The 72089-nt window shown below is 40.2% G+C and overlaps 1 protein-coding gene and 1 pseudogene across 3 annotated transcripts; one reads left to right on the top strand and one right to left on the bottom strand.

Annotated features, from left to right (window-relative positions):
* The first annotated feature begins 8355 nt into the window (after positions 1-8355).
* On the top strand, positions 8356-42242 carry Speer4cos (spermatogenesis associated glutamate (E)-rich protein 4C, opposite strand transcript; annotated as a pseudogene). Its single transcript, NR_001585.3, has 5 exons — positions 8356-8484; positions 26820-26894; positions 33094-33135; positions 38445-38591; positions 41553-42242. The product of NR_001585.3 is annotated as a spermatogenesis associated glutamate (E)-rich protein 4C, opposite strand transcript (transcript).
* On the bottom strand, positions 37151-41944 carry Speer4c (spermatogenesis associated glutamate (E)-rich protein 4C). 2 transcript variants are annotated; one of them, NM_001281511.1, is made up of 5 exons: positions 41710-41917; positions 40535-40694; positions 39171-39314; positions 38388-38571; positions 37151-37644 (listed from the first exon to the last, which is right to left on the bottom strand). In NM_001281511.1, the coding sequence occupies exons 1-5, from the start codon at positions 41846-41848 to the stop codon at positions 37501-37503; spliced, it is 771 nt and encodes a 256-aa protein (NP_001268440.1). In that variant the 5' UTR covers positions 41849-41917; the 3' UTR covers positions 37151-37500. The 2 variants fall into 2 exon arrangements, with proteins under 2 accessions (NP_001268440.1, XP_006535672.1); XM_006535609.3 differs by lacking the exon at positions 39171-39314 and having other exon boundaries at positions 37236-37644; positions 41710-41944.
* Positions 42243-72089: the final 29847 nt, after the last annotated feature.

Raw genomic sequence — 72089 nt, forward strand, 5'->3', positions numbered from 1 at the left:
AGCTAGCCTTAGTTAAAATTGTCCTTTATAAAAGTTGCCTTGGTCATGGTGTCTGTTCACAGCAATGACAACCCTAAGACCCTTTATAGATACCCTTTCATCAAGTTGGGTTTTTCAGTGATCTTTCTGATTCACAATCAATAACACAGTTAAGAGTCCTGGTCAGAGCTCTTCCTGTCTGTCTGTCTGTCTGTCTGTCTGTCTGTCTGTCTGTCTGTCTGTCTTTTGTCTTTAATCCCTGTTACTTGTGGTTCAAGACTTAGGAGAGCCTTGTTCTTAGCATATCAGTGATTTTCCAGGAATGGCCCTTTTCTCACTTAAAGCACTGTGTGATGACTCCTCTGTCAGACCCTGTCCTGTCTGCCCCAAGGCACTTTGGCTCTGATCCTCCAGTTACTGATCTTTCTTTCTTTCTGCTAAGAAATGTATGCAAAAATTGTGTTAAGAAAATTTATAGGAAGCCATAATTCCAGCTTAAGCTCATGTACTGGAGCTCAAAATGAGGATAAAAATCAAACTAGTTATGCAAACACTTTCCATCACAAAATTAAGAGTAAGTTGCCATCTGACCCCCCTTAGATCTGCAAAATGGATAAGTAATAAGTACACTTTTAAAAATCAGGAAAACTGAAAGAGGGTCAAATTTTCCAAACTGAACACCTGTGAGATGAGCGTTCCCACTGTTTGATTTTGCATCCTTTACTTCTTACTAAAACAACTTGGATTAGCCAGGCTGGAGATGTGACATTAACCAATCAGCGTCATTTTATTTGCGAGCTCTTTACTTTTTTTTTTCTATTGTTGTCCACAAAGTATCTGATAAGAGAATTTCAGGAGGACAAGCTGACCAACCTACGCTCATCAGTTTTCTTAGCACTGTGACCTGACCAAGAGCAATTCAAGGTTAGAAGAGTTCATTTTGTTTCAAAGTTTGAAATGATTCAATCTGTCACTGTGGGCACAGCATGATGGCAGGAGTTTGACATGATGAATTATGCGTTGTGTTCGAAGTCAAGGCAGAGATGAATAGTAATGCAGAGCTACCTCCTCCTTGGCCTTAATTTTCCTTTAGGAAGCCAGCCTATGAAATGATGCTGTATGCACTGTGGTACAGGTCCCATAGAGACCATTCCTGGAACACCCTCCCAGGCATCCAGAGGTGGATCTTCCAAGTGATGGATTCCAAACCCAGTCAGGCTGATGGTGAAAACTACCATCAGAATTTGTTCAACTTAGGGGTTTCTTGCCTGGTTTTAGTCAGGATCTTATCATATTGCCCAGGCCAACCTCAGTTTCCCAGCCTCCAAATAGTTGGGACCTTGAGTACACACCACTATACTTGTCAATCCATTCTTTTTCTGTAGTTCTGTCTCCCTCTACTCACCCTGAAGGAATGATGGGGTTCCTGTAACTGACCTAATTAATTCCATTTTGGCATTTCTCTGGCTCTGTTTTATCACTTTAAAATATTTTCTTTCCTAAATAACTCCCTTATGAAGTTACCTTGGATTCTAGGAATGTCAGGACTGGTTGTTAAACATCTTTATAGCTGGAAATTAAGCCTGGAAGGACAAATAACCACATAATGAGATCACATGCCCAAGTGGGAGCAATTAGTTTCTAATGGAAACAGAGGCTGCCCCTATCATAAAGCCAGCACATTACTGAGGCGGCATTGCTCCTCTCAAGTCTTTATTATTATTATTATTATTATTATTATTATTATTATTATTAAATATTTTTTATTTACATTTCAAATGCTATCCCTAAATTTCTCTATACCCTCCCCTCGCCCTGCTCCCCCACCCACCCACTCCCATTTCTTGGCCCTGTACTGGGGCATATAAAGTTTGCAAGACCTAGGGGCCTCTCTTACCAATGATGGCTGACTAGGCCATCTTCTGCTACATATGCAGCTAGAGACACAAGCTCTGGGGGTACTGGTTAGTTCATATTCTTGTTCCACCTATAGGGTTGCAGATCCCTTCAGCTCCTTGGGTGCTTTCTCTAGCTTCTCCATTGGAGGCCCTGTACTCCATCCTATAAATGACTATGAGCATCCACTTATGTTTGCCAGGTACTGGCATAGCCTCACAAGACAGCTATATCAAGGTCCTTTCAGCAAAACCTTGCTGGCATATGCAGTAGTGTCAGAATAGGGAACAAAATACCCATGGAATGAGTTACGGAGACAAACCTAAGACGAAAGGATGGACCATCCAGAGACTACCCCACCCGGGGATCCATCCCATAATCAGCCACCAAGCTCCTCTCAAGTCTTAACAACAATAGAGCTTTCTCCAGAATCTGGTTTAGCACTAGAACAGGGACCATGATTGACTAGACCACCAGCCTTGCTTTTAAACCAGCTGATCTGTCAGCTACCCACAGGCACATGTGCAGGGATGCCCACCGGCTACTCACACTTTCAATACTGCTTCCATTTCATTTGCATGATATGTTTCTTGCATTTTATCAACTTGACAAAGACCCAGTTGTACCTGAGAAGAGGAATTCTCTGTTAAAGAATTGGCATCACCCGACTGGCCCATGAACCTTTGTGGGTCATTTTCTATTTTTTTTTTCTATTTTTTTTCCATTTTTTATTAGGTATTTAGCTCATTTACATTTCCAATGCTATACCAAAAGTCCCCCATACCCACCCACCCCCACTCCCCTACCCACCCACTTCCCCTTTTTGGCCCTGGCGTTCCCCTGTACTGGGGCATATAAAGTTTGCGTGTCCAATGGGCCTCTCTTTCCAGTGATGGCTGACTAGGCCATCTTTTGATACATATGCAGCTAGAGTCAAGAGCTCCGGGGTACTGGTTAGTTCATAATGTTGTTCCACCTATAGGGTTGCAGATCCCTTTAGCTCCTTGGGTACTTTCTCTAGCTCCTCCATTGGGAGCCCTGTGATCCATCCATTAGCTGACTGTGAGCATCCACTTCTGTGTTTGCTAGGCCCCGGCATAGTCTCACAAGAGACAGCTACATCTGGGTCCTTTCAATAAAATCTTGCTAGTGTATGCAATGGTGTCAGAGTTTGGATGCTGATTATGCGGTGGATCCCTGGATATGGCAGTCTCTAGATGGTCCATCCTTTCATCTCAGCTCCAAACTTTGTCTCTGTAACTCCTTCCATGGGTGTTTTGTTCCCACTTCTAAGGAGGGGCATAGTGTCCACACTTCAGTCTTCATTTTTCTTGAGTTTCATGTGTTTAGGAAATTGTATCTTATATCTTGGGTATCATAGGTTTTGGGCTAATATCCACTTATCAGTGAGTACATATTGTGTGAGTTCCTTTGTGAATGTGTTACCTCACTCAGGATGATGCCCTCCAGGTCCATCCATTTGGCTAGGAATTTCATAAATTCATTCTTTTTAATAGCTGAGTAGTACTCCATTGTGTAGATGTACCACATTTTCTGTATACATTCCTCTGTTGAGGGGCATCTAGGTTCTTTCCAGCTTCTGTCTATTATAAACAAGGCTGCTATGAACATAGTGGAGCATGTGTTCTTCTTACCGGTTGGGAAATCTTCTGGATATATGCCCAGGAGAGGTATTGCAGGATCCTCCGGTAGTACTATGTCCAATTTTCTGAGGAACCACCAGACTGATTTCCAGAGTGGTTGTAAGAAGCCTGCAATCCCACCAACAATGGAGGAGTGTTCCTCTTTCTCCACATCCTCACCAGCATCTGCTGTCACCTGAATTTTTGATCTTAGCCATTCTGACCTGTGTGAGGTGGAATCTCAGGGTTGTTTTGATTTGCATTTCCCTGATGATTAAGGATGTTGAACATTTTTTCAGGTGCTTCTCTGCCATTCAGTATTCCTCAGGTGAGAATTCTTTGTTCAGCTCTGAGCCCCATTTTTAATGGGGTTATTTGATTTTCCGGAGTCCACCTTCTTGAGTTCTTTATATATATTGGATATTAGTCCCGTATCTGATTTGTGATAGGTAAAGATCCTTTCCCAATCTGTTGGTGGTCTTTTTGTCTTATTGACGGTGTCTGTTGCCTTGCAGAAACTTTGGAGTTTCATTAGGTCCCATTTGTCAATTCTCCATCTTACAACACAAGCCATTGCTGTTCTGTTCAGGAATTTTTCCCCTGTGCCCATATCTTCAAGGCTTTTCCCCACTTTCTCTTCTATAAGTTTCAGTGTCTCTGGTTTTATGTGAAGTTCCTTGATCCACTTAGATTTGACCTTAGTACAAGGAGATAAGTATGGATCGATTCGCATTCTTCTACATGATAACAACCAGTTGTGCCAGCACCAATTGTTGAAAATGCTGTCTTTCTTCCACTGGATGGTTTTAGCTCCCTTGTCGAAGATCAAGTGACCATAGGTGTGTGGGTTCATTTCTGGGTCTTCAATTCTGTTCCATTGGTCTACTTGTCGGTCTCTATACCAGTACCATGCAGTTTTTATCACAATTGCTCTGTAGTAAAGCTTTAGGTCAGGCATGGTGATTCCACCAGAGGTTCTTTTATCCTTGAGAAGAGTTTTTGCTATCCTAGGTTTTTTGTTATTCCAGATGAATTTGCAGATTGCTCTTTCTAATTCGTTGAAGAATTGAGTTGGAATTTTGATGGGGATTGCATTGAATCTGTAGATTGCTTTTGGCAAGATAGCCATTTTTACAATGTTGATTCTGCCAATCCATGAGCATGGGGGATCTTTCCATCTTCTGAGATCTTGTTTAATTTCTTTCTTCAGAGACTTGAAGTTTTTATCATACAGATCTTTCACTTCCTTAGTTAGAGTCACGCCGGGATATTTTATATTATTTGTGACTATTGAGAAGGGTGTTGTTTCCCTAATTTCTTTCTCAGCCTGTTTATTCTTTGTGTAGAGAAAGGCCATTGACTTGTTTGAGTTAATTTTATATCCAGCTACTTCACCAAAGCTGTTTATCAGGTTTAGGAGTTCTCTGGTGGAATTTTTATGGTCACTTATATATACTATTATATCATCTGCAAAAAATGATATTTTGACTTCCTCTTTTCCAATTTGTATCCTTTTTGATCTCCTTTTGTTGTCGAGTTGCTCTGGCTAATACTTCAAGTACTATGTTGAAAAGGTAGGAAGAAAGTGGGCAGCCTTGTCTAGTCCCTGATTTTAGTGGGATTGCTTCCAGCTTCTCTCCATTTACATTGATGTTGGCTATTGGTTTGCTGTAGATTGCTTTTATCATGTTTAGGTATGGGCCTTGAATTCCTGATCTTTCCAAGACTTTTTTCATTAATGGGTGTTGGATCTTGTCAAATGCTTTTTCCGCATCTAAGGAGATGATCATGTGATTTTTGTCTTTGAATTTGTTTATATAATGGATTACATTGATGGATTTTCGTATATTAAACCATCCCTGCATCCCTGGAATAAAACCTATTTGGTCAGGATGGATGATTGCTTTAATGTGTTCTTGGATTCGGTTAGCGAGAATTTTATTGAGGATTTTTGCATCGATATTCATAAGAGAAATTGGTCTGAAGTTCTGTATCTTTGTTGGATCTTTCTGTGGTTTAGGTATCAGAGTAATTGTGGGTGGGCCATTTTCTTAATTGATGTGATAAGTCAAGGCATAGCTCAAACTGGGCACTTACATCCTGGGTGGCTGGGCCTGGATAAAAAACAAAAAACAAAACAAAAAAAAAACAAAACAAAAAAACAAAAAATTATCTGAGAACTATCCAACTAAGAGGAACCTCTGGCGGGTCTCTTTTTCAGTTCCTGCCACATAAATTCTTTCCTGTGCCAATATGCTTTGGGTCAGTGTCTTAGCAGAACAAGAGAGACAGAGGGCATCACTAAGAAATCTCAGCTCCATGAAAACACACCTAAGGTCACTAAGCCTCAGCATCTGCTCTTCCCAGATAAGCTGCCTTGAATAAAACTTTCTTACTCCTCTCCTTTAGTCGTCAGAATGTGCTGGAGTTTTAGTCATAGCATCATGATAACAACCTTACAGAGAAAGAGAATTTTGAAATTATTTCTATTTTGTTCTGCTGGTTTGGTTTGGTTTGAGACAATGTCTCACACTATAACCTAAGCTGGAGCTCATTGTACAGCTAAAGCCGACCTCAAACTGACAGCAATCTTCACACCACAGCCTCCCGACTGCTTAGATTATAGGTGTGAATCCATACCTAGTGATCAATCTGTTTCATACTATTTGATTCTGTTTTATCCATTCTTTCACTGTCTATAAAATTCAACTCCTACTCATGCCATAAGAAGACTGATCTTGCTTTATAGAAAAGCCTTACCCAACTCAAAAGTGTAAAATGAAACCAACTAAGATCTTTAAACTGAACTAGCTATAATTATCTGTTTTTATCCTTGGTAAATAAACAAAGGGGATCACTCTGCTTTGTTTGAATGGTTTTTTCTTAAATGTTGTCACGCTTAACTGTAAAGGGGCCATAAGAAGCAAGACTCCCTGAAGGAACTACCAAACTGTGAGTGAAAATGGCCCACCCAAAGGGCATCATCTCTGGCACTGGAGGAAAACGACCATCTCCCATCTCCTGGAAACTGGGCCCACAGCTGACACTGAAGTGTGTATTTTCCATCCTTCTATTTGTGTATCTTTCATCCTTCTATTTGGTCTGAGAGTGCTATGGGCCTGGTGGAATGTAGCTGAGACTTTCTCCTTTTCCAGTTATGGCCAAAACTATAAGTAAATGTGTCTGTCCATTTCCAATTACACCATGTTGTCCCTTAATGCGAGTGAGCATTTAGATGAGATAGCGAACCTGGGCAAGAGGCTTTGGTAAGAGTGTGCTAGACCCTGGAGAAAGCTTCTTGTGTCACCACATATATGTGACCCTCCCAGAGTTTCTGCTGCCAGTTATCAGCATTGGATACAAGTGAGAATGCAGTTCTTGCAACAAAGAGACCTGTTTTCTTCCTGGAACATCCTTTCCTTCCTTTAGCCAGCACCCATGGCCTTTTGCCATCATTGACAAAATGTTAAAGTGACTATTTTGGAGTCAGAGCTCCTCTCCCTGGTGAACGCCTGCTGGCAGTAGACAGCCAGCCTTGTTTTTCTTTTGTTTTTCAATTTGTGGCTTTTGGCCCGTTTGAGGCTTCTCTTTTGTTTTCTGAAGTTGTCTTCTGAACAAAAAGTGGTGCTCCTTTCCAATCCTTTGGCAAGGCAATTAAGATGATTTTGTGCTTTGTTTTTCAATTTGGAAGGATGTCTTAAGAGTCAGAGAAAAACAGATGGAGATCAGTGCTGTGGTTTGCTTGGGAACAGAAAGCCCTGACTCAGTGTGGAGTTCTCTAGAAGCATTTTGATTAGGACTTAGTAAGAGATGACTTTCCACAGCCATCCAGCATGGCACCCAGTGTGCATGAAGTGCATCCTGAATCCATGCAGCTGCTCTTCCAGAGGTAACTGGCTAGTGCACCCATGAACACTTCTCCTCTGCCTTTTGGGCTCTTGTTCTTTCCTGGTGAATTCACATCTTATTTCCATAAAACATATATGCTGTAGCATACATACATACACACATACACACACACACACATACACATATACACATATACACACATACACACATACACACATACAATTGGTTTGTCTGTTTAGTTTTGGTTGGGTTTGAGGTGTGGTTGTTGTTGGATTGTTTTTGAAACAGAGTCTGTCTATGTAGCCTTGGCTGTCATGGAATTTGCTTTGTAAACCAGGCTGGCCTCAAATTCAGAGATTCACCTTCTTCTGTCTTCTGAGACCGAATAGTCAAGTCTCCACGCCCAGCAGTTTGAATTGTTGGATTAAAGATTTTGGACATTTGTCTACTTTATCTTTTCTATTAAGATAGAAAGAAGATAGCCTATTATTCAAATTTACTCAGAAAATTATTTTATAGTCAGTCATGGCTGGAATGCAGATATAAAAAAATCAGATTGTTTGGAACTGAAAAAAAAAGATAAAAAGTTTAAGAAACTCTTTAAAAATTTCCCTTTTCAAAACTGGCTGGCCATTCATACAGCTCATGAATCTTAAGGTTTAACAATATAAGTGAGTAGCCTCAGCTTATTTCAGTTTGTCTTAAATTTAATTTAGGTTTAATCATGTGTCTATAAACCTGTACTTTTATCATCGTGTTATTTTTCCTTATAACTTAACTGTTAACATTAATAGACCTTAAAAAAAATAAATACATTTAAATCCGATGAGCACAAGATGTTCAGAATTGTTAGCAAACGTCTTGCTTTTGTTACTGTAGCTTCTAGGCCCCAAGTACAGCCATTCTTGGGATTTCTGTTAACGCCGAAGTGACTTAGGAATTGCCTTGCTCATCTGGTGTCTTACACGTCACAGAGAATCCAAGTGACGTGAAAAAGGAAAGGAAAGGAAACAGAATGGGATCAGTTTCTGGATGAGCGTGAGCCACTAGAGCCTCAGAGCCACTCACAAGCTAGCTAACACCGAAAACACCTCCTCAACAGAGGCTCCCAGAAAGTGTAAGGGAAGAGACTCCGCACTACACCTGGCTCAATTAAGTGTGTTTCATAATTGTTATCAACAAAAATTTGCTTTGATTGACAATCAAGAGATACGTAATATTATAAGTTTGAGAAAAACCAATTTAGAGGAAAAGTAAGTACCAGAAATAAGGACTTTACTTAAAGTACACTTTTATCTAATACAAGCCAGTTCTTTAGAGGAACTAAGCTTTAAGCAATAAAGCCCTGAGCTGTTTAAAGGTCATAATTGTCTATCAATTTAATTCTATAATTTATAAAAGGGCAACTCATTTCATATTTCGGTTATGAACAAGTCACCATCTATTGCCTTAGTGATTCATTTTTCTATCTAGAAAGACCTGTTACTAAAGACTGTTTTGGATAGAGTCAATAACTTCAACTTACTTATTAACAAGAAAAGCTTACTCTTCTGTCCTAACGCCAGCAGTTTTCAAGGAAGGTTCACAGACCATTCATTCCTTGTCTGAAATGGGTTGGCTGAAGGCTCCCCTGGATGGGCTTCCTTTAGGTTCTTAGAAATGTAGTATTTTGGATGTTTTTGCAGTTAAACTTGACAAGATTTTGAACTAAAAATCTCAAGCAGTTCGCATACCAAATACAGTACATTTTTAATGACTGTACAATGCATAGATATGAGTGGTGTCCCTCCTGTGTCTGAATATAAAATCAAAGTTAATCCACAAAAACTTGGAAATCCATAAGTGAGACTCTGAACTAGCAAGAGACAAATTGAATTTTAAGGAGATGTTATGAGAATCTTTAAAGTCAAGAAATATGACTTTATTTTCATTTTTTTGTTGTTAGTTTTGGTTTTTTGTTTGTTTGGTTGGTTGGTTGGGGTTTTTTGTTTGGTTGGTTTTGGTTTTTGTTGTTGTTGTTTTTGTTTCCTAATCTAAAAAAGGAAGGGAAAAGACCTTGATTCCCCTTTCCTGGCTCAGAGCCAGGACTCCACTCTTGAGCGCGCTCGACTGGCCAGGAAGAACGACACTGCAACAGGATCCTTCTGCACACGTTTATTGGGAGAGCTTGATTGTAGAGGCGAAAAGACTTCGAGCCCAGAACTGGTGCTGCTTTTATAGGCCTAGGAGGGGCGTGTCTCACACCCGGATTGGTTATGCACTAAGCCTCATTTGCATGTTCCTCATCTGATTGGCTACTCTCTCTCAGTACCTTACAGAACCTCATTATCATACCTCATTTGCATGTCTCACATCTGATTGGTTATACTCTCAGTACCTTACAGAACCTCATTATCATACCTCATTTGCATGTCTCACATCTGATTGGTTATACTCTCAGTACTTTACAGAACCTCATTATCATGCCTGGGCCAGGCAGTGTCTTTGCAAAAAACTTTACTGCATATGTACACATTGGTTGTTTGTCCAATCTTATGCATGGTGGCCAGCAGTAGTCAGTGCCACTCAGCAACGGCACATGTGGCTTCCCACATCTCCCCCTGTTTGTTTTAATAAAATGAGGCTGGACTAGGCCTGTGCAATTATGACCATCTGCCATGGCTCCTGTTTTAGGTCGTTCCTCTAATGTCACAGCCTTACTCGTCATAGGGTAACCCTATCGCCACTGGGCCCCATTTCTTAGGTTGGACTGTGCACGAGGAAAGTTGCCCGTCTCTGGATACCGCAGTGCTGTGTGACAATAACTGCTAAATGACCTAGGGTGAACTCTGCAAAAGTGGCCAGCCAAAAAATGAATTAGTGGGGAAATCATGATCACCCTATTGATGAGCAAGGGCTGATCAATGATCGTTGAGTCTCTCTCATCCCATCTCATGCTGACTAATTCTTGAGCATAGATAACCAAATTTCAGGGGAGGAGCCGTTTTCAATAGCTAAAAGTGCCTGAGTTATAATCACCTTGTCACGTTTTTGTTGGGTTCTGAATTTGCATACCAACCAGAGCATGAACACCAGTCCACAGCATATGGCAGCACCAAACAAAATCACTCCCACCCATTCCTTAAAGTAAGAAAAAGCAGAGGTAAGCCAAGAGGTAAAGTCTCCAAGGGTCACTGGTTCCACTCTGGTCCCATTAAGGTTCAGGATCTGCATCTGCAGCCTCGTCTGCAACCTTTCCAGCTCCTGCGACCAGTTCCCCTTCAGGTAATTCGATAGGTCTGTACTTTTAATAAAAGAATTATTAATGTACCTATTGGGAGTAATGCACACATGCAAAGTGGATGCCACACAACTCATTTGTATGACATCCATCATCTGTTCCATGTCATGTTGTAAAATATCCACTCTCTGATTCACTAACATTAACCCTGAGGTGATATGAGAATCCACCCTTTGCAGGGTAAGCAATGCCTCAGACGTTTTTTCTGCTATCTGACTTATAGTGTCAGCAGTATTAATTTGATCTGCCCAATTAGACATAATCTTTTTCTTAAAAAATATACAGGGTGTAAAAGGTTTATCCACATTATGCACAAAGCATAATGTATAATTTAAATGAAAACTAGTACTCTTATACACCCGTGGCTCTTGAGGAGTTTGTCGTGCATAAGGCACATCCAAAGAACTTTCCTTTGCAAAAAAACAAAGGCTAGGTAGAAGAATTGGAATGTACCGGTAAAGGTACTGGCCATGATCTTACTATGGCCCATAAAGGTATACTTATCCTGGTTTCAATCATCAGGAGCAGGAGAATCATCTTGGGGTTCGTCTTGCTCTTTCACGGTCCTTGTCAGTCGCGTCGGGACCCAAAGTGGATTTTCTTCACCCTGTGGAAAAACACAAATAGCTCCCCAGGACCTGATTAAGATAGGATCCGGGCCATACCATTTATTATCAAGGACATTTTTCCATTTGACCATTTCATTGGGCGATTGAGGCCATTGTCCATGCCTTTCAGCTGGTGATCTTCCAGCATCATCCAATTTTAAAAAATTAAGAGTAAATATTGTAAGGGATAGAGCCATCTTTGGCGTCATAGCCTCTATTCCCCCTTTCTGTTTTTGCAAATATTGTTTCAGAGTGTGGTGGGCTCTCTCAATGATGCCTTGGCCCTGTGGATTATAGGGCAATCCAGTAATATGTTTCACTTGCATTTGTTTGCAAAATTGGCTAAATTTAGAAGAAGTATATGCAGGACCATTATCTGTCTTTAACACTAGGGGCTTGCCCCATGCAGCCCAAGCCTCTAAGCAGTGAGATATGACATGAACTGCTTTTTCCCCTGTCAAGGGAGAGGCATGTAGGACTCCAGAACTGGTATCCATGGATACATGTACATATTGTAATTTCCCAAAAGATGGGATATGCGTGACGTCCATTTGCTAAACATCTAGGGGTCGCAATCCGCAAGGATTAACACCCACGGAAGGTGCATTAATAAATTCTACACATTTACCACACTGTAGGACAATATCTCGGGCTTCTGTTCATGTGAGCTTAAATTTTTGTCGTAATGTAGAAGCAGGGACATGATAAAGCTGATGAAAATTCTTAGCACTGTCTATAGAGCTTTGTGATAGGAAAACCATATCTCTGGTGGCTGAATCAGCAATTGCATTTCCCTTAACCATAGGCCCAGGTAATGATGTATGTGCTCTAATATGTTGAATATAAAAGGGATGCTCACGCATCAAAATACAATTTTGTATTTTCCTCAAAATTTCAGATACTGGACTAGACTGCTTAAAATTTCTGGCAGTCTCTGATGCTAGAACCGCATTAACTACATAAGCAGAATCAGAGATAATATTTATGGGCATAGGAAATCTTTTAAAAACTTCTAAAACCACCAAACATTCTACCAATTGAGGGGCTCCTGGTGTAAATTGCAACCTTACAGCCTTTTCATTGATTACATAACTTCCAATTCCTGTTTTTGATCCATCTGTATAAATATCAATGGCTCCCTTTATAGGGGTATTAGCCGTTACCTTTGGAAATATTACTGGATGTAATAACATAAAATGTAATAACGGATGTTTAGGATAATGATTATCAATTAAACCAGAAAAACTGCATCTAAGAATGGCCCATTCATCTATAGTAGCACACAGTATTTGCATTTGTGCGACAGTATAAGGGACAATTATGCTATCAGGTATTTTTCCAAAGTAAGTAATTGAATTTTTTATCCCTTTGTGTGCCATGTTTGCTACCATAGTGGGATAATGCTCTATAGTCTTATTAGGGGATATATGTGGATGTATCCATACTAAAGGACCATCTTGCCATAACACAGCAGTTGGCAAATTTATGGTTCTTAATATGCATAGGTACAAAGGTTCTTGCTCATTTATACGATTTAACTGTGCTCTTTGGATAGCTCTTTCCACCTTCCTAAGAACATCAGAAGCCTCAGGTGTTAACTGTCTCAATGAGGTAATATGTGATTCTCCTTCTAAAATTTGAAATAAAGGTTTTAATTCCGAAGTAGGGATCCTTAAATAAGGTCTAATCCAATTTATATCTCCTAATAATTTTTGAAAATCATTTAATGTCTTTAGATGATCTTTTCTTATACTAATCTTTTGTGGGGTGACACATCGTAAAGTAATAGTGGCTCCTAAAAAATGACTAACATTAGACTGCTGTACTTTTTCTGGTGCAATAATCAAGCCATTATTTTTAAAGTTTCATTAAGCAAGCCATAAGCTTGCTGTATACTTTCTTCTTCAGGTCCACAAATCACTATATCGTCCATATAATGACAAATTTTTAAGGAGGGGAAACCATCCCTAACCGGTTGCAAAGCTTTTCCTACATATAACTGACATATTGTAGGGCTATTTGCCATTCCTTGGGGTAATGCCCGCCATTGGTACCTTTTATCAGGCTCCATATGATTAATAGAAGGCAAGGTAAATGCAAATCTAGGTTTATCTTTCTTATTTAATGGAATGGAAAAGAAACAATCCTTAATATCTACTACTATAATTCTCCAATCCTTAGGTAGAGCTGAGAGTAGGGGGAGTCCTCTTTGTACAGAACCCATAACTTGCATTTGTGCATTAATGGCTCTTAGGTCATGTAACAATCTCCATTTACCTGACTTCTTCTTTACAACGAAAATAGGGGTGTTCCAGGGTGATTGAGTGGGTTCCACATGTCCCAGGTCTAATTGTTTTTGTACTAATTCTTTAGCTGCTTTTAACTTCTCAGAGGGTAAAGGCCACTGAGGCACCCACACCGTGTCCTCCGTACGCCATGGAATGGGCAAAGGCTCCTCAGTGGCCCCTAGAAAAAACTCAGCCCTTTCTTATCTACTTTTTCTGTGGCTTTAACTGGTGAAATTCTACCTTGTAAGTTTTTTCCAAGACCTAGTCCAGGTATATATCTCATTCCTTTCATCATTTCCTTGCTTTTCTGAGAGTAATCATTAGTGAATATAAAGTTCATGGCTGACAACACATCTCTTCCCCATAAGTTTACAGGTAAAGGGAGTACATAAGGTTGAAAAAGCCCTGTTCTTCCTTCTTTATCTTTCCATTGTAAGGATTTTGCACTTATAGTTGGGGTAGCCTCATATCCTAATCTTTGTAAGCTATGTGACGATTGATTAACAGGCCAAGAAGCGGGCCACCAATTACTGGATATAATGCTTTTATCTGCTCCTGTATCCATTATACCTTGAAAGGTTTTTCCTTCTATTTGTAATTGTAAAGTGGGACGATTATCCAAATCTAAAGATATGTAGGCCACATTAGTTCCTGTAGAACCGAGTCCCTTATCTCCTCGGGAATCCTGGCTACTAGGGAACATGTTATGCAAACTAGGAAGAATCAGTAATTGAACAATGCGATCTACAGGAGAAATGGCTACAATACCTCGGGGTGCAGAACACATAATCTTAACTTGTCCCTCATAATCTGAGTCTATAACTCCGGGATGTATCATCAATCCCTTCAAAGCAGAAGAGGACCTACCCAACAGTAGGCCCACTGTATCCTTTGGTAATGGACCTCTAAAGTCTGATGAAATAGGTTGGCACCCCATTTGAAGTGTAAGAATTACTCTGGAGGTGGCACAGATGTCCAATCCTGCTGAACCTGGAGTGGCTCTCCTCGGTCTCTGGGTGGCCTCATGGACACTGTGGTCTGAAATGCCCCATACATTTGGGGGCCCTGGGGACGGGGGCCCCTCACCCTGTTTTTTGGCTGTTGCACTTTAAACTGAGGTATTGGCCTTCCTTTTATATCTCTGACTGATCTACATTCATTTGCCCAATGTCTTCCTTTCCCACATTTTGGGCAAGTACCTGGTTCTGTCTTTTCAAACCTACTCTTTCTACCCTTTGTACACTGCTTTTGCATATGACCTGTTTGTCCACAATTATAGCAGGTTATTTCTTTTGCTTGCGCCATCAAAACTGCGGCAGCCAGCCCTGCATTTGAAAGAGGTCCTCCTATTTCTCTAAAGGCTTTCATCCATGCTTGTAGCCCTTTCCCTTTCCATGGTGTGATAGCATTTCTACATTTTTTGGTACATTGCTCATAAACTAATTGTTCAATTAATGGCATTGCGGCCTCAGCGTCACCAAATATACATCCTGCCGCTTCCATCATGCGAGCCACAAATTCAGAGAACGGCTCATTAGTTCCCTGAATAATTTTTGTCAAGTTACCAGATACCTCTCCTCTATTAGGCAATGCTTTCCAAGCTTTCACTGCTGCCTGATTAATTTGATCATAGACCTGCACTGGGTATCCTAATTGATTGTTTGTCCATATACCCTGACCTGTAAGCATTTCAAAGCTCCATGCTTGTTGCCCTGCAGTAGTATTAGCACGGGCCTGACTCAAACACAGATCATGCCATATAGACTTCCAATCTAGATACTGTCCCATCGTAAGACATGCCTTTACCACACTCATCCAGTCAAAAGGAGTCATGGCATTGTGAGCCAATCTATCAATTTGGGACTGAGTAAATGAGGCATTAACTCCATAGGTCCTTACTGACTCTGCTAGCTCTTTTACTTGTTTATGCGATATTGGCTCATAATATCGCTGTTGAGCATGATCCTGAAAAACAGGAAAAGCCTGACATATTTTTTGCAACCCTTTAGGAGTGCAAAAAGAGTGACCATTGCCAATTGCTTTCTTATCTGCATAAGACGGAGTAGGTGAGGGAGCACTGAAACTCCTCCCTATTGGACCAGATCTTTCTGCTTCATACTCCGAAGCAGCCTCCTTCAAATCTTCCTCCTCTCCTGTTGATAATTTGGAATCCTCTGAGCTAGACAATTCTAACGACTCAGAGTCCTCGAGAGGAGGGTAAATTGACTTAATTTTCTGCTTTTTACTATTTTTTATACTATTTTTTGTATCTTTACATTTTGGGAGTTGACAATTAAAGCCATGATATAAGATCAAGGCAAGAAAGATAGCAACCCCAGCAACAATTATCAGATCTATTTCGTAGGAGAGCATGCCTCTCACATTAATTCCTTTCTACTTACCGGTACCACCGTTCCTCAGCTGCTGAATCCACTCCGGATCCTTCTCAGCAGTCTGTTTTACAGGAACACTTCATTACCACCGTTCCCCAGCTGAAGAGTTCTGAATCCACGCAGGATCCTTCTCAACAGTCTGTTTTGCGGGAACCTTTATTAACTGCTCCTTCCCCGTGATGCAGTTCTGAATCCTCCCTGTAGCAGGGGGTCTTCGCTCTTGCCTGAAGATGTTTCTTGTCCCGGGTTTTCGGCACCACTTCTTGAGCGCGCTCGACTGGCCAGGAAGAACGACACTGCAACAGGATCCTTCTGCACACGTTTATTGGGAGAGCTTGATTGTAGAGGCGAAAAGACTTCGAGCCCAGAACTGGTGCTGCTTTTATAGGCCTAGGAGGGGCGTGTCTCACACCCGGATTGGTTATGCACTAAGCCTCATTTGCATGTTCCTCATCTGATTGGCTACTCTCTCTCAGTACCTTACAGAACCTCATTATCATACCTCATTTGCATGTCTCACATCTGATTGGTTATACTCTCAGTACCTTACAGAACCTCATTATCATACCTCATTTGCATGTCTCATATCTGATTGGTTATACTCTCAGTACCTTACAGAACCTCATTATCATGCCTGGGCCAGGCAGTGTCTTTGCAAAAAACTTTACTGCATATGTACACATTGGTTGTTTGTCCAATCTTATGCGTGGTGGCCAGCAGTAGTCAGTGCCACTCAGCAATGGCACATGTGGCTTCCCACACTCCACCTGGCTTAGAACCTGTGCAGGCCCCTAGTGTGCTGCCATGTTTCTGTGAGTTCTTCTATGCTTCAGTCCTGCTGTGTCTGGAAGACACTGTTTCCTTGGTGTGAGCCTTCCTACAGGCTCCTACACACTTCCTACTGCCTCTTTTCCAGAGCTTCCTAAGCCCCGAGGCAAGGGATCTGATGAAGACATCTCATTTAGGGCCCAATGTTCCAAGTTCTTTCACTCTTTGCACATCATCCAGCTGTGGGTTCTGCACTAGAACCTTCTGCAAGAGGAAGATTCTCTGATGATGGCTGAGCAAGTCATTGAACCAAGGATGCAGCAGGATTTTGTTGAGTAATTTTATTTTACTAAGTTCCTTTAGCAGAACATTAGCATTTGGTTTTACCCTAGCTTTAACTAGTCTCAGGATTTTGGCTACCCAAGCATTGTCAGGCATGGATCCTATCTCGTAGAGTGAGCCTTAAATTGAATCAGATGGTGGCTGGTTATGCCCATTCCTTTTGTACTATGGATCCACTAGCATATCACGCAGGCTGGTCATCACTGTAGAATGAATGGTTTGTAGCTGGGTTGATGTTTGCCTTTCTGCTCTGGTAGCAAGCAGAGTACCTTACAGATCGTGATCACCAGTCAGCAGGGGTGAAAGCTCTAGTTAGACACCAGCATGACTTCTCCAGTATGTAGGTGTTGTCTTCAGCGATAGGGCTTTACCATCTAGATTAACTAATATTTCTTAAAATATTGATCTGAGCTTAGTAAAATTTACAAAATAACATGCTTTAAATTACAAGTTTTGTATAAAAAGATAGTATATTATTTCTTTTTATTGGGTTCTTGTTGTTTAAATTCCTTAACAAAATTAAAGTTTACTTTTTAAATGAATAAAGTTTAATCTATAACAATCTCAATGAGTTACTGCTCTTTTGCAATTTTATATTTTATACATACAAGCATTTTTTAACATTTAAAAGCATGACAGTCCTAATATAATACTATCATGGCTGTTGTCTTAACAGTCTATAAAAATAGCTGAAGATAAGTTGCTAAGTTACGACCATCTCTGTGTACATCCTGACAGTCACGTGGGTTAACACTAACAACAGTATTATAACGCAGTAAGCAATCATTGGGGTTTATTCATCGTCATGTAAATGTAACAAATATAAAAGTTATATTTTAATGTAGAGCATATAAAGCTGTCAATTCCAAGGTTTCCTCAAGTATACTGTTCATAAACACCCAAAACCTAGGCTGTACCACAAAACACATTCAAAATGTGGTCCCTGATGTATGTATGTTCTTACTTCTTCATCAACAAATAAGCACTAGTTCTCACCACCCACATTCTGTTAGTGACGGCTTGTGATGAGCAGAAAGAAATCTAGAGGTTCTTTCTCTCGATCCAGAACAGGCACAAATGCTGTCTATTTATTAGATGCTCTTCTTGAAACTATGGATAATTAAAATATCAGTTCAGTTAACTTGTGGAGAAAAATAACTCAGAACTTGGCTATAGATGTTATAACTTACTTTGAATGTATGTGTGCATGTGCATTGTGCCTGAGAGTATGGGTGAGTGAGTGTTGCTGTGTGTGTGTGTGTGTGTGTGTGTGTGTGTGTGTGTGTGTGTAGATAGGCAGCACAGAACATGTGGGGTCAGAGGACAACTGTGAGAGTTGGTTTTCCTTTCTACCATTTGATTCTCAGCATCCAACTCAGGCCATTGGTCTTGGTGGTGGGGCCCTTTACCCACTGAGCCCTCACATCTACCCAGAGTATTGTTAAATGCAATCTTCTGAGAGACAAAGCTTGTTTTGCAGACAAAGTTGTTTTAATCTTATTACTACAGCAGATCAAAAGCCGGTGTGTGTGCAGTGTTTGCTGTAAGATGTTAACTGTCCACTTCCGTACACATGGACTCCAGGTAATCTTAGCCTCAGGATAACTTCTTCCATACTCTTTCTCACTTCAATTTATTTTACACTGCTTTCCCCCCTACACATGTGCTCAAACTGACTAGACATGCAACACCCTCACCCCTTACGCTCTGCCATACCTACTTCTTCAACGAGGGACAAAACACCAGCCTGATAATCAACAAAAGACTGGGAGAAAACATTGGTTTACAGATAAGAGGCAGAGTCATGAAGATTAAAATACCCTACAGAAAAAATAGTAACTAGAGCAAGAAAGGAGCATAGAGGTCTTACACACAATCAATACCAACTGTTCCACTAGGTGGCAATCTTAGATGCCTCCGATGGCCTTCTGCTCATGAAATTGATTTCAGACATAAACATATGGTTCTCATTTTTATATGCTGCATGTGCTCTGGGTAGAATCTATGCATGAGTCCACTCACTAACTCAATTACAGAGAACTCACCAGAGGACACAAAGTCCCATGCCCTTGGAGATTAACAAACCTAGAGCAGGAGAATTTTAACAAGAATCAGGAATTGGCAGTTTATGAGTGATAATGGCCCACCCCAAAAGGCAAGGAACCCGGTGCTCAGGAAAACTATCATGTCCTACTTCCAAAAGTTGTGCACACAGCTAAATCTACATTTGTTGTTTGCCATCTTTTCTCTCCTTCTTTCTTTCTTTTTTTTGGGGGGTGGTGGGGGTGAGGGTAGGGAGTGAGACAGTTGTTTCACTACTTCATATAGCATTATAAACATTTCCTAAGAACTATGACTATGCTTCTCTCAAGCCTCATTTACAATGAATGAACTAGTTCACTAATACTAATACTTTTAAATATTTTTATTGGATATTTTATTTATTGACATTTCAAATGTTATCCCCTTTCCCGGTTTCCCCTCCAGAAATTTCCTATCAGCAACCTCTGCTTCTATGAGAGTGCACGCCCACCCATCCATTCCTGCCTCACTGGGGCATCGAGTCTTCACAGGACCAAGAGCCTCTCCTCCCACCAAGGCCATCCTCTGCTACATATGCAGCTGGAGCCATGGGTTCCTCCCTGTGTACTCTTTGGTTGGTGATTTAGTCCCTGGAAGCTCTGGGGCTCTGGTTGGTTGATATTGTTGTTCTTATGAGGTTGGAAACCCCTTCAGCTCTTTCAGTCTTTTATCTAACTCCTCCAATGGGGGCCCTGTGCTCAGTCCAATGGTTGACTTCGAGGGTCTACCTCTGTATCTGTCAGGCTCTGGCAGAGCCTCTCAGGGGACAAAGATCTCAGGCTCCTGTCAATAAGCACTTTTTGGCATTCACAATACTGTCTGAGTTTGGTGTCTGTTTATGGGACGGATCCCCAGGTGGGGCAGTCTCTGGATGGCCTTTCCTTCAGTCTCTGCTTCATACCCTTTCTCCATATTTCCTCCTGCGAGTAATTTGTTCCTGCTTCTAAGAAGGACTGAAGCATCCACCCTTTGGTCTTCCTTCTTCTTGAGCTTCATGTGGTCTGTGAATTGTATCTTGGGTATTCCCAGCTTTGGGGCTAATATGCACTTATCACTTAGGGCATACCATTTGTGTTCTTTTGTGACTTGGTTACCTTACTTAGTATGATATTTTCTAGTTCCATCCATTTGCCTAAGAATTTAATGAATTCATTGTTTTTAATAGCTGAGTAAATGTGTAAATGTACCATATTTTCTGTATCCATTCCTCTGCTGAAGGACATCTGGGTTCTTTCCAGCTCCTGGCTATTAAAAATAAGGCTGCTATGAACATAGTGGAGCATGTGTCCTTATTACAACATCTTCTGGATATATATCCAGGAGTGGTATACCTGGGTACTATGTCCACTTTTCTGAGGTACTGCCAAACTGACTTCCAGAGTGGTTGTACCAGTTTGCAATCCCACCAGCAATGGCGCTCTTCTTTTTGCACATCCTTGCCAGCATCTGTGGTCACCTGAGCTTCTGATCTTAGCCATTCTGACTGGTGTGAAGTGGAATCTCAGGGTCATTTTGATTTGTGTTTCCCTGATGACTAATGATGTTGAACATTTCTTTAGGTGCTTATCCGCCATTCAAGTTTCCTCAGTTAAAACTTCTCTGTTTAGGTCTGATCCCCATTTTTAATAGGATTATTTAGTTCTCAGGAGTCTAACTTCATGAGTTCTTTTTATATATTGGATATTAGCCCTCTATAGGATGAAGGATTGATAAAGATCTTTTCCCAATCTGTTGGTTGCCTTTTTGTCTTATTGACAGTTTTCTTTGCCTTAGAGAAGCTTTGCAGTTTTATGAGGTCCCATTTTTTGATTCTTAATCTTTCAGCATAAGCCATTTTTTTTCTGTTCAGGAAATTTCCCCCCATGCCCATGTGTTCAAGGCTATTCCCGACTTTCTCCTTTATTAGTTTCAGTGAACCTGGTTTTATATGGCGGTTCTTGATCCACTTGGACATAAGCTTTGTACAAGGAGATAAGAATGGATCCATTTGCCTTCTTCTACATGATAACTGCCAGTTGAACCAGCACCATTTGTTGAAAATGCTGTCTTTTTTCCAACTGAATGGGTTTACCTCCTTTGTCAAAGATCAAGTGACCAGAGGTGTGTGGGTTCATTTCTGGGTCTTCAATTCTATTCCACTGATCTATCCTGCCTCTCTCTGTACCAATACCATAAAGTTTTTATCACTATTGCTCTGTAATACAGCTTGAGGTTAGGGATGGTGATTTCCCCAGAAGTTCTTTTGTTGAGAATAGTTTTTGCTTTCCTAGATTTTTTGTTATTCCAAATGAATTTACAAATTGCTGTTTCTAATTCTATGAAGAATTGAGTTGGAATTTTAATGGGGATTGCATTGAATTTGTAGATTGCTTTTGGCAAGATGGCCAATTTTATTATATTCATCCTGTCAATCCATGAGCATGGGAGATCTTTCCACCTTCTGTTAACTTTCTTTCTTCAGAGACTTGAAATTCTTGTCATACAGATCTTTCACTTGCTTGGTTAGAGTCACACCAAGGTATCTAATATTATTTGTGACTATTGTGAAGGGTGTCATTTCCGTAATTTCTTTCTCAGCCTATTTGTCCTTAAGTAGAGGAAGGCTACTGATTTGTTTAAGTTAATTTTATATCCAGCCACTTTGCTGAAGTCGTTCATCAGGTTTAGGAGTCTTCTGGTGGAATTCCTGATTTTTCCAAAACTTTTAACATGAAGGGGTGTTAAATTTTATCAAATTATTTCTCAGAATCTAATGAGATGATCATGTGTTTTTTTGTTTTTCAGTGGATTTCTGTATGTTGAATTATCTTTACATTTCTTGGATGAAGCCTGCTTGATTGTGGTAAATGATCATTTTGATGTGTTCTTGGATTTGGTTTGCAAGAATTTTATTGAGTTTTTTTTTTTGCATTGATATTCATAAGCAAAAATGTTCTGAAGTTCTCTTTCTTTGTTGAGTCTTTGTGTGTTTAGGTATAAGTGCAACTGTGGCTTCATAGAACAAATTGGGTAGCGTTCCTTCTGTTTCTATTTTGTGTGATAGTTTGAAGAGTATTGGGATTAGGTCTTCTTTGAAGGTCTGATAGAATTCTGCACTAAACCCATCTAGTCCTGGGCTTTGTTTGCTTGGGAGACTTTTAATGACTGCTTCTATTTCTTTGGCAGTTATGGGAGTGTTAGACTGTTTATCTGATCCTGGTTTCATTTTGGTACCTAGTGTCTGTCTAGAAAATTGTCCATTTCATCCAATTTTTTCAGTATTGTTGAGTATAGTCTTTTGTAATAGGAAATTATGATTTTTGAATATTCTGTTTATTCTGTTGTTATTTCTCCCTTTTCAATTCTGATTTTGTTAATTTGGATACTGTGTCTTTGCCCTCTGGTTAGTCTGGCTAAGGGTTTATCTATTTTGTTGCCTTCTCAAAGAAGCAGCTCCCGGTTTTATTGATTCTTTGTATAGTTCTTTTGTTTCTACTTGGTTGATTTCAGCTCTGCATTTGATTATTTCCTGACATCTACTCCTCTTGGGTGTATGTTGGGAACAAAATAAAAGAAGGGGGGGGGTCTTGGACTGGGGCCTGGGGAGAAGTAGGCTAGAAATAAATGCCCACTCCCCACCAGAGTTTCCCTATTCTCTGGTCTTTCAGGCATGGGAGGGCTGCTATCTACCCTATCCACTCATCCCTGTGTGGGCATTCCTCTATCCCACTCTTCAGGGGGTGGTCAAGGGGCAGCCCTGCCTGGGAACCCCTCCCCAGCTACTTTGCTAAAGCCCCCATGGTTGTGGGATAGAGGGAAGAGGGAAGAAATTCCCAACACTGACCAGAGTGTGCAGCAGAACTTGAAGGAGCAGAGCAGAGACTCTATGGTTTTAGAGCCTTATTATAGAAATGCAGAGGAAAGAGAGAAGGTAGAAAGGAGGAAAAGAGAGAGGGGGAGGGAGGGAGAAGAGAGGGAAGAAGAAGACAAAGAGAAAGGGAAGAGGAGAGAGAAGTGAGAGAGAGGTGAGAGGACAAAGGAATAAGAGAGCAAGGTGCAGGCTGAGCACCCCTTTTTATAGTCTTCACTATTGCTAGGTAACTGGGGATGAGTTTAGCCTGAAGGTCAGAAGCTTGGGCCATAAAATTAACTCAAACAAGTCAATGGCCTTTCTGTACACAAAGGATAAACAGGCTGAGAAGGAAATTAGGGAAACAACACCCTTCTCAATAGTAACAAATAATATAAAATACCTTGGCGTGACTCTAACTAAGGAAGTGAAAGATCTGTATGATAAGAACTTCAAGTCTCTGAAGAAAGAAATTAAAGAAGATCTCAGAAGATGGAAAGATCTCCCATGCTCATGGATTGGCAGGATCAACATTGTAAAAATGGCTATCTTGCCAAAAGCAATCTACAGATTCAATGCAATCCCCATCAAAATTCCAACTCAAGTCTTCAACGAATTAGAAAGAGCAATCTGCAAATTCATCTGGAATAACAAAAAACCTAGGATAGCAAAAACTCTTCTCAAGGATAAAAGAACCTCTGTCGGACCTAAAGCTGTACTACAGAGCAATTGTGATAAAAACTGCATGGTACTGGTATAGTGACAGACAAGTAGACCAGACCAATGGAGCAGAATTGAAGACCCAGAGATGAACCCACACACCTATGGTCATTTGATCTTTGACAAGGGAGCTAAAATCATCCAGTGGAAAAAAAGACAGCATTTTCAACAAATGGTGCTGGAACAACTGGTGGTTATCATGTAGAAGAATTCGAATTGATCCATTTCTATCTCCTTGTACTAAGGCCAAATCTAAGTGGATTAAGGAACTCCACCTAAAACCAGAGACACTGAAACTTATAAAGGAGAAAGTAGGGAGAAGCCTTGAAGATATGGGCACAGGGGAAAAGTTCCTGAATAGAACAGCAATGGCTTGTGCAGTAAGATCGAGAATTGACAAATGGGACCTCATGAAGTTGCAAAGCTTCTGCAAAGCAAAAGACACTGTCAATAAGACAAAAAGGCCACCAACAGATTGGGAAAGGATCTTTACCTATCACAAATCGGATAGGGGACTAATATCCAATATATATAAAGAACTCAAGAAGGTGGACTCCAGAAAATCAAATAACCCCATTAAAAATGGGGCTCAGAGCTGAACAAAGAATTCTCACCTGAGGAATACCGAATGGCAGAGAAGCACCTGAAAAAATGTTCAACATCCTTAATCATCAGGGAAATGCAAATCAAAACAACACTGAGATTCCACTTCACTCTTGTCAGAATGGCTAAGATCAAAAACTCAGGTGACAGCAGATACTGGCGAGGATGTGGAGAAAGGGGAACACTCCTCCATTGTTGGTGGGATTGCAGGCTTCTTACAACCACTCTGGAAATCAGTCTGGCGGTTCCTCAGAAAATTGGACATAGTACTACCAGGGGATCCTGCAATACCTCTCCTGGGCATATATCCAGAAGATGTCCCAACCGGTAAGAAGAACACATGCTCCACTATGTTCATAGCCGCCTTGTTTATAATAGCCAGAAGCTGGAAAGAACCCACATGCCCCTCAACAGAAAAATGGATACAGAAAATGTGGTACATTTACACAATGGAGTACTAGTCAGCTATTAAAAAAATGAATTTATGAAATTCCTAGGCAAATGGATGGGCCTGGAGGGTATCATCCTTAGTGAAGTAACCCAATCACAAAGGAACAAGCACAATATGTACTCACTGATAAATGGATATTAGCCCAGAAACTTAGGACACCCAAGATATAAAATATAACTTGCCAAATGCATGAAATTCAAGAAGAACGAAGACCAAAGTGTGGACACTTTACTTTTCTTAGAAATGGGAACAAAACACCCATAGAAGGAGTTACAGAGACAAAATTTGGAGCTGTGACAAAACGATGGACCATCTAGTGATTGCCATATGCAGGGATCCATCCCATAATCAGCTTCCAAATGCTGACACCATTGCATACACTAGCAAGATTTTGCTGAAAGGACCCAGATATAGCTCTCTCTTGTGAGAGTATGCCGGGGCCTAGCAAACACAGAAGTGGATGATCACAGTCAGCTATTGGATGGGTCACACGGCCCCCAATGGAGGAGCTAGAGAAATTACCCATGGAGCTAAAGGGATCTGCAACCCTGTAGGTGGAACAACATTATGAACTAACCAGTACCCGGAGCTCTTGTCTCTAGCTGCATATGTATCAAAAGATGGCCTAGTCGGCCATCACTGCAAAGTGAGGCCCATTGGACTTGCAAACTTTATATGCCCCAGTACAGGGGAACACCAGGGCCAAAAGGGGGGAGTGGGTGGGTAGGGGATTGGGTTGGTGGGTATGGGGGACGTTTGGGATAGCATTGAAAATGTAAACGAGGAAAATACCTAATTAAAAAAAAAAAGAATTCTGCACTAAACCCATCTATTCCTGGGATTTGTTTGGTTGGGAGACTATTAATGACTGCTTCTAATTCTTTAAGGGTTATGGGACAGCCTTAGCTCAGGGGCATAGATAGAGACCCAACCTTACCAGTTCTCCTGTCTGGTGGCACAGTCCACTTTGCCCCACAATGAAATGTGGATGTTGTAGATTAAAGAATATATTGAAATATGAGCAGTAAAATGAAAATCATTCATTGAGAGAAAAAAAATTGTCTTCAAGTGGTCATTCTTAATCCAACCTTTTTACAAAACCTTAATAAATATTCTTACAAAATAAGCATGAAATTAATTGTAAAAGAAGAAAGAAATGTTTCTGGCCTCTTGCCATAATTGATTTTCAAATTTTTTCTTATTAATTTTAATTAGACATTCAGAGAAAGTAGACTTGAGAAACAGTTTCTAGTTGATATGTAAATGGTACTTAACAGGTCACAGAGATGACTGAAGGAGCAAGGATCTAGAGGATATTCAAAGAATGGCTCATTATTGGCCAAGTGGTGCTTAACACTCTCATAAGTAACTTCTCTCACCTCTAATCATGTAACTATGGTTCTATACTATATATAATCCATATCTGTTTCTTTTTATCAATATCCTTTAAGACTCCCCAGCACTATATATTTTCAAGGTAATAATTGAGCAATATGCTCAAGTGTCTTGTTGCATTATGTGTAAAAATTTGCAATAATCTTTGAGAATAAGAAAAATTTTATTTTTGTGCAGATATAATATGTCTTAGTTAGGGTTTTGCTGCTGTAAACAGACACTATGACCATGGCAACTCTTAAAAGGAGACCATTTAACTGGGCCTGTCCTACAGGTTCAGAGGTTCAGTCCATTATCATCAAGGCAGGATCATCGCAGTGCCAGAGCAGGCATGGTTCAGGAGGAGCTGAGAGTTCTAGATCTTCATCTGAAGGCCAGTTGGAGAAGACTGGCTTCCAGGAAGCTAGGAGGGAGGTCTCAAAGCATGACAGACTTCCTTCCTCCAACAAGGCCATACCTACTCCATACCTCCTAACAGTGCCATCCTGGGTTAAGCATATTCAAGCCACCACACTACTACTTGTCTATAATCCCAGGAGCCAGCACCCTGAGCCAGGAATATTACAAATTTGAGACCAGCCTGAGAAACATAGTGAGATTTGTCTCAAAGATCAATAAAGTTCAAATAATAGCATTAACTGAATTTTCAGAATAGAAAGTAAAGCTAAATGTTTAATATGTCATTAACTTTAGGATCTCTGCGTGCTCGTAACTGAAATCCAATCATCAGGAATCCCAGTGCAGCAGGATGTTAGAGAAAATAAACAAGTAAGTAAATGAATAAGTACATACATACAGAAGCATTTGTAAGCCTTATGTCATAGTATGAACCACCGTCGTGACCTATGAGTTTAATGTTAATATTATACTTAATCTTTCAGAGTTTTATTTTCAGAAGGTTCATTTTAAATAGAAAAATTATTAGAAATTACATTATTCAAAGGACTATTAGAGATCTCAAGTTTCAAAAAATTGTGTATTAGCAAATCTCCCCACCCTATGTTCAAGGATATTCTCCTAATTGATAGCACGATGAGATAGATTAAGACACCATTACTGATGTGCATGTTAATAGAGTGATAAATGAATACCTGTGGGATGAGAATTAGATAGGAAATGTCAGAGTGTGTTCAGAAGAGTTTCATTAAAGGCAAACAAAAATGTGCTATGAAGCTTGTTATCAATTTATTTATTATTTCATGTGAAAAAGATTTCTAAAATTAAGTTTAGCTGGTTAGTGCTACTAGACAAATAAGTTAATAAGTGATAAAACTTGCATTTGAATTGTTGAAATTTAATAAGAGAGATGGTTCAATTCATTATTGTCAACAACTGCCAACATGTTTCATAAAAATAACATCAGATAATCACTTAATTTTTGAACATTAATTCTGAACAATAAAATTGAAATCATGATAAAAGATCATTGAATTCACATGGAATTAGATTTTTCAAATTTTTCATTTTATTAAAATGAGAGAATCATTGTCTACAAATTCTTTTATGTCCAACTATGCAAATACAACTTCAAGGACTCTGGAAATTCTATGATGGTGCTAACAATTTCAGGAATTTCCAACAGGACACATAACAAGAAAAATCCATATAGTACAAGTCTTAGGTGTTAGCTGAATTTTCAAATCAGAAAGCAGAGATAAGAATTTACATTTTAAGTAACTTTAGGATCTGTGAGTGTTGTTAATTTAAATACCGTTATGAGGAGTCCAGGTACAGCAGGATATTAGGCCATGCAATTGTATAGGAAGATACAGAAGCTACATAGTACTTCAAGTGTTGCTATCATATATGTCTAAGTGACATTTTACAGATCAATGCCAAGTAAAATCAAAATATAGTCCCCTACCCATTACATCTTAAAACACAATGATCTATCAACAGTTGTCATTTCACAGCAGAAAGAAAGCAGTAGGTATAAATTGAACACAGAACTGCTTCTCTTGTAAGAAATGAACACATATAGATATAGATACATGTATACTTATACATTCTCTTTGAAATTCAAGGTGATTAATTTGCTTTACTACCATATAAAAACAATCTCGCTGTGGTCAGGGAAAAAAGCTCATTTTCCACATTTAAAAAGTACATTGGCCGGGTGTGGTGGCACACGCCTTTAATCCCAGCTCTGGGGAGGCAGAAGCAAGCAGATTTCTGAGTTGGAGGCCAGCCTGGTCTACAAAGTGAGTTCCAGGACAGCCAGGGCTATACAGAGAAACCCTGTCTAGAAAAACCAAAAAAAAGTACACATTGTCTCTGGCAAGGAATACATCCATAGACCACTTAGACCTATGTGATTTGGCTAGAATGCAGACATTCCCTAATTACACACCTTTAATCCCAAACAATGAAAGTAATGTTCATTTATAGAAGGAAGAGTCATGTTTGTAAGTGACATCTAATTGAGGGGCAAAGTGATGAATCAGAGAGATAACAGAATGAGTCAGAGATAGGATATGCCCAATTCTTATGAGGACATCGAGGAAAGAAAGGACTTAAGAGAGTTGGGGAGGGAGGGCAGTTTACAGAGACAGGTTACAGGTGAGGACAGAACAAGCCAGAGAATAAGAAGAGACCAGATAGAAGGTTAGAACAGATTGATAGAGTTAGTTTGAGGGTAAACAGACTAAGACTAATTTAGTCAGAAGTCAAGAGAAACCAGTTTGAATCAGTCAGTTTGGAGAGGGGTTTGGGCCACAATCAAAGAATTGAACCAGACCAAGTTCAGGAAATACTAGAAAGGGTAAGCCTCCAAGATGACAGTTACATCTGGTGAATAAGTTACTTTTAGAGTCCTGGTAGTTCTCTTACGTGATTATGATGTTATATACTGTAATGACTAAGAGTCTAGGATTGTGCTTAATCAAAAAGAAGCAAGTCTATGTCTTCATGGTCTCCAGAAAGGACAGTTTGAACCAATACACCCCAAACAGTGATAAAAGAAATCCTTATTTTTAACTGGTAAACTAGAAGACCATGATCACCTGGCAGAGATGTCCATAAAATGGAAGGATCCGTAGGAAAGATCTACTCAGAAAGCAGTTCTTAGGTTATAGTCTGGGGGCTTTGCAGAGTAGAGAAAGTCTTTGGGGAACTTGGTTCAGATCCAGACATGGCTCTGTCATGATTTCTGTTGTCCCAGAGCTTGTAGCTCCTGATTCATATCTAGCACATCATTTGGTTTTGTGAATAAAGCTTTTCCTGTTCACCTGGACACTTATTTCTGTATTGTCTGTGACAGCGTCTTTCACAATAAGAGCTTTTTTGTATTGTCTTGACCGCTTCTTTCACAATAAGAGTTGAGCGACTGTGATAGACCTGACATTTACATGAACAGTTTATGGAACTCCCCAGTTAATTTCGTAAGTGCTACCAATATTATCTAAAATATTTTAGCAGGACTCCCAAGGATAACCTGACTTACTAGTAGCCAAGTACCAGCTTTAAAGTAGCTCTTTAACTTTTGTTTAAAAAAATATATATTTAGCCTAGAAACATTCATTGGAAAGGGGGAGAATGGAGGAAAGAGAAAAATGATGCTATGCTCTCAATATCTCAATATTATTATGAAATGCACACTTTCTATATATATTATAGATATGTAAATGGATGTATGTATTGAAGGTCAGGTGGATGCTTCCTTTGATCTTGAAAAATGTTTTCTGATAAACAGAAAGCATTTTTACTTTGCTCCTATTATTACACAGTAAATAGTCTTTAAAGTTTCCTATTTAAAATGCTTAGTTGGGTGAGATCCAATTAAGAAAGAGCGAAACATACAAAAAAATTACTCCTTTATTAAATTTTGAATCTAAGGAGACAGTGAAAAGTTAATAAGGAGAGCCAGGCACAATGGCACAACCTTTAATCCCAGCACTTAGGAGCAGAGACCGATAGATCTCTGAGTTCAAGACAGGCATGATCTACAGAATGAGTTCCAGGACAGCCAGGATTACACCGAAAAACACTGTTTTGGTGGGAAAATTTAATAGGAAAAGTTATTGAGCTCTACAAAACACACTTTAAAACCCCGGGTGTAAAACAGACACTACTTTTGAATGGTAAGATAAAAACAAGGCAATCTTTCCAATTTGCAGAATGTTTTCTAATGAAGTCTTTTCCCAGTAAAGGAACCTCTGAACTCTAGAAGCAGATCTGGGCCATTACAGTTCACAGTCTCACGAGTCCGTAGTTGTTGGAGCACTGAGGATAAAACACTGAGAAAGTATTTATCACACACAAGTTTATTTAAGAGACAGGGTGTTTTTCCCCCTCATAGAGCTTAAAAGTGGATTTTTCCCTTTTGTTGCTGAACGGATAGATGAAACAATTCATGAAAATCATAACCCCTCCTGGCGTCGGGGAACTGATATCAACTAAAATGCTCTCGCAAAGTCTAATCGGAAGGCTAACTATAATTTCAGTAGAGGTCCAAATTCTCTCTTGTTTTTGATAAAACTTTTTTTTCACCTCTTCTTGAATGAGGACGAACCTATTTGCTTCTTTTTATTAGGACACCTAATAAAAAGCACTTTATTAAAAGCACTTCTGTTACAGTTGCCTTACAGCTATTCTGCCACGAGGTGGCGATAAAACACTTTGAAAGTTTTTTTTAAAAAGTCAACTACTCGCTGTTTTGCCTCAAAACTGATTTTTTTTGTTGTTGTAATACAAAATGTATATAGAGCATGCTTTTGTTCCACACTGTGACTCCTATTCAGATCTAATAACTGTGGGGATTTTTCTGAAACCTAAATCATGAGCCCTGAAATCACCCAGAGACAAGGGATGTAGCAATAGAGACTGCTGTGATCAGATGTGACTGGTCCATGCCTTCCACTGTGTCAAAGTGTTTCACCTGTGTTTGCTGGATGCTGACAGTCCCATCAGCACCTCGCAGCAGCGATTTAGGAAAATAAGGTAGCTTCTGGTAAAATGAGGACATTTATATAGGTGTGGATCATCTGTGAGCTGAGTTCACAGAGGCAGTAGCAAAGCTGGATCATATAGGGCTCATGGCTGTCAGAGCACTCATCACCAGCAGTATACCCTTAGTCTACCCAAGCAACTGCCACCCAAGCAGGCTGATGCTGTGTAGACAGTAAAGACTCCCAGGGCTGAGGATCTAGGTCAGTGATAGAGACCCTGAGCTTTATCTCCAACAACTCAAGGTGGGGAGAAAAGGGAAAGCCATCGGGAAAGCAAAAGCATTTTCTGAAAATAAAGGCTCAACCGAGAAGATATGTATAAAGTGGCATTTCAAAAGAACAAGCATAAGAAAAACTGTCAACAGACAAGGAGGAATTAGTGTAGTAAAGCAAGATAAACCTTTAAAGAGAAAAGGTTTAATGTGGATAATGCTATAAATCAAGTTAACATTTTAAAGCGGTTCGCCAGGATATTGTGAGGCTCTCTTCAGTGTCCTGACGTGACTGGGAAGAGTTTCGTGCGTGAAAAACACAGTCCTGTATTTTAAGAAGTTTTCTCAATTCCTTGCCTTTAAGGAGAGGTAGAAGTTGAGCAAAGGAGATGGCTCAACTGTGAACTGTTTATACACAATCCCTCGGAGCAGCATACGATCTCCCCAAACCCACATAAAAGTGCTGAGAGTGGTGTGGTCTTCTATTATCCTAGTTCTGGGGAAACAGAGACAGGAGGGACCCTGGAAGTGACAAAAGTCAAGCTCCAAGTTCCAAAGAGAAATTCTACCTCAAACATAGTCACCAAGGCCTTGAATCTTTTTAGGAGGGAGAGGCAGGCAGATCTTTATGAGTGGGAGGTCAACCTGATTTGCATAGATTGTTCCAGGACAGGCAAAGCTGCTTAATGAGATCCTGTCTAAAATAATAATGATAGTAATAATGATAACAACAATAAATAAGAACAAAAATGGTAATAATTTGTTGCTGGCAATTGGACAGAACTAAGAAAGCATTATCATGAGTGAGGTAACTCAGACCCAGAAAGACAAACATGGCAAGTTCTCAGTTGTAAGTGGATATTAGCTGTAAAGGATAATCATGCTATAATCCACAGACCAAGAGAGGCTAAGTAACAAGGAAGGCTTAAGGGGATAGGGTAAGGTGTATTGGGGTATTGGGGTGGGGGGGGCACAAGGATCTTCCTGGGAAGAAGAGCTAGAATAGATTTTGAGGGCAAACTGGGCGTGGCTGGGGATGGGAACAGGAGTGATCTGGTAGGGAGGGTGGAAGGAGAGTGTTGGGAGGGACAACTGAAATTGGCTGACATTTCAGGAATGAGATAGAAATGTAATGCAATGGAATTTCCATATAATCTATAAGGGTCATACTAGCAAGGACATGTAATAGGGGACACAGAGGCTGAACTGGACATCTTCTGTAAACAGGCAAGATCTCAAATGGAGGGATTGGACCCTACCACAAAACCTCAGACCTACAGTTTGCAGGATACACAGGAACCAGGGCCCAGCACAATCATGTCAAAGAGATCAGAGAGTCTTCATCCAGGAACTGATAGGAACAAATGCAGTCCCACAGCCAAACATTAGGTGGAGCTCCAGAGTCCTGTGGAGAAGGTGGAGGAAGGATTGGAGAAGACAGTGATAAAGGACACCACAAGAACATGACACCCTCAGTGTAGCTATTTTTACTATATTAATCCCACCAATCCATGAGCATGGGAGATCTTTCCATCTTCTGAGATCTTCTTCAATTTTTTTCTTCAGAGACTTGAAGTTCTTATCATACAGATCTTTCACTTGCTTGGTTAGAGTCACACCAAGTTATTTTATATAATTTGTGATGTTGTGAAGGGTGTTCTTTCCCTGCTTTCTTTCTCGGCATGTTTATCCTTTGAGCTTTAGTAAAGTTTCTCTTATGAATGTGGAATATGTATCATAGACATTCAGAATTGATAGTTCATCTTGGTAGATTTTACCTTTGATGAGTATCTGTCCTTGTCTTTATAGCAGTCTCCTGAGAGGTTCTACCACTGCTTGACAAATTCAGAGGTGAGTGGTTGCCCCCAGCCATTAGACTGATCACAAGTTCCCCAATGGAGGAGTTAGAGAGAGGACCAAAGAAGCTGAAGTGGTTTGCAGCCCCATAGGAGGAATAACAATATGAACAGTACTCCCAGATTTCCCAGGAACTAAACCATGAACCAAAGCGTACACTTGGAGGGAACAATGGCTCCAGCCACACATGAAATAGAGGATGACTTTGTTGGACATCAATGGGAGGAGAGGCCCTTGGTCCCTTAAGGCTCAATGCCCCAGTGTAGGGGAATAACAGGACAGGGAAGTGGGAGTGGGTGAGTTGGTGAGCAGGGCATGGAAGAATGGAATAGGGGCTTTTCAGTGAGGAGACCAGGAAAGGGGATAACATTTGAAATGTAAATAAAGAAAATATCTAATAATTTTTTAAAAAGGAACAGCTCTTCTGCTGCGAACTCCAGGACAGTAGTATTTTCCCTCAATTAACACTTTCTGTAGAATATCTTTCTATGTCACTAACCTTCTTGCTATTATCCTGATTTGCACACACCATCTCTTTCCAGCTCGGATACCACCAAAGTATTCTGTTCTCTCCCAAGACACCTGGGGTTTTATATCCTCAGGCCCTGAAAAATAACTTATCTGCTCCCCTAAACCTTTCCTGCTTTCCTCCACTCAAGTGAGGCCCTTAACTGACCTCTGCGTGTGTTTTCATAACTTGTTTTCCAATCTCTGCCCTGTAGAAACCCAGATTTTGGTGGAAAGGTTTTGGGATTCTTTGAGTAACCCCAAAGTAGAGAGAAAGTGGAAAGAGGATGAATAGTTAAAGCTTTCGCTCACCCATTTCACACCAATTGTATTTGAAAGGATATCTTTCATCCCATCTGGTAAAAACACTTTTAGCAACTGGTTGAAACTTTTCCTCTGGGAATACTTAATGGCTCCCAGACCTGTTTCCTGGATGTACCCCAATATATTCTTTTTTCCTATGTTTTTCTAGGAAAATAGAGTAAAATACAGAAGGCATTTTAGGATCAGTGTCTCCCACCAGTCATCTTCCTAAAGACACACAACTGTGTCACGCTGATATTAATTTTCAATAACCAATACACAGCATAGTCCTGACTCCAAATCCATGAACATGTTCTTTTCTATTATGTATCACTTCTTATGAACCCAATTACCTTCTGACCAATATCAGTATCTAATCTCATAATTTTAAATACACAAGGAAGACATATTCTTCTTTACTATGAAGATAAGTAAATTAGTATGAAGTGGTTAAAAAAGAGAAATTGGACTGAATTCCTCTTTCTTTGTTGAGTCTTTGTGTGGTTTCTGTATCAGGGTGACTATGAACTCATAGAATGAGTTTAGCTATGTTTCTTCTGTTTCTACTTTATGAATAATTTGAGGAGTATTTCACTAACTCTTTTTTGAATATCTAGTAGAATTCTGCACTACAACTTTCTGCCCTTGGGCTTTTTTGGAGTGGAGGACTTTTGATGACTGTGTCTATTTTCTTAGTTGTTATAGGCCTGTTAGTTACTTTACCAGATCTTCATTTAACTTTGATAATTGATAGCTGTCTATAAGTCACCCATTTCATTTGGATTTTGCTAATTTTTGCAGTACAGGCTTCTGCAGTAAGACCTAGTGATTCTTTCAATTTCCTCAGTGTCCATTGTTATGTCTCCTGTTTCATTTCTGATTTTGCTATTCTGGGTATTGTCTCTCTACCTTTCAGTTAATTTGGCTAAGCATAAGTCTACCTTGTTGATTGTCTCAAAGAACAGGATCTTGGTTTCACGGATTCTTTGTACTGTTCTCTCTGTATCAAATTGACTGAATTCAGCATTTATTCCCTGACGGCAAATCCTACCTATCTCTCCATGAGATGAGGCTTTGTCTCACATTAAGAACTGCAGAATGCAATACATCAAAACCTTGTTGATCTCCATGGTGGTGATGCACACCACAGCCTCACGGTGAACATCTACACTGGCAGGTTTCAGGGTATGTTGAAGTAGTCCACCATGTCAGTGTAACCTGCAAAGTGCCATGAGACAATACTAATAGAAATCTGCAGGATTCCTCCACATTAGATTTCACTATGGTCTTCAATGTCATTTTGTAAAGAAATACTATGGGTTCACAGATACACACACACACACAAACATGAAGACCAGAGGACTTTAAGGGAGGATTGTTCTCTCTACTATGTGCATTCCAAGGAAAAAATTCTGGTTTCTAGGCTTGACAGCAATGATGAATACCTGCTCAACCATGTCATTAACTCATCAACTAATCATCTAAACCAAGCCATTTCATAAGCTCTATATTTGTATTTATGTTTCCTTACTCTCTCTGTCTCCCTGTTTCTCTGTCTGTCTCTCTCTTTCTGTCTCTCTGTCTCTGTCTCTGTCTCTGTCTCTGTCTCTCTCTCTCTCTCTCTCTCTCTCTCTCTCTCTCTCGTGTGTGTGTCTGTGTGTGTGTCTGTGTGTGTGTGTGTCTCCCGAGAGGCTCTGCCAGTGCAAATACAAATACAGAGGTGGATGCTCTCAGTCAGCCATTAGATTAAACACAATGCCCCAGTGGAGGAGCTAGAAAAACGACCCAAGGAGCTGACATTGTTTGCAGCCCCATAGAAGGAACAGCAATATGAATTAGCCAGTACCCCCAGAGCTCCCAGAAACTACACCACCAACTAGAGTACAGTGGAACTCATGGCTCCAGCTGCATATGTAGTAGATGATGGCTTTGTTGTTCATCAATGGGAGGAAAGGCCTTGACCCTGTGTAGGGGAATGCCCAGGCTAGGAAGCCAGAGTGGAATGGTTGGTGAGCAGGGGGACAGGGGAGGAGATAGGGCATTTTCAGAGGGGAAACCAGGAAAGGGGATAACACTTGAAATGTAAATAAAAACATATCTGACTTAAAAAGAAACAATAGAAACATTTCATGCTATCAAGAGGGGTCCTTTTCCCAATCAAGCTTCTAGGAAGCTAATCTCAATTCTACATTTTACAAAAGTGCCCAATCTACATTGTCATCCTATATGAGAGGTGAAGATCTGCTCTAAAATTGAAAATAAAAGATACTGAGGCAATATCCTGAACACAGAACTAGCAGTGGTAATATCAGAGCCCTGCATACATGCTTGGCAGCCTAGGACAATGAGTATGTGCAGGTCAGGCACTGTACCTAGACATCTCCTGAGATTTCTCCACTCAACTGGACTTGATCCTGTCCATCTAATGCAGGACATGCACTGAAAGGACAAAATCCAACTGCAGGAGGTGTGGGGATGCCTCACAGGTTAGATATCTGCTACTCTCTAGAAGACCCACATGGCGCCTAACAATCATCTCCAGGAATGGTTGTGATTCCTTCTGTCCTCTGAGGGAAATGTCTCTCGGGAGGAGCCACATACAGTATTACATTCAGTAGGAAAGACACCCATTCACATAAATGTTAAACATAAGTCTAATCAGCAACAGCAAAAACACAGCAAGCTTATGGTCAAGGACAACAGCATCTATCAAAAGCTATTTCCCAGTAGGACTTGGAAGGTCATTATATCTGCTGTGTGGTTGTCACTGATGCTATATTGCAAGCAAAACTGAGGCATATGGCTCTGGCCTTCCTCATTTATTTTATATTCCTTTGTGAATATTTTTATTTCCTCGGCAGCTTTAGAGTAATGGCGGTATATTACTCAATATCTGGTCCACAGGATCATGAATGGATGTGTGTTACAGAGTACTATATGTTAGAAGTAAGAAAATTCATGACACCATGGATGCAGTATGGCAGTGATTACATTATCAAGTGTGTGTCCATGGGGTAAGTGACATTATCCACACACAAAAGATCATCATTGCCTTGTATACCCCCTAGGTGGCTATGGCTTTACTATGTAGCCCTGGCTGCCTGGAACTTACAGAGATCCGTCTCTGGCTGTGAATTCTAGGTCTGCAGCAGGGGACAGAACACCTGAATAAGGAAGATGGTCTCAAGAGTCACTACTTGCAAATCAATTTTTATTCATAAGAAATAAAATTTTAAAAAAAGGTTTTAAAAGTTCAATTAATATAGAGTTGAAGGCAAAAACAAACAATGAAATACAAGAACAAGAACATATAACTTCTAAATAACATATCAACACTCAAAGAACAAAAACCAAACAGAAAATTATTGTTCAGCTTTTTCTGCACTTTTAGCAGCACAGCCCTCCAGCCTGCTGCTCCTCTTGGACACTTGGTGGCAGTGCAGTCACCTCAGTTCTCTGCCAAGAGTTGTTGTCTGAAGAGAAAAGGGAACAATGCCCTGAATCAGCCATGGCTTCCTAGTAAAGGCCTATTCACCCTAAGAAAATGAATTATATGGAAGAAGATTCATCCGAGGAAGATTGTGGGTGCTGGAGATGGTGCTCAGCAGGGGCCTCCTGGCCTGGCAACTCATTCTGCAGGATGCTGTCTTCTTCAGCTGTGGCCAATCCCAGCTCTCTTGCAGTTTCTGAGACCTGGGAGAGTAAGGCAGTTACTAAGACACAGGAGTGGAGGAGACAGGCATGGCAGCTGTGAGGCTACTGCCTCCTACCACCTCAACTGTACTTGACAGTCAACATTAATATTTTAACTGAAGTTACTGATGTTAAATCTAAAGACGGAGCAAAATATTCAACAACAGTCACAAAAACATGGACTGACAAAGATCAACTCAGGCTTCTATCAGTTCCAACCAAAAACATGGCAAAGGAAGAGAGCTCAGTGGATTACAGGAAGAAAGGAGAAGGGCACAGGACACCAGATCAATGATAATGAGAAGCACTCATTTGACATTTGTACTTGGCTCTAATCCCTCCAAGGTGCAGACACATGGGATGTCATAAGACCTCTGCCTGTCTCCTGTCTAAGGACCCAGATCTCACTCAAACCTCTGCATAGCATTCCACCTATCATGAGGACATGCAAGAATGTGACATGTTATTCACCTGTCACCCTGTAGTGGGCTGCAGATTAAAGCAGAGTTGAAAGGTGCATTTGCCAGTGGTAACAGTGTCTCAAAAGAAGCTAATTCAGTGTCTCACAAGAGGCTAACTTCCAAGAATACTTGTGTGAAGACAGAGCAGTGAACAGCTACATTCCATGAGGAAGGTGGCTGCTTGGGAGTGTAGATTAGAAAGGTGGTGGGGGGAAGCAAAGATAGATCTAATGTGCCAATGGTATCAGACAGTCATAGCCTGACCGAATTGTTTGTCTCTACCTGATATTCTGGAGTCTCAAGATTGCTGTTCTCCTCCTGTTCGTCTTTACCACTCAGGTTCAATTCCACCAAACGTTGGTGAATGATGGCCCAATCAGCCTGTACTTCCTTGCTCTCCTGCTGCAATGTCATAGACTTCTTCTTTATAAGATTCTCCTCCATCAGGAGCCGGCTGTGCAGGTTACTGTAAGGACACTCTGCATGGTAAGATCCTGCAGCCTCCTCCTCCCATTTCTACTTATAGGTCCCATTAACCTGACCAGTACCCTGGTTCCCATGAAGACAGCTGTACAAACAGCAACCAGCCATTTCAGGGAAGAAGAAATTTTGGCTGCAGTCCAAACACCAAAAAGGGTCCATGTTTCTCCAAAAGAAAGAGGGATCTCCATCTACCCATGACAGCCCATGCATTGGGGCAACACCAATTAGTAGGGTGCAAGTACAATCAGGGTAGGTTGGTGGAACAAAAGGGAGGGCGTTCTATCCTTGTGTTACAATACACTCAGGTCTGTAAAACCCGCCTGAGCCCCAGAGGCCCAATACTGCATAATAACCCTCGTATGGTCTGAATCACTTTCCTATCTGGAGGCTCCTGAGGATGCCTGGACAACACTGGGAGGGGTGTCTTAGAGACTTAGGAAAACTGAGTCCAAAAGATCCAAGGCACACTGATGGCTAAAAAGCAGAAAGGATAGAACCAGACCTGCAGACTCTCCAGACCAGAAACAAAGGAAGGTAGAAATGGCCATTTCACAAGTGTTGGCCTCCCTGACAAGAACTTACCGATAGAAATGTGTCTCCTTCTTGAGCTCCTGCTTGTTCTCTTGGGCCTCCATGTTCTCCATCTCTAAGTTGTGTAGAAATGTCATGATCTCCTTCTCCTTTAACTTCAGTTTTTCATAAAGGGGATTTTGCCTGTGGTAGGGCCTTGCCCCAGGAAGATAGGACTCCATGAACTTAGGCTTTTAGTAACACATGAACTCAGGCTGGGTCCTGGACTACTGCAACCATGGAAACCACACTCTGCATTCTAAATGCTGAGATTTTCTTAACCTTGGAAAACTGGCTATCCTGGCCCCAGAACACCAGAAGCTAGGCATCCAGATGGAGGGTGCCCTGGCTCCCTGTGTTACTCAGTAGGGCTGAAGGGCAGACTAAACAGTTATGTTCTCAGGAGGCTAGGCTACAGGTCATTGCCCACCAGACACCTGTGATGTTAATTCTCCTGTTTTCATAAAAGGGATTCTGAATCCTGGATAACTAATACTGTAGAGACAGATATTACACATGATTCTGGAGATGAGGCCAGACATCACCACAGATTTATAATCTGCTCAAGGGATACAAATGTATGAACAGTTATGACCACATAGTCAAAATGCAATGCTATTTAAAGTGGGGACAACCAGACCTCAGGACCCACATCACCTGGAAACTGTTAGGCAGGTAAATCCTTAGGAGAAAAACACAGACTGCTAGATTCCAAATTGTGGAGAGAAATAAAAACATACAAAACATATTCACACATCTGGACATGTGCATGCACACAGGCTCATAGACTTAGACCTATACACAAGATGGAGAAACAAAGAGTGAGAGAATGAGATAGAGACACAGAAACATAGAGAACACAATGAGAGGTAGAAGAAATGTATACAACATTCCTGTCTCAGGGTATAAGGCACACAGACAAAGAGGAACAGGCATGAAACTCAGCCATTCTAATCAAGCAGTTGAGAAGAACCATGTGGGACCAGGCCCCTCCAGCTGCTACCTGGAGGTTCCAGCACTCAGTCACCTGCCAGACAAGTAAAATCACAACTACAAAATCCCATCACCTAGAAACCTCCTGTCAAAGGCTTTCCAAATGAACTCTAGGAACTCATCACTGCCTCTATCCCTGAGTTCTTCACTCAGACTCCAAGTTCCTCTTTTCAAGTGGAGGGAGCAGAAGAGTCTATTTCCCTTCTCACTCCTGACAAAAGTTCAGGTGCTGCCTCTCCTCTAAGAAGTATTTATGGGCATGAAGTGGGGCCCAGGTATGTTCTCGTGGTATAGCTTCCTAGAACCCACCCCTTTAAAAGCATAAGATGAGGGAGGCATTGCAAACCCCAGACTGACACCACAGGTTTTGGAGCAATGTATACCTCTTGTTCATGGATCCCTCGGTCACGTAGATCAGGCGATCTCTCAGCTCATTTGTCTCCTCGGTAGTGAGCTGGATCTCTTTGATCAGCTTTTTCTCTTCCTTCTCAAACTGCTTCTTGCTTATGACAGGTACAGGGGATGATGTCTGTCTGAGAGCCACTGTAGGTAGATGAATACAAGATTATTTGATGTGAGAATGCAAAGAGTGTAGACTGACCACAGAGAAGGAAAAATGCCTGTAACCTAGTGACACCACCAAGAGATTGGTCCCAGCATGAAATTTCTTCTCAGTGGATATCAATTCTAACATCACTCTAGAGATATCAGGAGATGTAAGCAGACATATGTTTCCTCTGTCTCCCTAAACATAGATATGATAACCAGAGAGATGTCTTCTCCAGGATGATTATCAAGAGCACAAAGTACAACTTGGCTTCAGAACCTTGAGTTGAGACTTTACAAGTCAGATGATAGATTCACCATTCAAAAGTATTTGAGATTTTGGAGATGCTCAGATATCCTACCTGTTACTCTAAGCCAAGGAATTGGCTTAAAAAGTCATGCAGGGGGAGAACATGGTCAACACAATGATCAATTCCCCCCCCCACCCCCGAAACACCAAACACCCCAGAAGTAGCAATAGAATCCCCCTCTGTCTGGGTGTATCAACTGATAGTTCTTTGTTTACAGCATAGAAATGCCTGCCAACCACAATTGGTGATAAAGAAAGGTAAGGTAGGAACTGTCACAAACAGGAGGTCAGAGTAGTTCTGAGAACATGAGGTCATGGTCTGGAGCACCATTCTCTCCCTGTCACTAATGTCAGATAACTACAGATAACTACAGGAGCCATGGACTGAAGTGCAGGATTTCCCTCCCCCAAACTGGCATTGCTTAGACCCGCTGTCACTCCTGATGGTCTCATTCTGTCCCCATGTAACACCCACAATACCCAGTGCAAGTAAAGACTTGAAGTTCATAGCATAACAGCTTTGACCTTGCCAACGCCTGCCTTAGGGGATGGAAAAGTATTGTTCTGAAATCCTTGATGTTCAAGAATTGTGATAACCATGGAAATGTTTTCACTACCCAGAGTCTCCAGTTCCACATTACTGGAAAGGCCACCTCAGGCCACCCCTACCAGGAAGCTCAACATCCACTTCCCAGGACTTACTCCACATTCGCCAAGTCCACCTCCTTCGTCCTTCATTACTCTCAGATGGAAGGTCAGCATCCTTCCTCCCCTCTCTGGTCTCTCTCCCATCCACATTGGCTCTCTGAAAAAGTCTGCAGAGTTGGGCAAACAAGGCCATCACTGCAATGTCCAGCCTCTGACTGAGAAATCTCAGTGAGTTTGTTGTCACTACAACACTGGTGACATCACAGAGGTTGCTAAGAACTCTCCAGGAGACAATAGAATGTCCAGGAAGGGACTGCTGATATCATGGACTACATACAGCCTTTGGTTCCCTGCTAATGTTCTCCCTGTACTGACAGGAAGCTGAGCTGCCCTTTCCTGGGGCATAGCCATTGAGCACATCCTCCTTCCAAAGCCAGGGTTTGCTCTAGGCTTGATTGGCAACACCTAAGTAATTCCTATGTATCTAACTCTGTGTTTCCTTTCCAAACCCCTCTCAGAAATGTCTCATCCTACCTTAAATTTTCCTCAATCAGCAATATGAACCATTAAAAAACTACTGAGAAATCATACCAGTACGAATATGCAGCCAAAATCTACTCCTGTCTCATCATGTACAGGTGCATGAAATCTCATCCAGGCTGTGCCTGCAGGGCCAGTTGCAGTGTGGGTGTGTGTTAGGGGCCACACTCATGAAGCTTTGTGCTTAGCATTTAAATTTGCCCCAAGATCCCTTAGGAGGGAGACATGCAGTCATCATGCAGTCATCATGCTTCTGACAACAGTCTAGAGATCTGTTGGCAGAGGAAACTGAAATATTGGAGCCACCAATGAGAGGCCCTCAGATTGTGCGGGGGTGGGGGGGTGGGGGGTGGGGGGGGCTTTCCTCACTGCAGCAAACTCACCCAGCAGTATTGCTTACAGCCCTCTCTGAGAGATACCATGAGATTCTGTATGAAGTAAATAGTATATTCAACAGAGGTGCAGATGTGCAGACAGAAGATATAGGGAAATACAATAGACATAGGTTAGTTTACAGAGCAAGGGCCTAGCATCTTGTATTTGGGTTCATGATTGGCCCCACAAACCACACAAAAAACAATCTCAGTCAAATATGAACCATTCGTTAAATGCAGACCCTAAGTTGATTGATCAGAACCATAGCTCAAGTTTTGGGGGTTGAACTAGGGCCCCCAATATCAATCTTTGTTAAGGTATAAAGACCAAAAAAAAAAAAAAAAAACCAAGAACCAAACACCAAAAAAAAAAAAAACCAAAAAACAAAAACAAATGAAAAAGCACAATTAGTTCTTTTAAAGTTAAGGAACTATCCAGTGGTCAGTTCTGATCAAGCCATTTTAGATATAACAGTGCATATTGACCCTTAATTTGAGGGGTCCCATGGAAGGGTTTATGGACCATTGTAAGATTAACAAACATTGAACAGAACAGAACAGGATGTGGACATCATGACTTTCCTCTGAGTCAAGTTGATTTTCTGTGTTGATGATTGGGTGTCATATGACAGCAACTATCTGAGATAGGGGGCAGACATAGAACACGATGGCTTTTGCTATACTAAGCAGTACATGCCTCAGCATTAGATTATCCGGGTCTCTCATAATGACTAGTTCTGTCTTCACAGTACTTGGAGGCCCCACTTGTAAGCCCAAATATTGGAAACTGGAAGGAGAATTGTCTGAGCTCAAGGTTAACCTGGCCCACATTGGGTATTTGTGATCCTGTTTCAGAAAACAACTCTGAAACACATGCTATGTCCAAGGCCTCACTTACCAATCCTTGTCTATTATAAAGAACTTACCATTCTCTCCCTTCCAGTCTTTCTTCTGGGAAGATGGAGAAGTGAAAATGATCTTTCCATTCTATGGACCATGTTCTCTTTTTCCCTCAGCCCACATTACGAACAAATGAAAGTGAGTATCATCACCTGAACAACTGAGTAATATCCACTGCTGCTAGCGTGGTACTGGGCTGATGATAATCTTAGCTTCCTTTAGTGTTGCTTCCCCAGCAGGAAGTATTAAGTGCTGAGGCCAGAGCTCAGAGAACCTTTCAAGGGGCTAGAGAGAAGCCATCAGAGACTCTTCACTTCCTTGTCCTGAGATGAAATCCAGGAACACAATGTGAACTTGGTGGCTAATTAACCATACATCATACTTCTACCTCCACCTTTCTATGTTCAGTACAGGAAAGTGTTCATGCACCTCCATGTCAGATTTATTTTGATATATGTCCCAGGGCGCAGACTTTTTTAGAGTGTTGGGTGGCATTTGTGTTGTCTTTGTGTCTGTATGACATCTGCCTAGGATCTTCTGGCTTTCCTAGTGTCTGGTGATTAAGTCTGGTTTAATTCTGATAGGTCTGTCTTTATATGTTACTTGACCTTTTCCCCTTACTGATTTTAATATTCTTTCTTTGTTTTGTTGCTTCAGTGTTTTGATTATTATGTGACAGATGGAGTTTCCTTTCTGGTCCAATCTATTTGGAGTTCTGTAGTCTTCTTGTATGTTCATAGGCATCTCTTTCTTTAGGTTAGGGAAGTTTTCTTCTACAATTTTGCTGAAGATATTTACTGAACCTTTAAGTTGGGAATCTTCTCTCTCTTTTCTGCCTATTATCCTTAGGTTTTATCTACTAATTGTGTCCTGGATGTTTTGTGTTAGGAGCTTTTTGCATTTTGCATTTTCTTTGACTGTTGTTTCAATGTTTTCTATGGTATCTTCTGCCCCTGAGACTCTCTCGTATTCTGTTCGTGATGCTTGCATCTATGACTCCTAATCTCTTTCCTAGGTTTTCTATCTCCAGAGTTGTCTCCCTTTGTGATTTCTTTATTGTTTCTATTTCCATTTTTAGATCCTGGATGGTTTTGTTCAATTTCTTTACCTGTTTTGTTGTGTTTTTTTCTAATTCTTTAAGGGATTTTTGTGTTTCCTCTTTAAGGGCTTCTACCTGTTTACCAGTGTTCTGTATTTCTATTAGGGAGTTATATATGTTCTTCTTAAAGTCCGCTATCATCATTATGAGATGTGATTTCAAATCAGAATTTTGCTTTTTTGGTGTTTTGGGGTATCCAGGACTTGCTGTGGTAGAACTAGGTTCTGATGATGCCAAGTAGCCTTGGTTTCTGTTGCTTATGTTCTTGCCCTTGCCTCTCACCATCTGGTTATCTCTAGTGCTCCCTTCCCTTGCTGCCTCTGATGGGAGCCTCGTCCTCCTGTGATCCTAGTTGTGTCAGAACTCCTCAGATTCCAGCTGTCTCTGGGATCCTGTGATCCTGCGATCCTGGTTGTGTCAGAGCTCCTAGAAGTCAAGCTGCTTCTGGGATCCTGAAATCCTGGTGTGACCAAGCTCCTGAGATCCTGTTGTGTTAGAGCTCCTGAGAGTCAATCTTTCTCTGATTATTGCAGGGTGTAGGTATGGAGTCACTGCTCTGGGCACAGGTGCTAGCTGGAAGGAACCAATCCATCTGTCTAGGTGCTGGTTTTTGTTTCCCTGGTTGCTGTGAGGGGTCCCAGTTATGCTTGGTGTTGGGAAAAATCTTGTGGCCTCAACTGTGATATTGAGTGTGTCAGAGTTCCACTGATCCTGGGTGTGTCTGATCTCCTGGGAGTCGAGATTCCTCTGTCTTCCTGTTATCCTGTGATCCTGGTTGTTTCAGAGCACCTGGAAGTTGGGTTCCCTCTGGGTGTTGTGGGAGTGGATGCAAAGCCAGTGCCCCAAGTCTGTTCTGGGTGCAGGTTCAAACTGTGATACTGGGCATGTTAGCACACCTGTGAGTCAAGCTTCCTCTGGGTGTTGTGGCATTGAGATCTTGTGTGTTTCAGAGCACCTGGGAGTCGGGCTCCCTCTTGGTGTTGTAGGAGTGGGTGCAGAGCTAGCACCCTGGGTCTGCTCCAGGTACAGGTTCAGACCAGACTGAACCTGTGCCACTGGCTGGTCAGGTGTTCCTTTGTCCCTGGATCCTAGGGGTCCTTGTTACTCAGGGTGTTGGGGCAGATGTGGCCTTTCATTTTTTTCTATATGTGACCCATTGTTATGGGAGAGGAGGAAACAGATTCAAATTTTCTCTGTCCCAATTTTGACCAGAAGAGTAAATAAATTACTTGTTGTGTTTCTCTTAATATTTCTTGTATTTGGATCCAATATGACCTGAGCATCTGATAACACATTAAGGAGTATTTGATTGCCAAGAATATGTAATTTTGTTTAACTTCCTACTTTATTACTGAATTAGATAATTTGAAGTTCTGTAAAAACAAACATTACTGGAAAATATAAATGATTCCTAAAGCGGCTAGTTTTATTTTCTCAAATGAAATACTCCATGAGAAAAATTTACAGTTTGTCTAGGAATCAGGAAAGGGAAAGCAAGTTTTCCATCCATAATCAATGTGCCAAAGAAATAGGATGTGTGACCTAAAGTTCCCTGGGGTAAAGGCCACATGGAATGATTCTAGAGGCTCTGCCAGAGCCTGACCAATGCAGATGCAGATTTTTGCAGCCAACCATCAGACTGAACACGGGAAGGGGGGGGGGGCAGAAGTGGAAGCGCCAATGGAGAAGTTAGGGGAAGGACTGAAGGAGCTGAAGGGGTTTGAAACCACATAGCAAGGGGGTTTGAAACCACATAGCAAGAGCAACAATATCAACCAACCAGACCCCCCAAACAAACAAACAAACAAACAAACAAAAACAAAATGCTCTGGTGGTGCAGAGTTAAAGTGCTAAGGATCTGAAGATAAATTGCTTTGAGCCCCCAGGAGCCATCCATTGTCCACACATCTTGTTTCATTTAATAGCTTATTCACTACTAGGTGAATCTCTTTGAAATGTACTGACAGCCTACTGGCTTTGACAAATTCAAAGTCATAAATGTCCTCAGACAGCCTGTGAGGCCTATGGGAGACATCACTCTACTTTGCTATAAGCAGTTTTCTGGATGTAACCACTGATGTATTTCAAAAGAACCTTGATTTTTACCTTCATCTGTTTTGTTTGTATAACATCTTCATGAAACTGTTACCACAAGGAACATGAGATTTGCAGTAATCTGAGTCCATCTGATTCCTGGTCACTTACAGTTGGCTCAGAATAAACTATCACTTAACTGTCTTTGAGGTAAGTGCTATATTTTGCAATGACAGATTTTGACCCCTAAATGCAGGACAACATGGTTGACCCACTCACCAGTATAGTCATCTGCATCAACACATACACCAGCATAAGCTCTTTGACCCCATCCATCCTAGTTTATCTGCAGACTCTGTTGAGTCTCAAGGCTGCAGCTTGAAAGACAACCAATGTGACCAAGTGCCGCAGACCTTCTGGGTCCCTGCGTCTGCGTGGAACGTGGTCTCTCGATGCGGGTGGGCAAAGCGTGGATGAATGACAGACAGACACACACACAGGAGAGTTTGTGTGGAATCTGAATGTAATATTTCAAATCGAACATCAGACTTTTTATGCAGAAGACAACAAGGTAGTTGGGTGACATACCCACAAGGTACAAATGAGGTAACCGGATGATTAATGACTCTTACACAGAACAGAGGAAATGAAAACGCAAAGACTGGCAGGAACTGGGCAATAAAATAACTGAGACAGAGTCAGCCCTATCTAAGGTCAGCTATAGTCTTAGAAGCCAGGTGTGAGAACTTTTCACTCCTAGGACAAGGGCTTTCACACCCAAGTCATGGTTCTAACTAGGGAGTTCTGTTCTAGCTAACCATCTCATGAGTAATGCAATACTCTAAAACCACAGCCGGATCTACTTCCTAAACCATTGTAAATTCCTGTATATAGGTGTAACTCAGCTATAATTCTAAATATCTATTCTGGTTTCTCCTACGGTCAAAAACTTCTTTCTTCCTTAGTGATGGTAAATTCCTGTGAAGGGCAGTGACCTAACTTTTACTCAAAGAGATAGTGTAATACCAGGGGCAGTACTGAATTCCAAGCCCAAGGTCTTGCTAAGGACAAACTAGGACTGTTGGAACACTGGCGGATGGCTTTAGCTATGTCAGAATTCAATCTTAAAAGGCACTTATGATAGGAAAATATTGAAAGAGAGCACGTGGATCCATACACTAGACTAACGCGGGAATGGAACGGGAATGAAAAATTACTGTATGGGTAGGGAACGCTAGAATCCAGGAGGAGAGCTTCCTTGAAACTCTTTTGCCTCATGAGTGACTTTTAAGCCTCTCGGCTTGTCCAGTTGACTCGACCAGAGAGCGTAGCAACCAAGGTGTATAATATTAGACAGGGACTAGAAGAGAGCCCAACTGCCTTCATTGAGAGAGTCATAGAAGCATTTAGACAGTACGCTTCTATGGATTCCAAGTCTCAGGAAGCAAAGGCAGCAGTGGTCATGTCTTTTATTAACCAGTCTCCTCCAGATATTAGTAGAAAACTTCAGAGATTTAAGAGTCTTGGAGAAAAGAGTCTTCAGGTTTTAATGGTAGTGGCTGAAAAGGTTTTTTTAAACAATAGGGATAGTGGAGAAGAAAAATGGGTAAGGACCAAGAATTGGTAGAATCAGAACCTATCTAATATCATGTTAGCATCAATGGACAATACAGAGGATCTGAGGAGACACCTCAAACAGCCAACTAAAGATGAAGGTAAGGGAGGACCTGGAAAGGGGGACACCTGCCCCCAGCTAGGCAAAAATCAATGTGTCTGTTGTAAAGAAGAGGGCCACTGGGCCAAAGAATGTCCCAAGAAGGGAAAGTCAAGAGAGACAGTGCCAAATATGACAATAAAGGAAGACAGTGACTAGAGAGTATTGGGCTCGGTTCCCATTCCCAAGCCCAGGGTAACCATTAAGGTGGAGGGGAAGCCCACTGAATTTATGTCTGAATTTATGTGGACACAGGAGCCCAGCACTCAGTCTTTTTACAAGTAGCTTTAACCTTGTCCACCAAGACATCTTGGGTACAGGAAACAACAGGGATTAAACAATGATGCATTGACTACTGGAAGAAAAGTGGACCTTGGTGTGGGTCTAGTATCCCACTCCTTTAATGTAATGTAATTCCTAACTGTCCAGACCCACTGTTGGGGCATGATTTATTAAAGATGGGGGTGCTGATACATTTAACCCCTGATGGTACCAAAGTATTAAATGGAACATGACACCCCATTCTAGTGCTGACTATGGGACTGACTAATGAATACAGATTTCTCGAGACTCCCTGAGAGCCAAGCCATGACATCAAAGTCTGGCTTTGGCAATTCCCTTCTTTATGAGCTGAAATAGGTGGGGTGGGACTAGCCAAACTCCAACTCCTGTGTTTGTTGAGCTCAAACCAGGGGCAGATCAAGTGCAGGTCCCTCAGTACCCCATGTCTAAGGAAGCCCATGAAGGGATCATTCCTCACCTCAGGTGGCTATTAGATCTAGAGGTCTTTTGTGTTTGCCAGTCATCCTGGAATACACACCACTCTTACCTGGTCCACAAGCCTAATAACAATGACTACTCTTCAGTACAAGATCTGAGAGAAGTTAACAAATAGGTAATGGACATTCATCCCACAGTCCCTAACCCATATGCATTGCTGAGTTCTTTAGCTCCAGAGCCACTTCTTTTATAGTACTGGACTTAAAGGATGCTTGCTTTCTTTAGCCTCCTTTTAGTCCCACAAATATTTTCAAATGGCACAATCCTGACAAAGGAATTAACTAACGTGGTCCGACTCCCTCAAGGCTTCAAGAACTCTCCAACCATCTTCAATGAGGCCTTCATGAGGACTGGGGTAAGTTTCTCTTCCTGAACCCCCAAATAATCCTTTTACAATATGTAGATTGATTGCTCATCACAGCCAGTACACAGGAAGTACACCTAAAATGCCCTGAACGACTTATACAGAACCTAGGGAAATTAAGGTGCCATGCATTGGCCAAGAAATCTCAGATTTGCAAAAAGGAGATACAGCATTAGGGCTATATCTTCAGAGGAGGTAAGGGATGGCTATCCCAAGCCAGGAAAGAAATAGTTCTGAAAATCTCCACTCCTAAAAATGCAAAGGAAGTGAGGGAATTCCTGGGATGGTAGGCTTCTCTTCCTATGGATCCCTGAGTTTGCCAAGTTGGTCAAACCACTATGTAAAACCCCCAAGGAACAGCCAGGCTTCACATGGGCTGAGAGCCATCAGAAGGCTCTGGATGCACTGAAACAATCCCTACTGTCAGCCCATGGCTTAGGGCTGCCAGATGTTACTAAGTCATCCCACTTGTTCATAGAAGAACATAAAGAAACACCCAAAGGGGTCCTAACCCAACATCTGGGACCATGGCAGTGCCCAATATCTTATCTGTCCAAAGAGCTTGATCCAGTAGCTTCAGGCTGTCCACCCTGCCTTCAAATGGTCTTCACAGTGGCTCTCCTGGTAAGGGAATTTATTGTTCCAGCACACTAGGGTATTACTGTACCCAAAGCAGAGGCAGCAACCTCAGGCTGCCCATTCAGCCAGTTTTTATACAGTTCTCAGGGGTAGAACAGAGCAACAGCCACTAAGCACAAAGTGATTGTCAGAACAGTGTGACTTTTAAACTGATTGGTCCTTAGGGGATGAGGCGTGCTATTGTGTCATTTTAATCTGAAAGTGCAATTGACCCATAATTGTGGTCTTGTGAGGTCTACCAGAGAGATTACCCCATTACCCCAACCATAAAGATAGTAATGTTTTCCTCTAGGGTGAACATTCGATAGCCCTAAATTGATTTTTTAATTCTTGTTGACATGGTTTTCTTTCTTCTTTCCTTCCTGCCTTCCTGCCTTCCTGCCTTCCTGCCTTCCTGCCTTCCTGCCTTCCTGCCTTTCTACCTTTTGTTTTTGTTTTTGTTTGTTTGTTTTGTTTTCTTCATAGAATAAGCTGAAAATCTTAGTCAATGGAATAAAAGATCATGAATGGGCACCCTGTTTTAATTGGTATCAAAAGAAACATGATAAAATTAATAAATTTTTAAAATCTAGTAACTTTTAGAAACTACATATAAGTTTAAAAGAGATGTGTAAAATCAATAAGAGGGACTAAAGAGATGGGTCAGTGTGTAAGAATATTTCCCTCCAAGCATGAGGACCTGAATTCAAATCCAAAGCACCATAGGAAAAGTCAGACATAGTTATGTGTGTCTATAACCACAGCATCAGTGGAACCTAGGAGATCAAAAGTCAAATGTAACTGATGTGATGAGCCCCTTACACAGTGAAAGATCCTGTCTCAAGCTAATGAGGCAGAACTATAGAGGAAGATACTCAAGGTCCTGCTTTGACTTCTGCATGTGCACATGCAGTAGACACATTTGCACACTTATGTGTATGTAAAACACACACTATATATTGTAACTACATCACATACACTGAATAATCAAGATATCTTAGAAGTTGTGTCAGAACTAAAGGTAGGGTCTGAGAATTCTGATTTTTCTTAGCACACACTCTCACCCATGTTTTTGTGATCTTGCCTTGTCTTCTATTATAAATCCCCAAAGAATAACAAATTCTGTTTCAAAACAGAATATTAGCAAATCCTCTTTTAGGCTACGGAAAAGGTGATCTGCTACCTACTCTCTGGGCAGAAACTGCCGAAATCTTTGGATGTGGTGTCTCCTTAGGCATATCAGGGTCTCCAGGGCTTGAGGATAAACTGATACCCCATTGACTTATAAAACAGGATGCTCATTAAAACCTCCATATATAATGGCATGTCCCTCTGCATGCTAGCTCTTAAACAAGTAAAGAGAATAATCCAAATTTTCATCTTTCTGCTTTCAGGAGGCCTTCCTTGCATATCAGAAGTACAGAAATGTACACTTTTCTACTTTTCTACAAACAAATACATATGGTTTGATTTACAGTAATTATATATGGTCTTGGTCACTGTTTTAATATAACTGTTTTTTGTATGCATGTCATTTTGAGTGAAAAACAAGCATGAGCCAATACTAAATCTGCTTCTTATAATTCCTGAAAAGAATTAAATGAGTTGGTACCCAAGGGTGCTCCACTTCTCTGAGGAGAAGAGGAGGGGGTAATGGGGGAGAGACTTATAAGAGTGGGACTGGAAGGAGAGTACAGAGGAGGGCTGTGATCAGATGTAAAGTGAATAAAAAAGAAATAGGATTTTAAAAATCAATCAAAAAATCTGTAGACACTTCATTTTACATTATAAACCAGCTGTGTGCTAAAATTACTATCCTTGGCATGCTTAGATTTTATGTGTATGGTGGACATAAACATTTTTAGGGTGAGGTTAGAGACCCTACCCATACTTTGGTCCCCAACTCTAGTTTGCAACTTGAAATAGTGTATACATCCCCATACTTTGACCCCCAATTCTGGATGCTATTGGAGATAAGAAGTACATCTGAAACTTTTCAGGCTCTTCTTGGGGCTTCCTAAGAGATTAGAGAATTAGACTAGAACCTGGCCCCACAGCCAGTTTCCACCTATGTCTTGTTTCCCTATGCCTCAATCCCTTTGACTTATATATAATGCCCAGGGTCAGTGGAAAGACGATCTTGGTTCCTAACTACCCATGTCATTTTTCCCCTTGCCCTTCTCCATATCCTTTCATCTTTCTTTTTTTCCTCTTCCAAAAAACATAGGCTGCCCTAACGCATATTATACTGAGATATTCCAGCCTAGAAAGAAAACCCTTCTACTTTGCAGATCTTAGAGAGAACATTTCCGAGTTGTGTGTTTAACTTTGCATGGTTCTGTTCAGGAATTTTTCCCCTGTGCCCATATCTTCAAGGCTTTTCCCCACTTTCTCCTCTATAAGTTTCAGTGTCTCTGGTTTTATGTGAAGTTCTTTGATCCATTTAGATTTGACCTTAGTACAAGGAGATAAGTATGGATCGATTCGCATTCTTCTACATGATAACAACCAGTTGTGCCAGCACCATTTGTTGAAAATGCTGTCTTTCTTCCACTGGATGGTTTTAGCTCCCTTGTCGAAGATCAAGTGACCATAGGTGTGTGGGTTCATTTCTGGGTCTTCAATTCTATTCCATTGGTCTACTTGTCTGTCTCTATACCGAGAATTGACAAATGGGACCTAATGAAATTCCAAAGTTTCTGCAAGGCAAAAGACACCGTCAATAAGACAAAGAGACCACCAACAGATTGGGAAAGGATCTTTACCTATCCTAAATCAGATAGGGGACTAATATCCAACATATATAAAGAACTCAAGAAGGTGGACTTCAGAAAATCAAACAACCCCATTAAAAAATGGGGCTCAGAACTGAACAAAGAATTCTCACCTGAGGAATACCGAATGGCAGAGAAGCACCTGAAAAAATGTTCAACATCCTTAATCATCAGGGAAATGCAAATCAAAACAACCCTAAGATTCCACCTCACACCAGTCAGAATGTCTAAGATCAAAAATTCAGGTGACAGCAGATGCTGGCGAGGATGTGGAGAAAGAGGAACACTCCTCCATTGTTGGTGGGATTGCAGGCTTGTACAACCACTCTGGAAATCCGTCTGGCGGTTCCTCAGAAAATTGGACATAGTACTACCGGAGGATCCAGCAATACCTCTCCTGGGCATATATCCAGAAGATGCCCCAACTGGTAAGAAGGACACATGCTCCACTATGTTCATAGCAGCATTATTTATAATAGCCAGAAGCTGGAAAGAACCCAGATGCCCCTCAACAGAGGAATGGATACAGAAAATGTGGTACATCTACACAATGGAGTACTACTCAGCTATTAAAAAGAATGAATTTATGAAATTCCTAGCCAAATGGATGGATCTGGAGGGCATCATCCTGAGTGAGGTAACACATTCACAAAGGAACTCACACAATATGTACTCACTGATAAGTGGATATTAGCCCAAAACCTAGGATACCCAAGATATAAGATACAATTTCCTAAACACATGAAACTCAAGAAAAATGAAGACTGAAGTGTGGACACTATGCCCCTCCTTAGAAGTGGGAACAAAACACCCTTGGAAGGAGTTACAGAGACAAAGTTTGGAGCTGAGATTAAAGGGTGGACCATGTAGAGACTGCCTTATCCAGGGATCCACCCCATAATCAGCATCCAAACGCTGACACCATTGCATACACTAGCAAGATTTTATCGAAAGGACCCAGATGTAGCTGTCTCTTGTGAGACTATGCCGGGGCCTAGCAAACACAGAAGTGGATGCCCACAGTCAGCTAATGGATGGATCACAGGGCTCCCAATGGAGGAGCTAGAGAAAGTACCCAAGGAGCTAAAGGGATCTGCAACCCTATAGGTGGATCAACATTATGAACTAACCAGTACCCCGGAGCTCTTGACTCTAGCTGCATATGTATCAAAAGATGGCCTAGTCGGCCATCACTGGAAAGAGAGGCCCATTGGACACACAAACTTTATATGCCCCAGAACAGGGGAACGCCAGGGCCAAAAAGGGGGAGTGGGCGGGTAGGGGAGTGGGGGTGGGTGGGTATGGGGGACTTTTGGTATAGCATTGGAAATGTAAATGAGCTAAATACCTAATAAAAAATGGAAAGAAAAAAAAAAAAAAAAGAAAATGGTACAAAAGTTTGCTCATAGTAGTCTGGCAATGAAGTAACAGTTGATCAAACTAATCAGCTAGGCTAGATTAACTAATATACTAATCCAACAGAACAAAAGAATATATACAGCATATCATACTTTGTATATATTATAATATATAAAAGGGGTATCTATTCTCACATTTCTGCAGTTTATAATTGTATACAATATTGCTATCGTAACTTTAAGCCTTGTTATATTTGAGGTTATGAGAAATTATGGTTTGGGTAGTTCTCTGTTGTACTGTGTATATTACGTTTGTCATAGATGTTTTTAATAAACACAAACTACATAAACAAATGAAAAAAAAAAAAACTTTGCATGGTAATAAAGGTCAGAAAGATAGGCATGGTCCTTTAGTAGGGGAATTAAAGAGGCCTAAAAGAAAAAAGAGATAATAGAATATAGGGAACATTGTCTTGGTTAGGGTTTTACTGCTGTGAACAGACACCATGAACGAGGCAACTCTTATAAAGGAAAACATTTATTTGGGTCTCGCTTACAGGTTCAGAGGTTCAATCTATTATCATCAATAATAGATTGAACCTCTATTATTATTATTACATGGCAGTGTCCAGGCAGCACAGGAGGACCTGATTTTGTATCTTCATCTAAAGGAAACCAAAGAGCAGACTGTCCTCAAGCAAGCAGGAAAGGAGTCTAAAGCCCCCCCCCCCAACAGTAACACACTTCCTTCAACTAAGCCTTATCGCCTCCAACAAGACCACACCTCCTACTACTGCCACTCTTTGCACCAAGCATGTTCAAACCAATACAGACATGAATGTGCGTTTGGAATATTAGAGGTAAAAATGCTAGTTTAAACAGAGTAGGGCTGGGAGGGAAGGGAAAAAGGAAGAGAGTGGTTGAGGAGAAAGAATGACCAAAACTAATGGCATGAAAATCCATGTGGAAGCCTGTTTTCTTATACCTTTATTAAAAGCTATAATGAAAGAAAAAAGAATTTGAATGGAAAGACCTCCATAGAAGGAAAATTAACAAACAAACTGTTAGCATGTTTGAACATGAAATCTGGGAGAGCTAGCATCTAGTTCTCCGGCCAGTTGTCTCTCATATCTTGCTCTAAAATAGATTCCATTCCCTTTAAGGAGGTAGCCGGCTTTGTGCACCCATAGGAAGGAGCATGTTCTGATTCAGCATCCTTTCAACTGCTTAGTCCATCTTTGTTTTGTTTCTGAGTCATGTTTTGAGTCAGTTTTACCATCTGTTTAGGTTTTCTTGCTATGAAGAGATACCATGACCATGATATTTCTTGAAAAGCAAAACTTTTATTTAGTTATTTATTTATTTAGGGCTTACATTTCAGAAGTGTAGTCAATATTTGTCATGGCAGGAAGCATGGTGGCAGGTAGGCAGACATGTTGCTTGAGAGGTAACTGAGAGTTCTACACCTGGTCAGTGGGGAGCAGGAAAAGGAAAAGATACACTAGGTCTGGTTTGAACTTCTGACACCTCAAATCCCACATCCCAGTCACATACTTCCTCCAACAATGCCCCACCTACTCCATCAAGGCCACACCTACTCCATCATGGCCACACCTACTCCATCAAGGCCATACTTCCTAATAGTGCCACTCCCTGTGAGCATTTGGGGCCACTTTCATTCAAACTACACAGCGTCTTACAGGTTTGATTATCATTTAGATGTTGTCTATGAAATTTATTTTATGTTCACATGACAATTACATATTAAGATTTTGAAAATGCTACCCACTCATCACTATCATTTTAGTATCTGTCTTTCAACACTACACTCGTGGTTTTGAGACTACCAGAAGGTCTCTGTCAATGCTTACTGAATGAACTGAATACCCCAAAAAAAAAAAAAAAAAAAAAAAAGAAAGAAAAGAAAAGAAAGAAAAAAGAAAAAAGAAACTAGATGTAGGGCATGACTTACTTATATTCAAATAGTCTTTAATGTTATCTGAAAGTCAACTGAAGATATAGGTTTTAAAGTTTTTAGTCCAAGGACATTTCTAATGAAACATGACAGCTTGAAGCCCATATACATGACTAGATATTCAAATAGTACTGTTACCACATGCTTGGAACAAAATATTTTGTTACCTGAAATAAACTGAAAAATGTTATAACAGCATTAAACTTTATTATAATATTCAATCACCTTTATGGATGTCAAAAATTATGTATAGCAGTAATGTGAAGGAGGTAGTTAACATAACAATATTGCCCATTACATATTTAGTGAACAGTTTTATTACTGTAATACCCAGTTATTAAAATTTCAATAAGAAATTGTAATAAATATGAATTATGTTATGCAAAAATGAACACAGCAGGTCAAATACTACCATCTTTATGAATCAAAGTATTTATAGCGTACATATAGTATGCATTTTTAGAACTAGGGAAAATATCACATAATCTGGTATAAACCTACATTTTTTTTCCTAAAGATAGGCATAAAATCTGCCCAAGAGTCAAGAGAGATGGTTCAGTGGTTAAGAGTACTTGCTACTTTTTCAGAGGACCTGAGTTTGGTTCCTATCCCTGACATGACAACAGTCTAAAACTATAGTTCCAGAGAATCTGAGTCAACTGGCTTCCACAGACATCAGGCATGTATGTGGTTCAATTCCCAGCAACCACACAGAGACTCACAACCATCTATAATGGGATCCGATGTCCTCCTCTTCTGATGTGTCTGAAGACATCAACCATGTTCTCACATACAAGAAAGAAAGAAAGAAAGAAAGAAAGAAAGAAAGAAAGAAAGAAAGAAAGAAAGAAAGAAAGAAAGAAAGAAAGAAAGAAAGAACAAAATGTAAATTTTCTCTCTGTCACTGGCTTGCCCCCCTTAAGAAATGAATTCTATTCTTTGAGAAAAGGAAGAGACTCTGGTGTTCAAATCTCCTCTTTGAAGGGAAAAGGGAAAGAGCTATTCTGAGATGCTAGTGTTTACAAGAAGAAAGTGGGTGGAAGATCCCCATGATGGGGTGGGGTATTTCTCTGAAGTTTCTCCTTTCCTTTGGAATGGACCCAGCTCTGATCCTGAGATCCCCAGAGGCCAGGTTCCTTTTTAAGCAAATGTCACTGTTATCCAGTTATCTCATGTGAGTTGAGTTGGGGAGAGGTTTCTCAGATGCCTGTATTGAGAATTTAGAATATTGAGTGAAAGGAGTGTGTGTGGAAAGGCTAGGGAAGTGACCAGTAGGGAAGGGTGAGGTGGCACTTCCTGCATCTTCCATGTTGCATGGCCAAGCAGACCGAAGCAGACACTGTGGCATCTTCTTCAAAATGTATTCTCTGGATGGCTCATGTATGGCACAGTCTGGAGACACTGGGAGGATATACATTTTCCCTTCCTTTCACAGTGTTCTGCACTAGGCTCCTCAGCCTGCAGAGCCTCAAGCTGAATAAACCTTCATATTTTATACACTTTCTGATCTATCATATCATTACAGGAGAAAACTGATTCTTTCTAGTGTTATTTTCAATAATCAATAAGGGCCCAGAGACAAAATTCAAATCATGAATCTTTGACCAAAGCTCATAGATCTACTTTTAGGTACCTGGGAAACTCTTTATTCTATAACAGTTATTCTCATTTTAGTTTGTAATAAGATCAAATAATAGTGAATTAGATAGAATTCAGTAACTAAGAAACATTTGGCAGAAGGATTAATCACATTCTTATTTACATATGCAAAATACGGCTTAAAATTAAAACTCCTTGAGTATTCATAACATTTTTGCTAGGAGTAAAAGTGATAATCAAGAGAAAAACTATTTGGAAACTCTCTGATGTATATTTTTTTTATTAAATCTCTATTCACGAGATTGTTGAGAAACATGAGGCTTGTATTTAAATTTGAAAGACAGGAATATTTTGGAGAAGAGATTTTTGTATCATGAAAAATTCATAAAATTATCGTGTATATCAATGCCCTATTATAAATATTATTAATTCACTTAGAATGTTAGATAATGGTTAATGTTTTTCATGGAGACTTTGGGACACTGTAGATTGGAACTGTAACAATGATAATTGTCCAGGAATTATTCTTGAGCATTGTTAGAGTATTTCCATTTGTTTTTGTAAATATGTTCAGTGACTCCATAATGTTTGCTCACAAAACTGAGAGTAATCACAAATAACAAAATTCCAACAAAACTATGATAAATGATATTTATTTATTGAGCCAAACTCACATTTATTTCATTAGCAGAAGGTCAAAATAAAATTGCGTTTAGAGCATGAGTAAGAAAAATCTCAAAGATGGTGGCAAAATATGAATGTTCATGAACTCAGTCACTATTTGAAGGAATACTGAAGTCAGCTGAAAATACAAATAATAATCCAAGAGCCAAAAAAGGAAGAAAAGGCAAATAAATATATGCAGAATGGCTTTTGAGATTTTCATTCTGTGTTTATGTAAATATTTTAAAGTTCATGTCAGGTGGCTTTGAAAATAGCATTTTTTCTAAAAGTGATTCTGGCTACTGATCTTTGTTTTATGCTCATCAGAGTTTGGCCCTTTTCTGTTTTCCCACACTGTATAATCCACCAGTTTCCTGCACTAATTTAAGAACTTACTTACTGGTATGCTCCATATCAATAGGACAGACACTGCCTTTGAAATTAATTACTGTCAACCAAAATTCATTCTCACATAAAGAAACTTATTGTTACAGCTTTTGGACTCCTCCATATCTTCTGCGTTCTAACAGTTGCCAGACATTTCTGAGCCTCATTGCACACACATGAAAATGGGTACATTTTAAGACCGGAACTGACTGAACCGATTACTAAATTGAAATTATGTCTTTAAACATATTTTGGAAGCTATAATATGCTATATAAACATAAGTACTATATACAACCTATTTTTTTAGACTCATTCCAGTCTATAAAGTATGCCATGTAAGTTAAAAATACAGACACTAAATAATTTTCCAAGGCTCCAATTTGACTTATGGTATTGATAATTAAGGTCTTATTGGCAGTAATTAGGGATCAACAGAGTATATTTAACACAAGAGACTTGCATTCCAATCAGTGGGTGACTATATAAATCTCATAATTTTTGGCAGTGACAAGAGTACTTGTCCAACTCTACCCTGGGCTGTCACTCTAAGCGGTTTGCATTCTTCACACAGATCTTCACCCAAGCAAAACCAGATTCCTAGTTTCGATGCATTAAAGAATTTTAAGGTGAACCAGTGAGAGCCAGTATGAAGTAGAGATGAAGTTTATAAAACACAGAAAGGAAAGTGCTAAGGAAAGAGTAGAGCATACCAGGAGCATGTGTGTGGAGTTTTGTAAGATGAGCTGAAGTAGATATGAGAACTGGCAAGCCGACTTGAGTTGTTCTCCATCATGTTACAGTGCTGAGAGTGTAACTTACAAGGTCTAAAAACTAAAGAGCTTACTTTTGTAAACAAAGGTGTAAGGTACATTTTTGAGGTGTTATTGTGGATTTGGGGATGAGAGGAGAGTGCTAGAAACTCAACATTTTGTATGATTTTGGCCCTCAGTAAGCAGTCTGTTCTTTGTCTCTGTAAACATTTGGCTCTATCAGTGTGCTACCTGAATTGCCCACCCACACCAACAGAAAAGACAGGTAGATTCCTGGAAGAAGCCCCTTTCCCTTCCAATGCTCTCCTTCCCATAAGGGCATATTTTTCTTGCCTTCTTCCCCTGTCTCAGAAATAGAAATATTTTAAACAACAACAAAAAATCTGAATAAGACTTACTTGGTGAGATGAATTTTCATAAAATTTCTGAAATGTATTTATTAAAGAAGTCAGGTGTAGTCTTTATGGAAGCCTACAAGAGACAGATAGTAAACATAACACACTGCACTCTTGCTATGTCTTCCAGGAGGACGTTTCAAAGTGGGCCACCTATGGGGAGGATGACATCACCAATCTCTGTGGTTGGCAGACCCTCTTAGAGGAACTGATGGAATCAAGACTGATGGAATCAAGTTGGCTCAGATTTGGTAGTGCTGTTATCCCAAGGACTCTAGATGCTGAAGCAAGAGGACTACAACTATGAGCACAACCTGGACACCTTATTGTTACTAAACCAAGGCAATTTTAAAGTACAGATGCAAATCATAGAGAAAAACAAGTAAAACAAGATTGTTGAGTGGTGGGCACTTACTGTGAAAACATCAAAATAGAGCCTGAGTTTGAAGCCAATACTTACTAAGTGAAGGCAATTTCAAAATGATTATATATCCTATATGAAGACTGTGATGGCCCACTTATCAACTACATTTCTTACTGTAAATAATATAGTAGAAAGGGAGAGAGCAATATCTGAATTTCATTACTATCAACCAACCTCAAAGTCTAGGAGCTTGCTAGAATATAAAGGGAAGTCTACATGTAGACAAGTTGGACCTCAATAAGAGATCCAAAAATGAAGCTGGTCACAAATAGGAAGTTTTAACAAGCATGATCCAGAAATCCCAAGCTGATATGGCAAAATGCAATACCCTTAAACCCTTCAGCTACAGTCCAGAACTCTTGGATCTAAGTCTTTGACTAGAACTGAATTTTGATCAATCAGAACTACCCTTATGTACATGACAGAGATGGCATTATGAGAAATTACGTGCACAGCAACTCTTGTTAACTTCTATCAACTGCACATTGACCATTCTGGACTATATCCCTTCTCATGATAAAACTCCATGCCAAGAACTTCATACAATGAAACTGACTCGAAGCAAACATCATTTCTCCAAACTAGAGAGTCCATCTCACACTCCTTAGGATACCAGTAGTATACTAGTTGCTGCCCAAACTTCTAATCTCCTTTAGTTACCTTATGAGGCTGTTCTATTTGTATCTAAATGGTGATATTGAAGCCTGTCACAATACTTCCCTGCTACCATTCTGTCCTAGCCACTACTGCTAGATAATACATCTAGGTTTAGTGACAAACATGACATTTCTGAAGTACATGCTAAAAGACACAATGTGAGATATAGGTAGAAAAGCAATATAGCAGATACACATATAATATGATATGCAAACATCATTTTTATGCCAGGGCCTAATATTACTAGAACTATCAGAAAATTTTATTAACTGTTCTCTAATCTATAATCCTTAACATTTTAGTATAACTACATTGAATGCAACAAGTTAATATAGTATTTAATCAGTACTTGATAGCTGAGTATACTGTCATCTAAATGCTTGAAACACAATAACTATAACACCAAAGCAGTAACTCCAGTCCATCTCAAAAGTGTTACCAGTTACTAGAGGTTACATTATAGAATATCAAACTTATTTTACAATGGATAGAAAGATACCACGAACTTTGGGGCACCTCTAAATGTATATATGATACTGGGAGTTTGAGGTAAATTTACATAGTATAATAAAAATAATCTATTGTTGTGAGGGGAAATGTGGGTTACTAACACTGTAAATGATTGTTTCCTTTGAGAGCCATTGAACTTGTAACCATTCATTTGCTCTCTAGTTAAGCCAACTCATGCAGCATAAACTCTCTTTTCCCTTGCAGCTCAACACTAGCCAAGTGCAGCATGTACGTAGCATTCCCGTAAGACTCAATGGCTCCTCTATTGCTTTTATTGGACCCATTTATATATGATTATTGCAGTGATTAATTGCCCCTTACTTCCTCTTTGTTCAGCTAAGAATGTTTGCCCAGCTGTTCAAATATTTTATAAGCTGCATAAGCATAAGAACATGGGCTCATAAATTACTCTTTGCAAAACTAGTGTTTACTACAACCAGCTAAGTCAAATAGACCAGCACACTTACCTATGTTACAAGTAGAAACCTGTTAAAATAATGCCCTGAGAATGACCAAGAGTTTTGCAAGAGCCTTTAGCCTTTCCCACATAGAATTTCTGACTTGCAGCAGGCCTGGGCAACATAATGAGAGAGAGAGAGAGAGAGAGAGAGAGAGAGAGAGAGAGAGAGAGAGAGAGAGAGAGAGAGAGAGAGAGAGAGAGAAGCACAGAGGCAGAGAGGAGACCAAGAACCACTGTAGACTCCCAGTTCTGGACTTTGCCCTGCCTCCTCCTGGCAGCATGCTAGTGGAGCCCAGGTGCCCCAGGGAGAGAGGAAGAGTGCAGTACAACAGACCCCGGTCATTATTATGTTTGGTGGTCTGAGTTATCTTGCCATTCCTGAACTACTCTCTGAAATGTTTTATTCTGACATTCACTCTAGGCTACTAACTCTTATCTATATCTAGTTTGCTACTACTATATGATTACAATGGATTATTTTAAGCTTGTGTTGTCAAGTTAAAAATGGAGGAAGACTAAGTCTGCACATTAAGATTGTATCAGGGGTGGGAGTCACTGTTAAATTTAGTCACAGGTACATTGACACTGTTCTCTGTTGCTCTGTCTCTTTGTCTTTATGTCTCTGTCTCACTCTGCTCTTGTGCACATGCTCTCTCTGTCTTCTCTCTCTCTCTCTCTCTCTCTCTCTCTCTCTCTCTCTCTCTCTCTCTCTCTCTCTTTCTCTCTCTCTCTCCCTGTCTCTCTCTCTCTCTATTCCCCCTCTCGTGTGTGTGTGTTCATGTGTGTTCATGTGTGTACATGCACATAGGGAAGCCAGAAGTCATGCCTGGTGTTATTCCTCTGCACTTTATTTTTTGAGACAGTATCTCTTACTGAACCTGGAAGCAAGCTTATTGCTTAGACTACCTGTCCGAAAGTCCTAGGGATCGTCCTATCTCTATACACCTACTAAGTATTTGCCTTCCTACCTCTGACCTTTCTCACACCAAATAGGTATGAACTCTCCTTTGGATGGAGTCACCCAATTTGATATACAGATTCTAAATTGTTCTTAATTTCCCCTGTTATTCTACACTGTCGTTTTTACAAAACACTAAACTTTGCCACCAACTAGTCATAACTAGTCACTAATGTGGTGTAACTTAAGATCCAGCCTAGGCCTTCCTTTGTGGTTTCAATTGTAAGTATAGCTGCCATTCTGTAAAACCCTCAGAGAACATTTTTAAGACTGCTTCGATCTTTGTTCTCTATGTTTGCAATCTTAACTCTAAGTTAATATACTTTTTAATGTTCTAAACTAGGTTGATTTTAGTCTCAGACAACAGTTGCCATTTATTCTTATGATCATTTTAGTTCATTTTCAATAAATTGCACATCGTTTTTCTTACTGTCCTGCTTCCAACAGAGATCTTGAATCCTATCACTTCTGTGGATGGTTTTGATATAATATTCTCACATGCTGACTCTCACGACTTCATTCTCTCAGGAACTTACTGAGTTCTCTATGCTAGTTAATAGTTTGATAATGGTTTGGGTTTTTTGGTTTTTTTTTTTTTGCCTCTCCCTTCTGAGACCAATTTGTATTCTGGTTCTACTTTCTTATGTCTTTAGTATTTATTTATTTATTTATTTATTTAAAAAGATTTGTTTGTTTTATGTATATGAGTACACCATTGCTCTCCTTGAACACACCATAAGAAGGCATCAGATCCCATTACAGATGGTTGTGAGCCACCATGTGGTTGCTGGGAATTGAACTCAGGACCTCTGGAAGAACAGTCGGTGCTCTTAGCCTCTGAGCCATCTCTCCAGCTCACTAATCATTATTTATTTAATATAAATTCTGGTCCTGGAGGGAAGGTGTCTACGTCCCATGGTGTGTACCTGTATAGGTGAGATTTCACTTTTTTGGAGTCAGTTTATTTCTCTTCTTCTACCATGTGGGTTTGAGAGATTGAGTTCAGGTTTTGGGGGTTGGTAGCAAGGACCTTTACGTTCTGAGGGACATCTTTTTTAGTTCCTTCTTGAATTTTTATTTCATTTGACCTAAAAGTTTATATAAATAAAGCAATGGAAGGCTACTTTGTGTTAATAAGTTACTTCTCTTCTTTGTTTGTGCTGTGTATGTGAAACTATGATCAGTTTCAACTAAAACCATTTCCTCAAGATATATTTTCATGCTTGCTGCTTTGTTGTAAGCTTTAAGACAGTATGTTCCAGAGATGGTTTCTTCTTAGACGTAAATATCTCATTACGTTTGTCATGAGCCCTTGAGATTCATGTAGACATGACCTTAAGTGCTCTACCCCTGGCTACGGTGCTTATTTTGCATTACAAAAGCATCTGGAATAGTTTGATTTTTTTTTAAGAGTATAGATCAAACTATTTTTATTTACTTTACATCACAAATACAATTCCATTAAGGAGAAGAATCCCAATGCAATTCTTTTAAAAATTAAGCAGTGGCTAAATATCCTAAGTTCTACTGACAATACATATCCTGATAAGTATACTTTATATTTCAAGATTCATTTATTAACTTAAGTAGCCATCTGTCTGCATTTCTATTTTTGAAATAAAAGGATTAGAATACGAAATACTGCTACAGCTCTGAGGCAAATACCTCCTGGGGGCACATTTAATACTGCCTGAACTGTAAGTCTGAAAATGCCTCAGTACAGGGGAACGCCAGGGCCAAGAACAGTGAGTTGGTGGGTAGGGGAGTTGGAGGGGGGAGGGTACCGGGGACTTTTGGGGTAGCATTTGAAATGTAAATGAAGAAAATACCTAATTTTTTAAAAGAAGTGAAAGCAATATAAATCATTTGCTTTTCATTACATTTAATACTTCGACAACTTCCTTACTGTGAAGCTCATATTAATTTTTAGCGTTTCCTAAAAATTGAAATAGGCTTAATAACTAATAGTTCGTGCATTTAAGATCTTTGAAGTAACAAACTGACATTTTGCATTATAAATTATCTTTTGTCAAAAGCTGTTTTTAGTTAATAAAATATTTTCGTCTCCCAATGAATCAAAAAAAAAAAAAACAGAAAAAGAAAATCATAGAGAAAAACTAAACACTAATATTAAAAGATACAATTCTTTAAACAATTTAGGTTCTTGATGTTATTTAACAACCAGTGGACCATAGCAAGATATCTTTCAAATTTAGGAAATGGTAACTTCAAAAGTAGGTTCCTGGAGAGTAGAAAGATGTGAGAAAGAAAAGTTAGTGTCCTTACATAGACCAAAGCTAATCAGTAAGGATTCCTGCTCCATGTAACTGCACCAATCACTAGTACTAGATCTGTCTCTTCCCTTGAGCCCATTTTATCTACATAAAGGAAGCAGAGAATTAAAGTTAAAATTAGAACATGATAAGTCCAATTTCTGATATGCCTTTTCAAGAACTCAAGAGCCCAAAGCATAAACAATAATATCTATGTCCTACTTTCCCTATGGAGCTGCCTTCATGAACTGTAATTGTGGTGTTCTCATTCAGGCACAGTTTTTAACAGAAGCCTGACTGTAAAGTAGGTACTGGTCACTTGTTATATCAAGAGTCAACTAATAGAAGGAAAGAAGGGTGTGAAACAGAAAATGAACCCTTTGTGGCATGGTCATGCAGAGAGGACAGCTTCTTGATGCTGAGGGTAGATCAAGGACCATACATGAAAACAAATAGAAGATCAAGAGGTAACAGAACACAGTCAGTCTGGTTGTGGTCTAGTTCTGTTGTGTTTTGCTGGTGTCCTGCCACCCTGTCAGGGATGTCTTGGGGGTAGGTGAGCGAGTATGCCAAGTGCACAAGATGTATAAGACTTTCTTGGGACTGGAGATAGAGAGGTGGCACAACAGAAATGATAGAGCTGCTTAGAAGAACAAACTAGAAAGAGTAAAAAAACAAGGTAAACACCAGGTCCTCCGGACAGCAGAGGTGGGGGAAATAGAAGAGCAATTTCAAAGGAGTCTTTCACACAGAGTCATTCACAACCAGCTTACATATCCATGGGACTTCATTGAAGTGGGCTTTTCCCCATAGTTTATTCTGATGAAACTAGACAATGTGTGATATTCTCTCACAAAAGGAAGCACTTCAATAAACTCACCATGTAAATATCCATCCCTACTTGAATATGCATTATTTATATAGAAAGATATACGGTAGATTGAATTTTTGCTTTTTGTTGGTGTTTTGCTTTGTTTTTTGCTTTGTTTTGTTTTGTTTTAGAAAAGCATAGTATAGATTATACTGAACGAGAAATGGATATCTCTCATCTCAGAATATGAGGGTAAGACACAATTTCCACAGAAATGTAATTCTTTAAGCCCAAGACACATCCTCCATTTTAGGAACAGTGAGAAAATATTCATAGTAGCTGGGTTATATATGGAGACTGAAACTGAGGATCATTTATCCTTTTTCTTGGATACTTGAATACGATCCATTCCACTTCCTAGTGTTAAAAACTTAGCTCACCACAGTTTAAAAGGGTTATTCTTTAAAATATAGGAGGAAATCTGGAATGCGGTAATTTTCAGGAAAAGCTTAAATGATCCCTAATAACTCACTGGGGCTAAAAAGAAATTTGCTGGCAATGGATTGAACAAGAATAGATCATCCCAAGTGAGGTAACCCACACTCAGAAAGACAAACATGCCATATACTCACTTATAAGAGGACAGTAGCCACAAAGTATAGGATATCCATGCTACAATCCACAGACCAAAGAAGCTAAGTAACAAGTAGGGCCCAAGGGAGGATGCTTAAATCTCACTGAGAAGGAGAAATAGAATAGACAAGGAGGTGGTGGAGGGAAGGAACTGGATGGGAGAGGCTATGGGTAGGTAGTAGAACATGATGTATCAAGTGTGGGTTGAATGGAGTGAGAGAGAAGAGAACTGGGAGAGAGAGAGAACTAGGAGAGAGAGAGAGAACTGGGAGAGAGGACAAGAATCAGTGTGTCAATAGGGGTAGGAATCATCTCTGTGACCAGCTAAAAACCTAGGAAAATGAAAACTCCATAGGAATCTTTGAGGGTGATCCTAGCTAAGACTCCCAGCAATAAGGAATATGGAACCTGAGATGGTAACCTCTTTTCAATGGACGAAAGGGGACACCAACCCAACCACAAAACCATAGACCCACCATTTATACCTCCTACAAGATATGCAAGGATAAAGTTTCAGCAAAAATTGAAGACATGGCTAACCAATGACTGACCCAACTTGAGAACCATACCATGAGAAATAGCCCACTGCTGACACTGTTAATTATATTCTGTTATGCAGTCAGGAGCCTAGCATAACTATCATCAGAGGCACCTCACCCAGCAGTTGAGGGAAACAGATGCAGAGACCCACAGCCAAACATTTGGTGGAACTAGCATAATCTTGTGGGAAAGGGGGATAAAGTATTGAAGGAATCAGGGGTATTAAGGATACCACAAGAAAACCTAGAGAGTCAACTAACTTGGACCTATAGGGGCTCACAGAGACTGAACCACTAACCAGAGAGCATTTATGAAATGGAGCTAGGCCTTCTACACATATGTAACAGATTTTAGCTTGGTCTTCATGTGGGAACCCTACCGGTAGGAACAGAGGTTATCTCTTATTCTGCTGCCTGCCTTTGGATCTCTTCCCCCTAACTGGGTGTCTTGTCTAGCCTCTGTAGGAGATGTGCCTAGTCCTACTGAAACTTGGTAGGCCAAGGAGGTTTGATATCCATGGGAGGCCTCACCTTCTCTGAGGAAAGGGAGGGGTTATAAAGAGAAGGGAGATGAGAGGTAAGGATTGGGAGGAGAAGATAAAGAAGAAACTGCAATAAGGATGCAAAGCAAATTAATAACTTAACTAATTAATTAATTTTAAAAAACTGTAAGAGGATCTAGACCTTTAAGGATGGTCAGAGCCTCCTCATGATTACTCTAGGAAAGTCAGAGTAGCACTTTTTATTTTAATGTAAATCATGTGGTGATCTCTTTTTCCTGCACAGTTATAGCCAGATCTTGGTCATGGCCTAAGAATTTGCCTTTCCAGCAAGCTCTCAGACTTTGTGTATGTCTTTGATCCTTGTTCTATACTACTAGTTGGGGACACAAGGAATACCTGCAAGGCATCCTGAGAGACTGTGATGTCCAACAACATCAGTGGTATCAGGAAGGATAACTCTACCATTAACTGGTCAGGCTCTATCTAGGATCTTTTCTAAAGATCTATGATGTATGTATGTAGTCTAGGCACTCAAGAGGTTGAGCTTAGGGTGAGGGGATGGCAAATTCAAGGCCAGTCTTAGCTGCATAGTAAGTCCCCCTCTCAAAAGATCAAAGATAGGTAGATAGATAAATAAATAAATAAATAAATAGGTAGATATAAAATAAGAATTTAAAAAAATATTTTCTAAAGATCTTTGGTGCCTTTAGTGGGAAGAAACAATGAGAAATTAAGGCCAATATGAGCTACCTATGAGTTCCTGATTATTCTTAGTTATACAATGAAGCTCTCATTTTAAAACAAAAACAATGGAAAACAAATAAAATGAAATTAAATTAAAAAAATGTCAATTTTCTTCAGTGAGAACAAAATTTCTAGCATTAGCAGGCAACAAATTGAAATATATAAAGGTCTTCTCCATGTGTATAAACACTTGATTTTATTTATTTATCATTTATGTGTATGTCTGTGTGACTTTGTGCACATGAATACAGTGCCTGTGGAAGCCAGAAAAGGATGTGGGATTCTCAATGTAAACTCTTGCTAATGATGCTAGGAACTTTGAAAGTGCTCTTAACTGCTGAGCCAAAGACTCAATAATGGATTATCTGTGCTAGGTTGCTCTTTTGACATGTCTGTGCAGGGTTGTCTTAATTAACTTAAATTTTTGATTTGGGAACATCCAAACCATTATGGGTGGCACCATTTCCCACCCAAGTCATTGTTGTCAACTGTAAAGATTGGGGAAGTCAATAGACCAAGCAAGTGGCAGGTCTGCATCCATTTTGTTGTGCAGTTGACTGCGAGTGTGATATTACAAGGTACTTTAAGGTACTAGTTTGTCTTTGCTCTAATGGATGCAAGCATGCAGTCACCACTGTGGCTCTCCTAATGTCAAGATTATGAACTGGAATTGTAGTATGAAAAAACCTTTTTCTTCTCTAACTTGCTTTTTGTCAGTATTTTATTACAGCAACAGAAATGAAACTGCAACACTGGGAAAAACAAGTTCCTATTTATTTCTAGGACTTTGTCCTTCGTCAATCTTTCCACAGAGAAGTAGGAGTCTTCCTATTGTGTGGTTCTCTCATCTCCATAGAGGCTTGATGCTAAAGTTGTAAGTGCTTAACTAAGAACCATGAAGAAACAAAAGCCATCTTGTTTCGCTGAAGCAGAATAGAAATTCTTCCCTAATGGAAATCATGACTGTCTTAGTCAGGGTTTCTATTCCTGCACAAACATCATGACCAAGAAACAAGTTGGGGAGGAAAGGGTTTATTCGGCTTACACTTCCATACTGCTGTTCATCACCAAGGAAGCCAGGACTGGAACTCAAGCAGGTCAGGAAGCAGGAGCTGATGCAGAGGCCATGGAGGGATGTTCTTTACTGGCTTGCCTCACCTGGCTTGCTCAGCCTGCTCTCTTATAGAACCCAAGACTACCAGCCCAGAGATGGTCCCACCCACAAGGGGCCTTTCCCCCTTGATCACTAATTGAGAAAATGCCTTACAGTTGGATCTCATGGAGGCATTTCCTCAACTGAAGCTCCTTTCTCTGTGATAACTCCAGCTGTGTCAAGTTGACACAAAACTAGCCAGTACACATGACTTTCAATTTCAAAGAACCTTCTGAGTTCATAAAAGGAAATGGCTAGCCTATCAATATTAAAGCCCACTTAGAAAACAGTTATTTAATGTTTAAAATATAATTTTTAATGTTTTAAATGAAGGAGTTTTATGTTTCTATAATTCTAGTGTATTTTTGCTAAAAGTCCTCTATAAATTAAAAATTCATTTAATTTTGATCTTTCAATGAGTGTTATTCAGAGAGTTCAGATTAAATCAAAGCTAACTAATATAGTCATGCCCATGAGTTAGATCCAACACTAAAGCATTACTTTTCCTGAACAAAGCAAATACTGGTGCTAAAAATTCACTACATTATTGAATTTATGTCCACGTGAATCTCTTCATAGGAAATTATAAACTAGCCTGCCTTCATCATAAGCTTCAAAGCAACCATATAGTAAAGACAAACTAGATTCATCCCTGTTTATGATTGAATCCATTTGTCAAGGATGGGCTATGTCCCACCTGTAACCTTAACTACAAATGGTCTGTACTACCTGCTCCAGGAAATGGTAACCATGTCTTTGTTTGAAAATGTTATTATAACTGCTTTGTTGTTATAACTTTCTTGTTATGCCCACTTTACAACCATATCTTTTTTTTTCTGCTTCTGTAAACCCTCCTATTTGCCTACCTCATTTGTAAACCTGCCTATTTCTCAACTATAAAAACCTTCATCTCACCCATGTTCGATGCTGATCTCATAAATCCAAACTTTAGGAAGAGACAGTCTGTGTACATTTTTAAAAAGCTTGCTGCTTTAATTAACGTTGGCCATGATTATTTGGGTCAATGGTCTTTTCCCTCCAATCTGTGGGATTAACAAAAACTTTGGCTAAAACCTGAGTTACTAAACAAAACTCTAAGTGCTAGTTATGAGATAACTTCTAAGAGTTGTTGACTAAGATAACCCTAGAGTTATCATCATTACATTTGTTTTCCCACCAGCCAGGGATGGTAAGAACCTGTTGATGAAGACACGGCATACTTAGGTTGCCAAAATTAGAGAAACAATAGTAGAATTGAACTGGAGGCTTCATCCTTCATGGCTAGCTTTCATAGTGCCAGGAGACATTTTTAGGCAAGCAGCTGAAAGAGAAAAGTGAGCAATTCTATTTACAGTTTGGGATCTTGCATCCTATTTCAACAACTGGCCAGGCAAGATGTGCCTACTGGTGCAGAGACATGGCTGTTGTGGAGGAAGCCCATTGACTGGAGCACTCATTTTACTTCTGAGTGAAGCTCAGAGAACACCACACAAAAAAGAATGTAAGAGCTGGACCATAGTGAGGAGAGCCTTGATATGCTCTCTAATGGGTAGCTGTGATTTCCTGCTTAGGACCAAATTGACTTCTTTTTGTTGATGCAAAATACACAGAGAAGCAATTTAATGAAGGCAAGGTTTATTTTAAATGGTTTGGTAATAGTCAATCATAATGGGGAAGTCTAGGTAGCAGTAGCATGAAGCAATTGGCTACATCATACCTATCATCTGAAGCCAAAAGGGATGAGTGAATGCATGCCACTATTTGCTTTCCTTTCCCCATTCCTATAGTCTAGGATTCAGGTAGGAAAATAGCATTACCCATCATGAGTCCTCCCACGTTGATGAGTCTTTCCACATCAATAAATATAGTAAACGTAATCTGTTCCCAATGCATGCCTAGAAGGAGATCCATCTCCCAAGTATTTCTAAACTTCATCAATTTTACAACAGAGATCATCAAAGATTTGCCCAAGACTGAGCCTGTAGGCAATTAGTTATAGAAGGGCAAGAGGCTCATGCAGGGCAGTTAGGCACCTAATACAATGATTGGCAGTTAGGGTATGCTGAGGTAGAGGAAGCCATTGACCTCAGTGACATCATTGATAGTGCCACACCCCTGTCCACTCAGATAGCCCTGGTTCAATCTAGTAGGTCATAGGCAAAAACATACCAAAAAAAAAAAAAATCTTGAAAGATACTAAAGTGGAGTAAGAGCTGTCTTAGTTGCTTTTCTACTACTGCCATAAGGTACTATGACCAAGAGAGCTCAAAGAAAAATTCATTTTTGGCTTAAAGTTTCAGAGAGTTAGAATCCATCACCATCATGGTGAGAAATATGGCAGCAAGCAGGCAGAAACAGCACTGAAACAGTAGCCAGTAGCACATATGGTGAGATATAACCATGAAGCACAGGGAATGGTCTAAG

This window comes from Mus musculus, chromosome 5 (genome assembly GCF_000001635.26).
Source record: "Mus musculus strain C57BL/6J chromosome 5, GRCm38.p6 C57BL/6J".
NCBI classification, from domain to species: domain Eukaryota; kingdom Metazoa; phylum Chordata; class Mammalia; order Rodentia; family Muridae; genus Mus; species Mus musculus.

Excerpts from the sequence above, each read along its gene's own strand:
- Speer4c (NM_001281511.1), bottom strand. The coding sequence starts at position 41,848 with ATGGCCTTGTTTGCCCAACTCTGCAGACTTTTTCAGAGAGCCAATGTG. Across the intron at positions 38,572-39,170 it reads AAGGAGACACATTTCTATCG|TAACCTGCACAGCCGGCTCC; the intron begins GTAAGTTCTTGT and ends GTGTCCTTACAG. Across the intron at positions 37,645-38,387 it reads TTGAGACTCCAGAATATCAG|GTCTCAGAAACTGCAAGAGA; the intron begins GTAGAGACAAAC and ends TTACTCTCCCAG.